We start from the raw sequence: 72,089 nt of genomic DNA, 5'->3' as shown, positions 1-72,089 counted from the left end.
GGGGATGAACAAGAATTTGTCTGTACATTTTCTGGATGTCTCCACAGAAAACGTATCGGTACTTCCTCCAATTGAGAAGCACAGAAGTCAAATCAGACTGCAATGTGGGTCCTACGTGGAGTACATCATTCAATGAGTAGCCAGACTTTGTCCTTCGAGAAGCGTTGAAAACAACTCGGACTTTCGTCGACTTGTGCTCAGGGCGTACAACGGCGTGATGGGGTAAATAAAAAGAGTTAAATTTACCCTCCATGGATATCTCACGAGAAGACGTTTCTTCCATGTGATTAAGAGTCAGATATTCGCCTAAAACAGCGTTGTATTGAGATTCTAATTCGGGTTCTTTCGAAAGATTTTGCTCCATACGATTATACTGAGCAAGAGCCAAGAATCTAGACGATCCTAAATACAAAGAGTATGAGAATTCGTCTTTGAACGGTAACCTCACCATATAACGACCGTCCGATATTCGAGTTGTAGTTTTCCTGTAGAATTCTTCACAGAACGCATCAGAATCTGAGACGAGAGGAGACGAGGGTATTTCTTCCTGTTCCCAAAACTTCCTGAGAAGATCGCTTATTGCGGGTTCTTCTGGTTTGAGAACGTTCACAGAGAAAGAGAATACAGTTTCAGCTCGCATTGGGCCACTGAGCACCCAACCGAATATAGTATTGTATGCTGAAGTGTCACCACAAATATTCTTCTTGATTCCTTCAATATTGATGAAACGTTCGGAATCATTGCCAAGAACTAAATCAATTTGGGCTGATTTATTAAAATGGGGATCCGCCAGATCGAGATCTTCTAAATCTGAAGGATGTGGTATTTTGAATGAGTAAGACGGTAAACGTCTGGTTAATTTTGGCAGCACAATTGCTGAAATAGTGAAACGTACATCGTGTTTTTCGGATACCACCACTAATTGACATTCTTTGTCAGAGATCTGAGTTTGTTCTCCAATACCGAAAATTTCGAATTGGGCTTTAGTAGTGGGAATTTGTAATAAATTCTGAATTCGTTTTGAGATAAATGTTCGTTGAGAACCCGGGTCTATTAGGGCTCTAACAGTGAATAATTCTCCCTGATGTTCAATTTGGACTAAAGCTGTCCTTAGAAGAATCATATCGTTGTTTGAGGCAAAATTTGCTTGAACACCGGAAGGACGATTTTGTCTTGATGTAGAAGGAATATCGTCTTGTGACTGATAATTTGGTTCTGCGTCACTTGACTTCGTCTCGGAAGTTTGTGGTTGAGAGACATTATTGTTGTTATCAGTGGTTTTCCTAAGATGGAGAAGACTGTGATGTGCTTTGTGACAAATAATGCATGTATTTTTGCTTTTACAACTTGCTTTTAGATGGTTTGAAGCCAAACAATTATTGCAAATTTTATTCTTGTAGACAAAGTCTATACGCTGTTGTGCTGTAAATTTGCGAAAATCTGGGCAAGTCCTAATTGAATGTTTGGAAACACAAACAGGACATGACGAATTTAGTTTCTCTTGGGAGTGATACGTTTGAATTTTGGCAGATGAGTTATTTGGTGACTGAGTCTTGGCAGAATTTTGAGACGGGATGTTATTCTGTTGTTTTGTAGACTTAATGCTGGTGAAGCGTTCTACAACCTCGAATCTGTTTATGAGGAACTCGTCAAGTTGGTTCCATGTCGGTAAATCTCGGTGGGATTTCAAAGATTGTTCCCAAAGAGAAAGAGTTTCCTCTGGTAATTTCGTCGATACCAGATATATCAAAATCGGATCCCAACTTTCGACGTCAACGTCAAGTGTCTTGAGAGTACACAGACAATCATTTACTGCCGATTGGATTCTCTGAATGGAATCACTATTCTCTACTGTTGCTGTAGGAATATTAAAAAGCATCTTCAGTTGATTGTCAACAAGCACACGCTTGTTTTCGTAGCGGGATTTCAGAGCACTCCATGCTATGTCGAAATTCTCGTCACATAAGGTGTACCTTTTGACGATTGCACCAGCGGCACCTCTGGTTTTATTCCGCAAATGGTAAAGTTTCTGAGCTTTCGTTAACTTGGGGTGGTTAACATAGACTGCCGTGAACATATCACGGAATGACGGCCATTCCTCGTAGCCTCCTTTGAAAATCTCAGTGTCACAAGGCGGTACCTTAATGCAGCTGTTTGAGACTTCCAGAGACGTGTTTTGAGGAATATATTGCTGTTGTGGTATATAACTGGGGATAAGACTGTGTCTCGTAGACTGTCTAGTATTCCCGCTAGCTATTCTGAGAATATCCAGAATTTGAGATCTGGCTGTGTAATACGCCTCAGAACTGGCGTTGAAATTTATCTTCGCATTTTCCCTGAAGTCCCTGGTGTTCGAAGACCTTGGAGACAGCATAACACCTTCATAAGTTGCCTGTAGCCTTTGCCAACGGCTCTCCAAGTCCTCTAGTTTCACCTCCAAAACCGAGTCGGTTTGGTCAGAAATGTCACTTTGTTCAAATTGTGTACAAAATGAGATCAAGTGATCACAATCGAACAAAAATTTATCGTTGTTGAGGGAAGTCTCCATAGATGCACCACCTGTAATTCCGGTGGAATTACTGTGGTCAGTAGACCCCGATGTCGGATTGGTATCCATACATCCAGTGTCCCCTGTGCCGGTCTTAGCACCTTTAGTCGTCAGACTCATCTCGAAAAAAGGGAAGAACAGAACTGTACGACAATGACAAATATGATATGGATGGAGTCAGCTAGAAGAAGAATCGATATCTCGTAGGTTCACCAAAAAAAGATCTTCGCGCGAATCTGTATGGCTTTTGAACCCCAAGCGTGATGTGATCCGTTGAATGAGAAACTGTTATTTTAATTGTAAGTGCAATCAAAATGTAGAGCGATCAGGAAATGTAAGCTGCAGAGCGGGAATGCAACGAATTGCCAAAAAAATACAACTTACAAATGCCAACAATCAATGTAAAAATAGTCTCACTCAAAGCAGAATGCAAAGTCGAAGAATGTGGGCCGATCGGGGTGATGCAATGGATTGCGAAAATTCTGTGAGGTACAGAATTACCAGGAGCAAATGGAAGAACAGATCCCTTCTTCTATGCAAAGGTTTGATCCTGAAAATTGTAAGTGACTAGCGGGAATGCAACGAATTGCCAAATATGTACCTTACAATTTCAAAACCACAAGAGTTGTCGAGATTTGAAAACGTTAGGCCTTCGTAGAATCTCTCCATCAAAAGTGGAAGAATCGAAATCCCAGTCACTGAGAATTCCTGAGATAAAAAATTCATAAAAGGCAGCCAAACCCTCCGCTGCAAGAACTCTCGTGGAAATCCAATAAAGGGCTATAAACTCCTATCGAGCAAGAATTCTTGGGAAAGGTACGATAAAAAGTAGTGAAATTCTGCTGGAGTAAGAATTATCGTAGTAAAATGCAGTGAAATAGCAGAATTTCGTTCGAGTAAGAATTTCTCTGAAAAAGTCCCAATAAACGACAAAAAAAAATTCTTATTGAGTACGAATTTTTGTAGAAATCCAGTCAAACGAAGAGAAATTTCCTCGAAAAATCATGTGACTTCCGATTGGGAATGAAGTTTCCAATAGAGCAAGAGATCGACGGGAAAAGAAATCGACGCGAATATCCAAATCGAATCGAAAAACGTCAAAGGGTCCCAAGTCGAAATATTCTTGTCTGCAGATAAATTAGAGATTCCCAAAAAAATGTATTTCCATTTGATAGCAAATTGTATCAAATGCGGACCAATGTTTTGTGTTAGTTCAGAAATGTGTGTTGTTAGTTTTAAAATGATGAAAATAAAGATGTGTTTTATGGTGTTTGTTATTTTATGAAGTTGTAATTTTCATTTATAATAGTTTTATTTTATTTATTTGTTTGATGATGGGAACAATTGTGCTTACGTTTCACAATTTTCCTTATAACGCTAAAATATTTAAATTTATTTTTCGTAGAATGGAATCGTTGTGTTGCTTCTTCACAATATTCCAACAGCTCGCTTTCGTTGAATAAATTTTGTTTATTGTCGTAGAACGGAAGAATTGTGTTTTAATTTCCACAATTTTCCAATAAAAAACGCTTTATATTAAAACATATTTCAATCTCTAATCATCAAAACACTTGTTTGTGAAAAGAGGGGTTCCGTTGGGCTCGTTGTAAAGATACACTGTTGACAATATGTTGGCTTTTTTTCCCTTAACTTTTATTTTTCTCAAATGAATTGTTTTGGTCTTAATATGTTGGCCTGGTGCTGTACCATATGATTTCTAAATTCTTTCTTCATGTAAATATATTTGACTATGAAAGGGCATTGACCTTATGCAGTTTGCTGTTTCTCTATTCGCAAATGATCACCGCTGTTGCCTACGACCGTCGCTGCTCATGCGAGTGGGGGAATGATATGCTGTTACGATGACTGCGTGTACAAATGGATGTATATACACACGTACCTATGTTGACGAATTTGCTTTGACTATTTTTTCCCTTTCGTTGGGCGACTCCTGCATATATACGTACATATGTTGATGAAGTAGGTTTGGATATTTTCGTTTTGTTAGGGACACCGGTACACTTGAAAAATAATACGAGACGAGTTTAATGATTATATTATCGAACACAAAATTTTTTATTTTACATTAAAATTTAATAAGAGCTGTTGGAGTTATTGAGAAACAATAGCTATTCTATAATTTCGGCGAAACTATGAAAATGTTAAGTCCGACAAAAAATCAATTTTAATTGATTAGGGATTTTATGCAAAAGTTGACAATTTTAATTGTTTTTTGTTAAGAGCGATGAAAATGTATTTTATGTTGACAAAGTCTAAATGTTCGGCATAAACTTTCACTGTTCGAGCATTATTCTCAAGAAAAGTTGTTGTAAAATTTTACTTTTTTTTTAAACTTTCCGGAAAAAATTATATTGAAATCAATAAAGCGATGCGAAAAGAAAGCCAGCACAATATTAAAAACAAACCAAATAATTTTGTATCAAGAGAAGGGTTTTCAATTCATTTGAGAAAATTATCAATGCTTTTCTTTCTTATTCATGGGCATATGATTTGCATATCATATCTAGGTGTGTTTTACTGTAGATGCAAACATCAATAGTTGATTCTCTATGTAGCCACAACGTTGTTATTTAAAATTTCGAACGATATAACGATTTATATATCTGATTCTAGCTCTTTGTCTGTTCAATTTCGATGTTTTCTTTTATTATTAACGATGAATAAATGTATGTGGTTTTGTATGTTTGTGATGGAGATGTTAAAACAAATCAATTTTAAACATAAAAATTTTCCAATATTATACGTTGTACTTTTTCTTTAAAAAAAAAATTACCAACAATTTTTTCCAGTGTACTGTGATCATACGTATGTTCATAGGCTGTATTTCCAGCCTCGCTTATTGCTATTGCCGTGTGTTCTTTGTCTCTGCCAGTGGATAAGGCTGCGAGCTTTGACTGAGTGTCGATGAGTATTTATGTATACACACACGCGTGTATAACCATATATGCTTCTACTTGTGTTTTGTTTTTTACTCCTTTGCGGTGTTGCTGTGGGTATTCTATTTCTTTGCTTGTTATTCCCCAACTCTGAGGAATAACAAGCTGCTACATACAGTCCACTCATCTACGACTTTCGCTTTACATCATATATTTGGAATCCCCCCCCCAAAGCTAATCATGACTTTATGTATGTACGTTCGTTTGTATATTCAAATAGGCATACATTGCTTTGGCCCTTTTTCATCACAATTGATGTTGGTTGGAATTGATTTTCTTTTTCTTATTAGGTGATCATGTACACTCGAAAAAAAATGCTTTTTGATACAATGCAATTTGATGGGTAGTTTAGTTAATTGAAAAATTTAAGCGATATGTTTATGGGAAATGATTTTATATTGTAGTGTATGTTGTTGTATTGATTTGTTTTAATATTTTAGTGGAAATATAATTTTATGGGAAAATAATGATAATGTTTGTGTGCAATATGATAAATGAGTAAAGTGCAATAAACTGAAAATGATTAAGGGGCAGTGCAATTTTAATGATGATAGTGCAATAATTCAGGAAAATTTTTGTAAATTACGATTTTAAATTAATTTATTTTATTTCAACAACTGATGACAAAAGGAAAATGTGGGATGATTTATGATGAGGATGAAATGAATATGATGAGATGAATTTGAGGAAAAATAATTTTTTCTTTTTTTTTTTTTTTTTTTTTAAATACCTTTTTGTTGTATTATATTAGCCTCCATGCACAACGAAAAAAAAATTTTATTTTCTCCTTTTTTTTTTTTTTTTTTTTTCGAATTTCTTTTTAAACAAAAACGGTTCTTTTTTTTTTTTTTTTTTTTTACATGGGCTTATCTTCTTCTATCTATTTGGATTACAGACTGGGTTTCTTCTTCTTTATCGCCTTTCCTGTACATAAGTGCACCTTATGTATTCGTATCTATGTATGTATATAAGACGATTCTTTCGGATTTTTGGACACGTGTTCGACCGTTATTTTCACCGTTTTTTTTTTCCGTTATAGCAAAAATTATGGATTTTTCAAACACCCTTTCAACTGAAAAAATTTTGCACTTTGCACTTTTTCTTGAATTTTCTTCAGATTTTTTTTTGTTGAGTGTATAATTTTATTGGCACACAAACGAACATTTGCAAACAAACGAATTTTGATTGGTTTTTGGCAGTTATTATGTAAATTTTTTGGTAATTAAAGTAATTATAGCAAACGCTTTGTTTTATTTAGGTTTCAAATTTGACCATTTTCAACTTTCAAACTAACGAAAATTAACAATTTTTAATGTCGAAACGACGAAAATAACAACTTTGCACTACAAACTGACCTCTTTTTTTTTTTTTTTTTTTTTTTTTTTTTGTTTTTTTTTTTTTTTTTTTTTTTTTGTTATCTTTTGGCCTTTTAACACTTTTTATCACAGAGAATTTTCGATTTTATGGAGTTTTGAAACTTTGAGCACTTTTTATAATAATTAGTTCGATTTGTCTGTTTTCTGTATGATTTTTTTTTTTGCGGTTGTTTGCAAATGTTTTTTTTCTTCAAGATAACAAAAAATGGTTTTGCACTTACCGGTGCTTCACACAACTAACATGGGAACTTTGGGATGTTGGTTTGGTTTTACCTTCTGTTGTGTGTGTGTGTTTTTCTTGCAGTTTCCAGTGAACGGCTGCGGAGGACCATGATTAGCTTTGGGGGGGGGATTCCAAATATATGATGTAAAGCGAAAGTCGTAGATGAGTGGACTGTATGTAGCAGCTTGTTATTCCTCAGAGTTGGGGAATAACAAGCAAAGAAATAGAATACCCACAGCAACACCGCAAAGGAGTAAAAAACAAAACACAAGTTTGGTTTCAGTAAAAACGTTATAATGTGTAAGTTTATTTAAATAGGGTTAGTGGGTTAGGTAGGTGTTACGCTAGGGAAAGAGATGAAAAGAGGAGTTAGAATGTACAAACTTTACCGATCGAACGCTGATGACCAAGTGTTTGATGGTAAGTTTCTAAATAGGGCATGTAGTCAGGAATGTTCTAATTCCATATCATTCCTTTAGTACAAACTGACATCCCTTTTAGCATTCTATTACAATCAGAGTTGGGAAGTACAATTTAACAATTTAATTCAATTATAATTCAATGGTACAATTAAATTCAAGTATTCAAAACAAAACAAAATATAAAATCAAATGTTAAGGACAGGATTGTCCAGTGTGCAAACAAAATTTCTCTTAAATTGCTTTACCCATTTCCGAGATCTGATGTTTTTGAAAATTATGGTAAAGTTAAAATTATAAAAGTTAAAAAATAATATTGCAAACAACCGCAACGAAATTCCTACATTTCATTTTTCATTATTCAAAGGACCGATAATCTATTATAACCACCCTGCCCTCTTTCTGTTCATGTTGGCTTCTCCAAATTAGTGCCATCTACTGGCTGTTGGCTCAACTACATCCAATGGAAAACAGCCGGTATATTTGTCCGATTGGAGGGTTTTTTTTTGGGGTGGAGTGACCCACGAAACACTTAGTACCACAATTGGATATCAGATTCGTTTTCTACTCTCAAATCCCTTTAATTTGATACCCATATTGTAGTGATTGGTCTATAAATCCCTTTGGCGGGTTTAGGGTTGGGCGGCCCTCCTAGGCACAACACCCCAGATTTTGATACCAAACTTTTGTTTTTAAGTTATTGTAAGTGTGCAAACAATATTTCTCTTAAATCGCTTACCCATTTCCGAGATCTGATGTTTTTGAAAATTACGGTAAGGGGGAGGGTGGGAAAGTTAAAAAAGAATATTGCAAACAACCGCAACGAAATTGCTATATTTTATTTTTCATTATTCGAAGGACCGATAATCTATTATAACTACCCTGCCCTCTTTCTGTTCATGTTGGCTTCTCTAAATTAGTGCCATCTACTGGCTGTTGACTCAACTACATCCAATGGAAAACAGCCGATAGATGGCGCTAATTTAAATGTTAGTGCTACTCGCTTGGCGTGGCTTAACGCCTATAACATTAATCCTCATGTGGCAGTTGTCTATAAATGACTATATGACTACCTATTAAGTTCTCATCATTTAGTCTTATTTGAAATTAAATCAAATTGATATATTGAACGATTTTCTGTGGCAAAGAACTAATTTGCCTTTCTATTCCTATTTGGTGCGTTCTTACAATTAAACCATGTACAATTTTTGAACAAAAAAGTGTTGCGTCGTTTGGTCTTGTCTTTGGATGACCTAAAACTGGTTGCAATCTTAACGTTAAGGTGTGCAACTCCTCCGATCACGCTGAACGTCATACTTTTGGGAGTGTGGCGGTCTACATTTATTTGTGTCCCCACACATTAATTAAATCACACAGTGTCCTGTTAGGTCATTATGATTGATCGATTGTTTTGGGGTTCGGTGGTCCGCTAGATATATGATCAGAATAAAGATATCAGCTTCGCAGTCCACAACCCTATACCTTTAATTTTAGCCCCATATTGTCATGATTGGTGTATACAGCGGTTTGGTGGAAGGCTTCTATATGAGGGTTATGCGCCACACCCCATCTGACACGATTAAAGGAGGTAGAGCACCACTTTTCTAATTAATTTGTTAACGAATTTTTTACACAAAATTCCTAGATATCCAGTTATTAATTGCTTCATCTTCCCTCGAATAGCTTTCATTTAAAATTATCCATTTGAAATTTTTGGCAATCCCCCATTCATCGCTAAGGTCAAGCATATAGAGAGACATCCAGAAAAACAACCTATCCCAACATACAAAGCTCACAAAATTTCAATATCAAATCAATTAGCGTCTAATTATTTTCTGTGGCATTTGTTGCCCTTTACGACATTTTGCAAATTTTAAATGGCACGTTAATCATATTAACACTTGCCGCCGCAGCAACAGCAGCACCGGCATTTACCATACACATGGGCCAGGCCCTAATAAAAGCCAAATAACCAAACATTGAAGATGTAAACACGATTACAAAATATTTACCCATCCAAAGCCAAGCCAAACACTACGCTGACCAAATAACCTTGGCCCATTTAAATGGGGCCAAACACCATGTGAGAGTAACGAGAGAGCAACGGTGGTAGCCAGGGGAGAGAGGGGTTATAGAGGTAGAAGCGCAAAGCTAGCACGCACGCACATATCCACCTGCCAACGAACTCGGTGCTAACTGAATACCAATCAACGCGATGAATTGCCGGTGATTTGATGTCAAAATGTTAATGACCAAAATCTGAAAGACCAAAAATGCGCACACACCAAATCAAATAACAGAGACACGACATTTGGTCTACGTGCGTGGAGCATTTAGAGTCCCACTCTTAATGTGTTTTTGGCCCATGATACCTTTGTAATAACGTTGATAATGATGAACGGGCAAAGTTGTTTTTTTTGTCGTAGTCAACAGTTAACATGCTCATACGAATGCAATTGGTAAATATTGAGCCAACATATACGAGCGACAGAGACAAAAGTCCACATCGAACAATGACTTTAAAGAAGAACAATTCATTGCAATAATGGGGTATTTCCCCTATGTCATCACACCGATCATAAGAGCTAATGACAACAGGTCTTAACAAAGACTTGGCAATGTATGGGTTATAAGACACTCTATCATTAGAAATAAAACCAATCGAAACTTGAGCAATATTTGGCCGGAAAAATATTATAAAGTAGATTAAAAAAGAAGGGACTTTACGACTGTGGGCAGCGAAATGATTTAAGAGTTAGGAGTAAAAGTGTCTCCCGCCTAGCTTTTAATATGCTATGGGCTCAAGATTCTCTGTAATGATAATCCAAAGCTTCTCCGTATCTATACAACTATCAGGCGTGAAGCTAAAAAGAGATAATGTGGCCTTAGGTTTGTGTCTTAAGTCTTTTGTTTTTAACAAACCTTAGTATTTGCCATTTATCAGGAAAAGAAATAAGAAAATAATAAAGTTTCAACAAAATTCTAACAATTTCAATAAAAATTAATCGGTTTACGAATGTTTCGTTAAAATTACATTTTAGATTAAATTAGAAATAAAATTTTCAAAAAAAAAATTCTTAGAAAGAGAATTTTGACAAAATTGTATCAGATTTTGACAAATTTTTAACAAAACCAATTTTTTTTTGGGATTTGGTACACCCGCTTGCTTTAGGAGGTCTCTTCAGATACTTAAATACATGGGGGTGTGAAAAAATCCTGTACTAGCGGTCGTGCATGTCGGATTGGCGCTGTGTATTTTCATCTCGCTATCTCGTCCCCAGGTCTAATATAAGTACTCAGACATTTTCTTTATATTTTCTCTCACTCTCATTTCCTTCTCGCATTTCTTTCTTCGCAAAGTAGGCCACTGTAGGGCAGACGTTAGCATGTCTGCCTATGAGGCTGAACGCCTGAGTTCGAATCCTGGTGAGAACATCAGAAACAATTTTCGGCGGTGATTATCCGAAAATCTGTCTCAGATGCTCATGTTGCAGAAAAGTAATTCAAGAACATCATGTACACAGCAGCCGCTCGCTTTATACCAGCCCCTGCAATACCCCTGCCGCGACACAATTTTTCAATGTAGGCAGCGGAATTGGCAAATAAAAGTGATGGGATTCGTTCCTCCGATCCTGGTGCTCAAGAATGTGGGAAAACATTCAATAAAATGGCCAATGCATATAAGCGGAAATTATGGTTAGAGCACTTGTGGTTATTACTTACTGTCTACTGTTAAGTCACCCTCGAACTCCTACAGAAGCGATGACAGAGCTTGATTTACTTTTGGCGACATAGCAGTAAATGAACCGCAGCGATAAGCCATGTTGTTCAACCATCAATTTAGTAATTATACAGGGTTAAATTTTAACAAAATTTTCTGTACAGATGAAATTGTGTAAAGAAAAATGTTGACGAAATTTGTTGGAGAAAAAAGATTAAAAAAATGTCTTTGGAAGTAACATTTTTAAAAGATTTTCAATAAAAAAAATTTTAGAAAAAATTGAAAAACTTGTCCGCAGAAAAAAAATTTTTAATTATTGGGTTGCCCAAAAAGTAATTGCGGATTTTTTAAAAGAAAGTAAATGCATTTTTAATAAAACTCAGAATGAACTTTAATCAAATATACTTTTTTTACACTTTTTTTCTAAAGGAAGCTAAAAGTAACAGCTGATAACTGATAGAAGAAATAATGCAATTACAGAGTCACAAGCTGTGAAAAATCCGCAATTACTTTTTGGGCAAACCAATATTATTTTTTTGTGTTTTAAATAAAATTTTCAAAAAGTTTTCTTTATAGAAGACTAGCTGCACCGGCTAGCCCGCTCCTCTGCGCCTTCTTTTACTTTATGTGGAATAAAATTATTCGTTGAATATTTTTTTTCGACAATTAAAGAGCTTTTAATGAAATACCATACCACGAAAATTAGGGTTTAGGGTCGTTTAGGTTTGAATATCATTCCTAAAAGACTTTATTTGAGCTCGATATTACAATGGGGATTTTAGGATTAGAAAGGCCCCAGGGTGGTTGCTGGAGTGTGGACTCCCGAAAGTGGGTACAAATTTCTTGCTCTACTCCCAAATCCCTTTCATTTGAGCCGCATATTGCCATGATCAGTAAATATTGGGTTGCCCAAAAAGTAATTGCGGATTTTTTAAAAGAAAGTAAATGCATTTTTAATAAAACTTAGAATGAACTTTAATCAAATATACTTTTTTTACACTTTTTTTCTTAAGCAAGCTAAAAGTAACAGCTGATAACTGACAGAAGAAAGAATGCAATTACAGAGTCACAAGCTGTGAAAAAATTTGTCAACGCCGACTATATGGAAAATCCGCAATTACTTTTTGGGCAAACATTGGTTCAGCCGAGTCCCATATAGTCATAATGGGTCTTACGCCCATTTTAGGCGTTTTGGGGGGTGGGGTGACCCCCTATACTTCGATCTGATTTTGTATGCCAGATTCAAACTCCACACCCGAATACCTTTCATTTGAGCCCAATATTGATATAAACATCTAATATGTCTGTTTGGGGAAGTTTTGGCGTTGGGCGGCCCGATGGGTAGTAAGATTCAAATTTTAATACCATGTTCATATTCTACTCTCCAATACCTTTCATTTGATACGAATATTGTCCCCATCAGTCCATTTTTGATTTTGGTTGGTGTTTTTGGCATATTTATAAGAATATTTTGTGAAAGGCTTGCTGTTAGAGAAATTTCCTTAAATTTTTAGAGAAAATCTTTCTGTTTTTAGGGAAAGTTTTTTTTTCATAATTAGTAAAGTTATTGTTGCTGAAATTTCTAGAACTTTGAAATAATCATGTTTATGTTAAAAAGTCCATTAAATACTCATTTTATGTAGCACTGTAATTTAGCCAACACACACAAACAGATTATAAAGCACCTAAAAATGCTTATCAAAAATGTTTACCAACTGTGGCAAATTACAAATTTTCCCAAATGACATTATCTTGATTTTACTGAAGGTAATGACTATGAAATTCATCTTTTAGTTTTTGGTTTACTTCATATCAGATAGTGATGTACACCCATTTGTTAGCAGGTTCCGCTTAAGATAATTTTTCATTAAAAAAGAAAATTTTTTACCTTGTCTTTTAGTTGCATACGTCTGACATATGTCACAATGGTATATATTTTTATCTGATGTTAAGCTGACTTTTGCCAAGTTAAACGACGACTTTGCAAGGTTGCACTTTGTAATATTTTCAAAAAAGTTGTAATCATCTTATAATTGCTAAATAATGAGACAAAAAAAAAACTGAAACAGATATAGGAAAAACAAAAAATAAAAGGAACGAACAAAATTTGCCTATGAACATTCCGTTAAGGAACAGGGGCAAAAATCTCCCATATCAATGAGTACTGACCGATTCAATTTTAAGCTCAATGATAAGGCACCTCCTTTTTATAGCCGAGTCTGAACGGCGTGCCACAGTGCAACACCTACCTCTTTGTGGAGAAGTATTTATATAGTTGCCACACAAAATGGTACAGTACCACACAAATGTCGCCAGCATTAAGAGAGGAAATCACAGCTGATAAGTTTTTCTAATGTTTTCGACAGGATTCGAACCCAATGGTACAGTACCACACAAATGTCGCCAGCATTAAGAGAGGAAATCACAGCTGATAAGTTTTTCTGTTTTTCTCGACAGGATTCGAACCCAGGCTTTCAACGTCATAGGCAGACATGCTTTCATTATACCCATCACCATAGGATGGGGTTATACTAACCTAGTCATTCTGTTTGTAACACCTCGAAATATAGATCTAGGACCCCCTATAGTATATTTATTCTTGATCGTCTCGGCATTCCAAGTCGATCTAGCAATGTCCGTCCGTCCGTGTGTCAAAATCACGATAGAGGTCGAACGCGTAAAGCTAGCCGCTTGAAATTTTGCATAGATACTTAGTATCGATGTAGGTCTTTGAGGATTGCAAATGGGCCATATCGGTTCAGATTTGGATATAGCTCCCATATAAACCGATCTCCCGATTTGACTTCTTGAGCGCCAGGAAGTCGCAATTTTTGGCTGATTTGGCTGAAATTTTGCACATAGTGTTCTGTTATGACTTCCAACAACTGTGCCATGTACGGTCCAAATCGGTCTATAACCTGATATAGCTCCCATATAAAGCGATTTCCCGATTTGACTTCTTGAGCTCCTGGAAGCCGCAATTTTCAACCGATTTGGCTGAAATTTTGCATGTGGTGTTGTGTTACGACTTCCAACAAGCATGGTCCAAATCGGTCAAGAACCTGGTATAGCTCCCATATAAACCGATCTCCCGATTTAACTTCTTGAGCCCCTGGAAGCCGCAATTTTCATCCGATTTGGCTGAAATTTTGCACATAGTATTCTGATATGACTTTTAACAACTGTGCCAAGCACGGTCCAAATCGGTCTATAACCAGATATAGCTCCCATATAAACCGATCTCCCGATTTGACTTCTTGAAACCCTGGAAGCCGCAATTTTGGTCCGATTTAGCTGAAATTTTGCACATAGTGTTTTGTTATGACTTTTAACAACTGTGCCAAGTACGGAACAAATGGGTAAAGAACCTAATATCGCTCCCATATAAACCGATCTCCCGATTTGACTTCTTGAGACCCTGGAAGCCGCAATTTTGATCCGATTAGGCTGAAATTTTGCACATAGTGTTCTATTATGACTTCTAACAACTGTGCCAAGTACGGTTCAAATCGGTCTATAACCTGGTATAGCTCCCATATAAACCGATCTCCCAATTTGACTTCTTGAGCCGCTGGAAGCAGCAATATTTGTCCGATTTGGCTGAAATTTTGCATGTGGTGTTGTGTTACGACTTCCAGCAAACGTGCTAAGTTCGGATTAAATCGGTCAAGAACCTGGTATAGCTCCCATATAAACCGATCTCACGATTTGACTTCTTGAGACCCTGGAAGACGCAATTTTTGTCCGATTTAGCTGAAATTTTGCATATAGTGTTCTGATATGACTTCTAACAACTATGCCAAGCACGGTCCAAATCGGTCAAGAACCTGATATAGCTCCCATATAAACCGATCTCCCAATTTGACTTCTTGAGCCCCTGGAAGCCGAAATTTTATTCCGATTTGGCTGAAATTTCGCATGTGGTGTTGTGTTATGACTTTTAACAACTATGCCAAGCACGGTCCAAATCGGTCAAGAACCTGATATAGCTGCCATAGCGATCATCCTTAACAGATGCTAACAGAAGATTTTTTCATTTATTTAATAAATAAAAAATATTTTTTTTTTACTTTTACGCTTTTCTTTTTACGCTTTTCACATAATTAATTTATTAAATAAATGAAAAAATCTTCTCATTAACAAATAATTCATAAATATGCTATACATTCATTAATACATAAATTATTAAAAATAAAAACAACCATCATCATAGCATGACCACAAAAACACCGGCAAACAAGTTTCCGCAAAAAAAAAAATATACTTAAATAAGCTCATTTGCTTAATAAACACAAAGCACCCACTAATAAAACAGTTCGAAGCAGCTTTACAACTCCTTTACTCCATAATCCTAACTTTTCTTTCTATACAATTGCAAAAAATCCAGCTTTTTTTCATGTTTGCTAAAATGAAACGCCCCATATTTTTTTTATTCGCATAGCTACACAAATTTGCCTACTCATTCAATTTGACATTTTGGTTGTTGCAAAAAAAATTAAATTCATGTTGGTCTTGTTAAAGTTTTGCCTCTTTTTTTTCTTCTTTTCTACATTAGTAAGGAGTTTCTTTTCAAAGAAAAAACTAAACAAATAAAATGAAGACATTTTTTATGATTTTATAATTGTAATTTCTTTTGAATGTGCCTGCGAATTAAGGCTTAACACAATTTAGATGTCTGGAACTAATGTGATTATATAAATATCGTTGCCATGCTCAATCACCCAACGTTTTTGGGGAGTTAATGAAAAATACTCAACAATATCCGGCTTTTGATTGCCACCAAGAGTAGTGGTTCATTGGAGTTGGAATTGCAAATCACCATCATAGATTTCAAAAACAATTTCTTTAAGCCTCAAGAGATTACAAAGTTTTTTTGCATGACCCATAACATATATAAAGTCATGGAATGTTCAGTGGTAAATTTACTGTAGACAGTTCCCTAATGATTTGTGTTAGTATTAATGAAAGAGAAACATATGGTAAATAAAGGAAATGTGGCTGAAAATGAACAAGATGGTTGAAATGCCAACAATGGCCACAATTTGAAGATGCACTCGTAGGCGCAAGGTCATGGAGAGCGGAAAAATGCACTCTGGCTATTCCAAATTCAGTTAAAAAATGCGGTAAAATGTTATGTCTCGGAAATCGTTATTTCTATAGAAAAATTTGCAAAAACTGCCAAAAATTAATTTCTATAGAAAATTTTGTCAAAATTTTATTTTTATAGAAAATTTTGTCAAAATTTTATTTCTTTAGAAAATTTTGTCAAAATTTTATTTCTATAGAAAATTTTGTCAAAATTTTATTTCTTGTAATTTTGTTGTATTGTATCGGCTATAGGTCCATTAAAACACAAATATTTAAGGTTTTTTTCTTTTATTTTTCTCCAATATTTCGGTAGACTCCGTCTACCATTTTCAAGGCTAGTTGTATTTAAATAAAAAAACAGAAAAACACAAATTTTAGTAAAAACGAATCACACAATAAAAACAGAAAAACAATAATTTTTAAGAAACTTTAATTCCTATTACATTTAATGAGTTGTTACACGAACTATTGTCTGTTGGCAACTAAATGTTCTCTTCTGCTGTGCTTGTTGACTGTGTGGCGGTATACCTTCGCGCAGCTTTCTATATCTTTCTTGAAATTCATTCTCTCGTCAGGCGGTAAGTCGATGATATGCAACATCTCGAGAGTGAATCTTCGTCTGTAATTGTTCTCTTGAGCTAAGATGTCCACATCGTTGAGGTTTGGCTTATGACCAGTCAATGCACAGTGGGCTGCTAGTGCAGTTTTCTGCTCGATTGGTCTATTATTGGCTTTTTGGTCAGATTTATGTGCAGATAACCTAGTTTTCAATTTCGTCATGGTAGTGCCAATATATATATATATTCTTAGAGCCAACGACTTCCCTAATTGGACAATTAATTCACTATTAGGCAAGGCCAAGGAACGTCTTGGAAAAATCATAGACGGAGAGCAGCCTACAAAAGGAAAAATTTATAAATCGCTAACATACATACAAGGATTCTCCGAAAGATTTGGCAAATCAAATCTATACGACAAGGACAAATACCATCTCGCATTAAAAACAGGCAAGACTGTGAATGAATTATTCAGCAAGACAAAATGTAAAATTAAAAATGAGGAGAAATCAAACGTGGTATATAAAATTAGATGTAACGGCGACAAGTCCAATATATGCCCGATGGCATATATTGGCACTACCATGACGAAATTGAAAACTAGGTTATCTGCACATAAATCTGACCAAAAAGCCAATAATAGACCAATCGAGCAGAAAACTGCACTAGCAGCCCACTGTGCATTGACTGGTCATAAGCCAAACCTCAACGATGTGGACATCTTAGCTCAAGAGAACAATTACAGACGAAGATTCACTCTCGAGATGTTGCATATCATCGACTTACCGCCTGACGAGAGAATGAATTTCAAGAAAGATATAGAAAGCTGCGCGAAGGTATACCGCCACACAGTCAACAAGCACAGCAGAAGAGAACATTTAGTTGCCAACAGACAATAGTTCGTGTAACAACTCATTAAATGTAATAGGAATTAAAGTTTCTTAAAAATTATTGTTTTTCTGTTTTTATTGTGTGATTCGTTTTTACTAAAATTTGTGTTTTTCTGTTTTTTTTATTTAAATACAACTAGCCTTGAAAATGGTAGACGGAGTCTACCGAAATATTGGAGAAAAATAAAAGAAAAAAACCTTAAATATTTGTGTTTTAATGGACCTATAGCCGATACAATACAACAAAATTACAAGAATTTTAAACCAGGTCAACAATACCCTAACAGAGTATACATCAACGGGAGGCACGCCGTAATATAAAAACAAATAAGATGACAATATACAAAAACATCAAACAAAAGTACAATGAGCACACATACAGAACGGCCCAGCAATATTCGAAACACCAAAAACAAATAGCCAAGCTCAAAACATCTGTAACATTTTTAATAAAATGTAAGAGAACAGGCATCATACCAAACTTCATAATCAATGCAACCAAACACACTAGCAACATCTTCCAAACACACAAAACCAAGAAAATCCCGCCAAATATTGAGAAAACATTACACAGGTACATTCACAACTTTCACACGAAAGTATTAAAACTTCTAATACAATACAAACACAAGCAAATCCACTCTTTTAAAGAGAAAGTAGAGAATACAAAGACTAAGCTAGGAGAACTACTGACTCAAGATGATTTCCTACAATACCTCGACAGTGAGCTTACTCTCTACAAGGGCAATGTTAGCAAGAGCAAGACAACACACATAAAGAAACTACAGGCACTCACACAACGACAAGACAAGGCCCTCAACATTAGACGCAACGACGTGTGGTTTGTGAATAAAACAGAGCGAGAGATACCAACGAACGTACAATGGATTCTCTCTTTAGGTCCGAAACACGCTCTCCCACACACCAACAAGAACTTTCCACTCTTGCAAGTCATTGCAGAGGGAGAGGAGTGTGTACAAACTATAGAGAATAGAGAGGAACAGGAGATGGGAAGAACCAAGCTTACAACATTGATAGACGATCACTTACGAAAGTCAAAGATGAGCATGAGAGACAAATATGTGGTGGACACAGTGTCTCAAACAAGAAAATATTTAAAGGAGAATGAGGATTTATTAATTTTAACGGCAGACAAGGGAGGAAAGACAGTGGCTTTGTACAAGGATGACTACGAGCAAAAAATGAAGGCAATAATACACGATATGTGTATGTATAGGCGCTTAAAGATTGACCCAACATCTAGGCTACAGACAAGGAACAACAAATTGGTGGATAAACTTCACAACTTGAATCTTATCAGCATCCAGGAGAAGAATAAATTGACCAGCAAGACCGCATTGGCCCCTCGAATATATGGACTCCCAAAGATCCATAAAGAAGGTACACCGTTGAGACCAATATGTTCATCAATAAACGCGCCGTCCTATCATCTATGTAGGTACATAGTGAATATTTTGAAAAATATCACCAAGGATTCCAAATATAATGTGAAAGACGCAGTGGACTTTAAAGCTAAGATAAAGAACATGACCATAGAAAATGACGAAGTTTTAGTATCTTTTGACGTGGTGTCCTTGTTCCCAAGTATTCCAATAAATTTAGCACTCCAGACAATTGAGAATAAATGGGACGAGATTGAAAAATATACCAATATTCCAAGGGAAATTTTCAAGGAAATTCTAACATTCTGCATTAAGGACAGCAGATATTTTAAATACGATGACAAGTTGTATGAACAGCTTAGAGGAATGCCAATGGGGTCACCCGCTTCACCCATTATTGCTGACATCGTAATGGAGGAACTTCTCAATAACACATTTGACAAAATAAGAAAACCTAAGATATTGACAAAATATGTAGACGACATTTTCGCGATTTTGAAGAAATCAGACGTGGCAGAGACGCTGAAGACTCTGAACTCCTTCAACAACTACATCCAATTTACGAAGGAAGAAGAATATGATGGCAAACTACCTTATTTGGACTCGGTAGTTTATAGACATGGCAACCAGCTAAAAATAGATTGGTATCAAAAATCGACGGCTTCCGGAAGATTAATCAATTTTTACTCTAAACACCACAAGAGAGTAATAACAAACACAGCAACGAATTTTATAAGAAGAGTATTTAGCATTAGTGATCCAGACTTTCATCCTGACAATGAGAGGAAAATAAAGGCAATTCTTAGAGCCAACGACTTCCCTAATTGGACAATTAATTCACTATTAGGCAAGGCCAAGGAACGTCTTGGAAAAATCATAGACGGAGAGCAGCCTACAAAAGGAAAAATTTATAAATCGCTAACATACATACAAGGATTCTCCGAAAGATTTGGCAAATCAAATCTATACGACAAGGACAAATACCATCTCGCATTAAAAACAGGCAAGACTGTGAATGAATTATTCAGCAAGACAAAATGTAAAATTAAAAATGAGGAGAAATCAAACGTGGTATATAAAATTAGATGTAACGGCGACAAGTCCAATATATGCCCGATGGCATATATTGGCACTACCATGACGAAATTGAAAACTAGGTTATCTGCACATAAATCTGACCAAAAAGCCAATAATAGACCAATCGAGCAGAAAACTGCACTAGCAGCCCACTGTGCATTGACTGGTCATAAGCCAAACCTCAACGATGTGGACATCTTAGCTCAAGAGAACAATTACAGACGAAGATTCACTCTCGAGATGTTGCATATCATCGACTTACCGCCTGACGAGAGAATGAATTTCAAGAAAGATATAGAAAGCTGCGCGAAGGTATACCGCCACACAGTCAACAAGCACAGCAGAAGAGAACATTTAGTTGCCAACAGACAATAGTTCGTGTAACAACTCATTAAATGTAATAGGAATTAAAGTTTCTTAAAAATTATTGTTTTTCTGTTTTTATTGTGTGATTCGTTTTTACTAAAATTTGTGTTTTTCTGTTTTTTTATTTAAATACAACTAGCCTTGAAAATGGTAGACGGAGTCTACCGAAATATTGGAGAAAAATAAAAGAAAAAAACCTTAAATATTTGTGTTTTAATGGACCTATAGCCGATACAATACAACAAAATTACAAGAATTTTAAACCAGGTCAACAATACCCTAACAGAGTATACATCAACGGGAGGCACGCCGTAATATAAAAACAAATAAGATGACAATATACAAAAACATCAAACAAAAGTACAATGAGCACACATACAGAACGGCCCAGCAATATTCGAAACACCAAAAACAAATAGCCAAGCTCAAAACATCTGTAACATTTTTAATAAAATGTAAGAGAACAGGCATCATACCAAACTTCATAATCAATGCAACCAAACACACTAGCAACATCTTCCAAACACACAAAACCAAGAAAATCCCGCCAAATATTGAGAAAACATTACACAGGTACATTCACAACTTTCACACGAAAGTATTAAAACTTCTAATACAATACAAACACAAGCAAATCCACTCTTTTAAAGAGAAAGTAGAGAATACAAAGACTAAGCTAGGAGAACTACTGACTCAAGATGATTTCCTACAATACCTCGACAGTGAGCTTACTCTCTACAAGGGCAATGTTAGCAAGAGCAAGACAACACACATAAAGAAACTACAGGCACTCACACAACGACAAGACAAGGCCCTCAACATTAGACGCAACGACGTGTGGTTTGTGAATAAAACAGAGCGAGAGATACCAACGAACGTACAATGGATTCTCTCTTTAGGTCCGAAACACGCTCTCCCACACACCAACAAGAACTTTCCACTCTTGCAAGTCATTGCAGAGGGAGAGGAGTGTGTACAAACTATAGAGAATAGAGAGGAACAGGAGATGGGAAGAACCAAGCTTACAACATTGATAGACGATCACTTACGAAAGTCAAAGATGAGCATGAGAGACAAATATGTGGTGGACACAGTGTCTCAAACAAGAAAATATTTAAAGGAGAATGAGGATTTATTAATTTTAACGGCAGACAAGGGAGGAAAGACAGTGGCTTTGTACAAGGATGACTACGAGCAAAAAATGAAGGCAATAATACACGATATGTGTATGTATAGGCGCTTAAAGATTGACCCAACATCTAGGCTACAGACAAGGAACAACAAATTGGTGGATAAACTTCACAACTTGAATCTTATCAGCATCCAGGAGAAGAATAAATTGACCAGCAAGACCGCATTGGCCCCTCGAATATATGGACTCCCAAAGATCCATAAAGAAGGTACACCGTTGAGACCAATATGTTCATCAATAAACGCGCCGTCCTATCATCTATGTAGGTACATAGTGAATATTTTGAAAAATATCACCAAGGATTCCAAATATAATGTGAAAGACGCAGTGGACTTTAAAGCTAAGATAAAGAACATGACCATAGAAAATGACGAAGTTTTAGTATCTTTTGACGTGGTGTCCTTGTTCCCAAGTATTCCAATAAATTTAGCACTCCAGACAATTGAGAATAAATGGGACGAGATTGAAAAATATACCAATATTCCAAGGGAAATTTTCAAGGAAATTCTAACATTCTGCATTAAGGACAGCAGATATTTTAAATACGATGACAAGTTGTATGAACAGCTTAGAGGAATGCCAATGGGGTCACCCGCTTCACCCATTATTGCTGACATCGTAATGGAGGAACTTCTCAATAACACATTTGACAAAATAAGAAAACCTAAGATATTGACAAAATATGTAGACGACATTTTCGCGATTTTGAAGAAATCAGACGTGGCAGAGACGCTGAAGACTCTGAACTCCTTCAACAACTACATCCAATTTACGAAGGAAGAAGAATATGATGGCAAACTACCTTATTTGGACTCGGTAGTTTATAGACATGGCAACCAGCTAAAAATAGATTGGTATCAAAAATCGACGGCTTCCGGAAGATTAATCAATTTTTACTCTAAACACCACAAGAGAGTAATAACAAACACAGCAACGAATTTTATAAGAAGAGTATTTAGCATTAGTGATCCAGACTTTCATCCTGACAATGAGAGGAAAATAAAGGCAATTCTTAGAGCCAACGACTTCCCTAATTGGACAATTAATTCACTATTAGGCAAGGCCAAGGAACGTCTTGGAAAAATCATAGACGGAGAGCAGCCTACAAAAGGAAAAATTTATAAATCGCTAACATACATACAAGGATTCTCCGAAAGATTTGGCAAATCAAATCTATACGACAAGGACAAATACCATCTCGCATTAAAAACAGGCAAGACTGTGAATGAATTATTCAGCAAGACAAAATGTAAAATTAAAAATGAGGAGAAATCAAACGTGGTATATAAAATTAGATGTAACGGCGACAAGTCCAATATATGCCCGATGGCATATATTGGCACTACCATGACGAAATTGAAAACTAGGTTATCTGCACATAAATCTGACCAAAAAGCCAATAATAGACCAATCGAGCAGAAAACTGCACTAGCAGCCCACTGTGCATTGACTGGTCATAAGCCAAACCTCAACGATGTGGACATCTTAGCTCAAGAGAACAATTACAGACGAAGATTCACTCTCGAGATGTTGCATATCATCGACTTACCGCCTGACGAGAGAATGAATTTCAAGAAAGATATAGAAAGCTGCGCGAAGGTATACCGCCACACAGTCAACAAGCACAGCAGAAGAGAACATTTAGTTGCCAACAGACAATAGTTCGTGTAACAACTCATTAAATGTAATAGGAATTAAAGTTTCTTAAAAATTATTGTTTTTCTGTTTTTATTGTGTGATTCGTTTTTACTAAAATTTGTGTTTTTCTGTTTTTTTATTTAAATACAACTAGCCTTGAAAATGGTAGACGGAGTCTACCGAAATATTGGAGAAAAATAAAAGAAAAAAACCTTAAATATTTGTGTTTTAATGGACCTATAGCCGATACAATACAACAAAATTACAAGAATTTTAAACCAGGTCAACAATACCCTAACAGAAAATTTTATTTCTATAGAAAATTTTGTCAAAATTTTATTTCTATAGAAAATTTTGTCAAAATTTTATTTCTATAGAAAATTTTCTCAAAATTTTATTTCTTTGGAAAATTTTGTCAAAATTTTATTTCTTTAGAAAATTTTGTCAAAATTTTATTTCTTTAGAAAATTTTGTCAAAATTTTATTTCTTTAGAAAATTTTGTCAAAATTTTATTTCTTTAGAAAATTTTGTCAAAATTTTATTTTTATAGAAAATTTTGTCAAAATTTTATTTCTATAGAAAATTTTGTCAAAATATTATTTCTGAAGAAAATTTTCTCAAAATTTTATTTCTATAGAAAATTTTCTCAAAATTTTATTTCTATAGAAAATTTTTTCAAAATTTTATTTCTATAGAAAATTTTCTCAAAATTTTATTTCTATAGAAAATTTTCTCAAAATTTTATTTCTATAGAATATTTTCTCAAAATTTTATTTCTATAGGAAATTTTGTCAAAATTTTATTTCTATAGAAAATTTTCTCAAAATTTTATTTTTATAGAAAATTTTGTCAAAATTTTATTTTTATAGAAAATTTTGTCAAAATTTTATTTCTATAGAAAATTTAGTCAAAATTTTATTTCTATAGAAAATTTTGTCAAAATTTTATTTCTATAGAAAATTTTTGGCAAAATTTTACTTCTATAGAAAATTTTTAACAAAATTTTATTTCTATAGAAAATTTTGTCAAAATTTTATTTCTATAGAAAATTTTGTCAAAATTTTATTTCTATAGAAAATTTTGTCAAAATTTTATTTCTATAGAAAATTTTGTCAAAATTTTATTTCTATAGAAAATTTTGCCAAAATTTTATTTCTATAGAAAATTTTGTCAAAATTTTATTTCTGTAGAAAACTATCATATCCGGGCCCGCTCCGCTGCGCCTTCTTTAACTCTCTAACATTTTGTTAGGGCGGGGACACTTCGCCCTAAATGTGGATATCGAGCCGCCTATGACGCTGAACGTGCCATGTTAGACATGGTCATGTCAAAAATTCTCCCCATAGAGGTGTCACACTGCCGCACGCCGTTAGGACTCGCCTTAAAAGAGGAGGTTCTTTATCATTGAGCTTAAACTTGTGGTGGGCGTTTTGGGACAATCACTCCGCTACTTTGCCCTAGGTTAAGTTGGGTAAGAATGGCAGCCTATTACCAAACAGACTCACTTAGACAAATTTAGTCCATTGTGATACCAAATAGCGACAGACCAAGCACTGGTGGAAATCGAACCCACGACCCCGCTACCCAGCACGCTACCAACTCAGCTACCGGAGCGACTTTACTTTGCCCTAAAAGACATGAACCTCCAAAATGTCTGTTTGGGGGGAGTCTTTGGGTTAGGGCGGGCGACCCGCTGGTTACATAGACTCAAATTTAGTACCACATTCGTATTCTACTCTTCAATACCTTTCATTTGATACCCATATTGTCCTTATCGGTCTACTTTTGATTTTGGTTGGTGTTTTTGGGGTAACGGGGGAGGGTCCGCGCGCCTTCGCATATCAACAAATTGTGAAGCTTATTTCTCCTTCCTGACCATTTTCGCAATCTACTCCCAAATGCCTTTCATTCCAGTCCCATATTGTCATTATCGTCCAATAAACCTATTTTAGGGGGTTTTGGGGTTGGGGCCCCCATTTACTTGAATCCAATTATTAAAATGAAATTCGTGCTTTTCTCCTGAATGCCTTTTATTTGAGTCCTACATTGTCCTGATCGATGAAGAACGCCCATCCCCACGCAAGTACCGATGTACCTGCGCCGGAGCTAAGGGATTCCCCTTTGGAACCATCCTGTTCCGTCAACAAATCTCAGAAGACATACCAGAGGTACGTTAGCAAGTTCACCCAGATCGCAGAAGAAACGTCCTCCCCAGAAAGGAGAGCCTACGTCCCTGCAAACTCGGACATGAGTACAGCAAGTGCTCGATAGTCTCCTCCTCATCCTCATCAAGGCGACTCCTGCAAGAAGTTATTGTGCGGTATACCCATGCGCGCCACCATGCTGCCTAGGGAACAGTGCCGGATTATGACCCCTGTTAAGGTACTCATCGAACACCTATAACTCCCTTGACCTCCTCCGGTCGATGACAGGCCAGAGCTCCTTTGCAGTCCGGCAACCATCCACCGAGTCCCATCTCGCCATCGACGCCACCCTAGCTTTCCCCTCTACTGTGTTCAGTTACTAGACAAATGGCATGTAAGCAAGACCGGTTGCTGGTCCGCCCGGCGCAGACGTACCCCTCCAGGCGCACTCGTTCGCCCTTTCATTTCCCAAAATTCCCTCTTGTCTAGGAACCCATTTCAGCGTCACACTGTGGATCCGGAGCCTATCCAGGAACTCCAAACAATTCGCCAAGCATTACGATCTCACCATCCTCGACTCCAAGGCTTTGAGGGCCGCCATACTGTCCACAAAAATTTTGGGTTTTGAGGGCGGTAAATCCCTTACCAGAATTTCTCTAGCGGCTACTGCAATGGCACAGACCTCTGCCTGAAAGACCGCATACTCGTCCGGCAGTCTCAGAGACATACCGATATTGAGTGCGTCAGAGTAGACCCCCAAACCAGGCTTTGAGCGCCGCCATACTGTCCACAAAAATTCTGGGTTTTGAGGGCGGTAAATCCCATACTAAAATTTCTCTTACGGCTTCTGTAATGACACAGACCTCTGCCTGAATGACAATACATTCCTCCGGGAGGTTTTGAGACATACCGATATTGAGTGCGTCAGAGTAGACCCCCAAACCAGTCCTTGACTCCATCTAGGAGCCATCGGTGTAGATCGAGGTTTCATTCTTCTCAAGTACAGCATTCGCTCTCCATTCATCCCTTCAAGGAAAACGAATGCTTTCAACCCAGTCAGCACTGGTGCCAGGTAGTCGAAGAACCTCCTTAGTCAACCCTTCGCATCCACAACACCCAGAACCGAACTGTGGCCGCAACCGTCCCCCTTCAGCATGCCAAGCTTCCTCAGCCTAAGCACGACCCTGGCGCCGCAGTTCTGAATATAAGCCTCAATGGGCTGCCTATCCAGCATCGCTTCAAGGCCTGGCTGCGATGCGGGTCTCAATGCCCCTGTGACCCCCACGCAGGCCAGACTCTGGACCTCCTCGAACTACCTCGTACGTGTCTTCTTCTCCACGGCCTTTATCCATACCAATGCTCCATCAGAACTGGCCTCACGATGACCGCATACAACGAATAAATCATTTTGGGGAAATCCCCCACTTCCTATCGAACATCCTCCCACAGAAGTAAAAAACACAGAGTGCCTTACGACTTCTTTCCTCGGTATTCCTCTTCCATGTTCCCTTTCTTTCAGACAACTGCCACTGCCTTTCTATATATGTTGTATAAAGTAAATCAAAATAAGCTGCCTAAAGACAAACCAGCTAAAATAATTATCCGCAAGCAGCAACTGGTTTGCACGTTTACAGCGACCTTGTCTTGTAAATTAAACAACAATCCCAAAATTCAAGTGCTGGTTTTATTGGTATTTTTGGATCTTTATGGATTTTTTTAGTTCAAGGCCATTGCAAGAGCATGTAATTCCATTACAGGAAAGTAAGGTAAAGAAACTGGACACGAATTAAAAAGTAACAACAATACAAGAAATTGAAGTTCAAAATTCAGGGAAATTTAAAGGTTAACTAAAAAATTAACACTCCTTTTTGAAAAATGTTTATGCTTATCCTATTCCGATTAGATATCTAAATATCCCATTCCGATTAGATGCCCTATGTTGTATATCAAACTCAATACAATGCGGAAAATTTATAAAAATTTCGTACGTTTAGGTACTAAAAAGTACCAAAAAGTACGAAATGGTACATATTTGCCCAACGCAAGCGGAAAGGGTTATAATTATGTTCTTGAGCTCAAATGAAAGAGCGCCACGAAAAAATAAGGTTTGATAAAAAAATTTGGAAAATCCTACCGGAAGTGGTAGAGATAGTACGTTTAGCCCCGAAATCGGTACTATTTGGTACTTTCTTTGTAAATTGAACTAGAGCTCTGAATTTTGGAAACTTATGTGCACTATGGCAACCTTAATTGGGAGACTATAAATTTTTTTGAAATTTGTACATTATGGTACTAAAATAGTACCAAAAAAGTGAGAAATGGGTAAACTTTGAATAGGGCAAACTTTGTATGGATACAGGTAGAATTTTGAAATTTGACTTAAAGACATCTGGTGTAAAGGATGAGAGTGAAAAGAAAACTAGCACTGGTAACGGGAGAAAACGTACGTTTGGTACCGCAATTGGTACCATTTTGTTCTTTCTTTACAGATGGAGCTAGGGACCTGAAATTTAACACAACGCAGGTACAACTAGGAAATATATGATGGGTGACTAAATGATCTAATCAAAATTCGTACATTTTGGTACTATTTGGTACTTTCTTCACAGATGGAGCTATAAGTCTGAAATTTGGCAGTACATTTTGGTACTATTTAGTTTAGTTGCGTTTAGTACCGCAATTGGTACCATTTTGTACTTTCTTTTCAGATGGAGCTAAAGGTCTGAAATTTGACATGCAAGTACAACTAGGAAATATATGATGAGTGACTAAATGATCTATTCAAAATTCGTACATTTTGGTACTAATTGGTACTTTCTAATTAGTACAGATGGAGCTAGAAGTCTGAAATTTGGCAGTACATTTTGGTACTATTTGGTACTTTCTTTACAGATGGAGCGAGACGTCTGAAATTTGGCATGCAGGTATAACTAGGAAAAATATAATGGGAGACTATGAGCTTTTTACAATTCGTACATTTTGGTACCAAAATTGAAACCATTTGGTACTTTCTTCATAGATGGAGCTAGAGGTCTGAAATATGCCATGTAGGTAATGCTTAGAAATATATTATCGGCGACTAAATGATTTTTTTACAATTTAAACATTTTGGTTTCAAAATTGGTACTATTTGGTACTATCGGTTCGAATGGAGTTTAAGGTCTAAAATTTGGCATGTAGGTACAACTAAGAAACATATGATGGGTGACTAAATGTTCTACTAAAAATTCGTACATTTCGGTACCATTTGGTATTTTGTTCAGACGGAGCTAGAGGTCTTTGTTCAGACGGAGCTAGAGGTCTGAAATTTGGCACATAGGTACAACAAGGAAATATATGATGGCTGACTAAATGACCTATTCAAAATTCAAACATTTTGGTACCAAAATTGGTACCATTTGGTACTTTCTTCATGGATGGAGCTGGGGGTCTGAAATTTGGCATGTTGGTACAACTCAGATATATATAATGGTGACTAATTGTTCTATTAAAAATTTGGACATTTTGGTACCATTTGGTACTTTCTGTACAGATGGAGCTAGAGGTCTGAAATTTGGCATGTAGGTATAAAAAGGAAATATATAAAGGGTGACTAAATGATTCGTTCAAAATTAGTAAATTTTGGTACCAGATGGAGCCAAATAGTACGAAATAGCTTATCTTCGCCTACAATGAACGGTGGCTGATAAAATTAAGCAATTTGACAAACAGTTTCCAGTATTGATAAAAATTTGTCATGTGGAACAAAACGTACTAATTGTTGTGTAATTGGTACCTTGAAAGAATATATCGTATGTTTAGGTACTCAAACGAACAAAATGATACTTTCTTAACGGAGTGTACAAAAGCAAAATTGGTATAGAAGTACACCTTGACTATAAATATTGGGTGACCAGAAGATTATTCAAAATCGTAGATATAGGTACTAAAACGTACAAAATGGTACAATCTTCACGAATTGAGCTAAAGCACTCAAGATTTGTTAGTTCGTGAATGTTGGTACTAAAACATACAACATGGTACTTTTTTGCGGAGTGATCTTAAGCTTTTAAAAACTGAAATACATCTACACCTTGACTATAAATATTGGGAGACCAAAAGATTTTTTATAGCACATTTAGGTACTAAAACATACAAAATGGTACTTTCTTTACGAGTTGATTGGTACTATTTGATACTTTCTTCACGGAACGGGACACATTTCTGAAATTTTACACGCAATTATTACAAAACTTCATAATCTTTTAAATGAGGTGACAGGTTTTGGAAGTCCTAAAATAAAAAGGGAGTATCAAAAACGGGGCAGCGAAGCGGATAACCGGGATGCTTGCATATATATAAATACAAATTGCTTCTTACCATTTACCAATAGTTAAAGTGTAAACGACATACCTGAAAAATAAAAAAAAAGTTATTTAAGTAAAACTAGTTCTTAAGCAAAACAATATGAAATTAAATTTCAAAATTTGTTTCCATTTTTCTATTTATTTTATTTTTCTTTTAATAATTTTTTTTGTATAACTTTTTTATAATTTTTTTTATTATTTGATGTTATTTTGTTTTGGTCTATTTCATTTTATTTTATTTTATTTTATTTTATTTTATTTTATTTTATTTTATTTTATTTTATTTTATTTTATTTTATTTTATTTTATTTCATTTTATTTCATTTTATTTTATTTTATTTTATTTTATTTTATTTTATTTTATTTTATTTTATTTTATTTTATTTTATTTTATTTTATTTTATTTTATTTTATTTTATTTTATTTTATTTTATTTTATTTTATTTTATTTTATTTTATTTTATTTTATTTTATTTTATTTTATTTTATTTTATTTTATTTTATTTTATTTTATTTTATTTTATTTTATTTTATTTTATTTTATTTTATTTTATTTTATTTTCTTTTATTTTATTTTATTTTATTTTATTTTATTTTATTTTATTTTACGTTATTTTATTTTATTTTTTTTATTTTATTTTTTTCATTATGTTTTACTTCTTTTATTGAAATATTTTTGAATTTAATGTTAAAGCTGTAAGCAACATGAGACACGTGATTAAAATGTGCATAAAATTAACATCTTGTTTGGGCAGGTTAGTATGACCCTGCAGCAAATAGAACACATGGATCTAAATCTCGGCGGGAACATCACAACAATAAACAACCAAACAATTCCATGGTAGCCGGTTGTACGTACCGGATTGACCCGATGAAATCCTTCACTGACAATCGCTGCCGCCTCAGTGTACTGCTACAACAACAACTATAAAATATGACTATTTATTTTTCATTTGATAAACAAAAGACTTAAGACACATACATATACGGGTGCACAATATGGCTAACTTCTCGGTGCATAGTTAAGCATAGCTTTTTGACAAGTAAAACTTTTTGAATTGCTTAAGAGATCAAAAAGCAACTAGAAACTAAAACCATTTTCAATGGTGAGTAACTTTGGGTACTTCAGGCAAGTAAAGCATTTCAGCGATACGATGCGAGGCTTGGTTTTGCGAAATGCCATTTATTATCGGATATAAAATAAAAGCACCTTATTATTGAGTTGTCCAGCACTTGCAAATGCAAATTTCAAATTTACCCATGAACATTCCATTAGGGAACTAGGGCAAACTTCTCACAAATCAGTGAGTGCTGTCCGATTCAATTTTAAGCTCAATGATAAGGGACCTCCTTTTTATAGCCGAACTCTGAACGGCATGCCGCAGAGCGGCATCTCCATGTGGAGAAGTTTTTACATGACAAAGTACCTCACAAATGTCGCCAGCATTAGGAGGGGATAACCACCGCTGAAAAATTTTCCGATGTTTCTGCCAGGATTCGAACCTAGGCGTTTAGCGTCATAGGCTGACATGCTAACCTCAGGTTTTTCATTATCAGCAAGAACATGCAATGCTTGCAGGAGATATCTATGTCTTTATAAAGCTTATTTTAAAGAAAAACAAAAGACCTAAGACACATACACTGCATTGACCTTCATTTCAAAACTAAAATTAGATAAAATTGAAATTTTGACAAAATTAAATGAAATGCAAAAATAAAAACACCCAACCTATAAAGACAGACTTGCAAATTGTATGAACACCAACACGTAACTCCGCAACAACTTGTTGAAATATTTCACATCTAAAATAGGTGGTTGGTTAACCACATACAAAATGGTTGGATTTTGTTAAAAGAAAAAACTTAAAAAATAAACAAAATGAATGGAATTTTGCAAAACGCAGACAAAAGTGTAAAAAACAAATTAAATAAAAATAAAAAAAAATCAAACAAAAAAATCAAACAAAACCTAAAAACAAAACAAAAAAACTTAATAAAAAAATAAAAGTAAATATAAAATTAAATATTTACATGAAATGACATCAAAATGTTCCAAACGTTGTTTTTCTCCCAATAAAGCCCAATCAAACTTCACCAAAACAAAAATTCACACCATAAATCTTTCCCAGATACCTAAATGTAAACATGACAAATTTTCTTTCACACTTCAACTCTCTATCTCTCTGGAACCCCTGAATTTTATGTTGTCTAAGAAAAAGCGCCAAAAAATCCAAACAAACAAAGCTCTCACATAAAATATCAACACCAGTGTCACATCCATAAGATACGAGTATAAATAAAAGTGGCGGCCATAAAATATACAAAAAAAAAAATGTACAATTCACCAAACAAAAAAAAAAAAAAAACAAAAAACTATGCAACTTGTTGGAGTTCGTTTCGAACTAATGTGTGCGTTCAGCCACAGGTTGTCTGCACGTTTGTCGGCCAAAGATGCTTTGGCCTAAAACAGTTTTAAACGGCATGGCTTAGAGAGAACACGCGTGTTACCTCTGCAGTTAGAAAAATAGATCATTTGATCGATGATCAAAAAAATTAAAAATAAGAAAAGTTTTGATGAAGTGAGATAAAAAAATATAAGAAAAAAAAACAAAAAATTCATGTTTTGATTAACAAAAGAACCAATATAGTGAAAAAATATACTCCAAATATTTAAATTTAAACAACATCGGGAAAATTATAAATTATGATATATTTTTTAATGAAAAAAAAAAAAATTAAATAAATAAATAATGAAAATATAAATGAGAGGCGTCATTAAGACGAATATCAATTATTGATTATGGGATCACTGAGAGCACTTATTTACACTTAAAAATTTAACTTTGTAACAAAAATTTAGAAAAAAATAAAACAAAAAATATTTAAAAATAATGATAGAAATATTAAAAAAAATACAACGAATGGTCCCAAGCTGTGCAATTTCTTATACGAAATCACAAAATGAAAACCTCAAATTTAAAACTCATTAAGACAAATATCAATGATTGCAAATTATTATGTGAATACAGGATCACTGAGAGCACTATTTTGCATTGAATTTTTATTTATTTATTTACAAAGTAAAAAAAAATTTTTTTGAACAATTTACAAAATTACAAAGCATTGTTTGGAAAAAAAAAACATTTTGGGAAATTGAATTTATATGCTAAAAAAAAAAAATAAAAAATAAAAAAAAAATTTTAAATAAGTAAAAACGTGTTAAGTTTATCCCCAACACCAAGGATATAAAGATAGTCCTATTTTATTATAACTCCCCTACTATATCCATAGTTATATCTAAACAGGGGCTGGTCTCGAACATATTTTATTCAGGCCCCGAGAACTCATATGCAAGTAAAAGTTTCAGCGAAATCAGGCAAGAAATTTGCTTTTCATGAGATTAAGACCCTTAATAAGAAGATCGGTCTATATGACAGCTATATCTGTATAATCTGATCTGATTCATATTCGGGAGGGGATGACGGGAGGTTAAAACAAACAAACAAACAATATTTAAAATTTCAACGAAATCGGGTAATAAATAAAGCTTTTATGACCTTCAGACCCTTTATCAGTAGATCGGTCTATATGGCAGGTATATCTAAACATAGTCCGATATGAACCATATTTAGGCCGAATGTCGGGAGGCCTAAAACAATTCACGGTTTCAATTTCAACAACATCGGACAATAAATGCAGTTTTTATGGGCCTTTTACCCTTTATCTGGAGATCGGTCTATATGGCAGCTATATCTAAATAAAGTCCGATCTGAACCATATTTGGGTCGGATGTCGGGATGCTAAAAACAACTCACTGTTTTAAATTTCAGCAAAATCGGGTAATAAATAAAGCCTTTATGGGCTTCAGGCCCTTTATCGGCAGATCGGTCTATATGGCAGCTATATCTAAATATAGTCTGATCTGATCCATATTTGGGTCGGATGTCGGGAGGCCTAAAACAACTCAATGTATCAAATTTCACCGAAATCGGGTAATAAATAAAGATTTTATGGGCTTCAGACCCCATATCGGCAGATCGGTCTATATAACAGCTATATCTAAATATAGTCCGATCTGAACCATATTTGGGTCGGATATAGGGAGACCTACAGCTACTCACTGTTTTAAATTTCAACAAAATTGGGTAATAAATGAAGCTTTTATGGGCTTCAGACCTTTAACCGGCAGATCGGTCTATATGGCAGCTATATCTAAATATAGTCCGATTTGAACCATATTTGGGTCAGATGTCGGGAGGCATAAATCAACTCACTGTTTCAAATTTCAGCGAAATCGGGTAATAAATAAAGCTTTTATGGGGCTTAGACCCTTAACTGGCAGATCGGTCTATATGGCAGCTATATTTAAATATAGTCCGATCTAAACCATATTTGGGTCGGATGTCAAGAGGCCAAAAACTGCTTCAAATTTCAGCGAAATCGGATAAAAAATAAAGATTTTATGGGCTTCAGACCCTTTATCGGGAGATCGGTCTATATGGCAGCTATATCTAAATAAAGTCCGATCTAAACCATATTTGGGTCGGATGTCGGGATGCTAAAAACAACTCACTGTTTTAAATTTCAACGAAATCGGGTAATAAATAAAGCTTTTATGGGGTTTAGACCCTTAACCGGCAGATCGGTCTATATGGCAGCTATATCTAAATTTTGGGTCCTATGTAGATAGACATAAAAGTACTCACTGTTTCAAATTTCATCGAAATCGGGAAATAAATAAAGCTTTTATGGGCTTCATACCCTTAACCGGCAGATCGGTCTATATGGCAGCTATATCTAAATATAGTCCGATTTGAACCATATTTGGGTCAGATGTCGGGAGGCCTAAACCAACTCACTGTTTTAAATTTCAGCGAAATAAGGTAATAAATAAAGCTTTTATGGGCCTTTGACCCTTAACCGACAGATCGGTCTATATGGCAGCTATATCTAAATATAGTCCGATTTGAACCATATTTGGGTCAGATGTCGGGAGGCCTAAACCAACTCACTGTTTTAAATTTCAGCGAAATAAGGTAATAATTAAAGCATTTATGGGCCTTAGACCCTTAACCGACAGATCGGTCTATATGGCAGCTATCTATCCGCTTGCCTTTCCTGAAATCTTTCTGTCCGCCTATCCGTACGTCTCTCCGTATGCTGTCCGTCTTTCTCTCTGTCAGTCTTTCTGTCTGTCCTTACGACTATCATTCTACATGTCTATCCTTAAGTCTGTCTGTCTGTCGTCCCGTCTGTCTGTCGTTCCCTCTGTCTGTCGTCCGTTATCTGTCTGTCGAGATTAATTTATATACAAAGTACAGACAACAATTTTAATTCATGTGTCTGTCTATTCGTCTGCCTGTCCGAAAGTCTTTCTGTTCGCCTATCTGTCAGTCTTTGTGCCAGTCTTTCTACTTGCTTGACCGTCTCTCTATCCTACTGTCTTTCGGTATGTCTATCCTTCCGTCTGTCTGTGTGTCCGACTGTTCTTCTGCATGTCTGTCTGTCTGTCGAGGTGAAGTTGTATACAAAGTACAGACAACAATTTTCATCCATCTGTCTGTCTGTTTCTACGTCTGCCAGCCTGGAAGTTTTTCTGTCCGCCTATCTCTCCGCATTCTGTCCGTCTTTGTGTCTGGCTTTCTGCCTGCTTGATCGTCTTTCTGTCCTGCTGTCTTTCTGCATGTCTGTCCTTCCGTCTATCTGTAAGTTCGTCTGTCTGTGTGTCCGACTGTCTATCTGCATGCCTGTCTGTCTGTCCATCCGTAGTCTGTCTGTCGAGGTTAATTTGTATATAAATAAACATGCGTTTGTCTGCCTGTCTATGTCTGCCTGTCCGGAAGTATTTCTGTCCTTCTATCCCTATGTCTTTTTTTAGTCTGTCCCTCTTTCTATCATTCCATCAGATATCTGTCTGTCGATGTTAATTTGTGTACTTAGTAGAGACAAACCTTTTCATCCGTATGCCCGTCTATTCGTCTGCCTGTCGGGAAGTCTTTCTGTTCGCCTATCTCTCCTTATTCTGTCCGACTATGTGTTTGTATTTTTGCCTGCTTGATCGTCTTTCTGTCCCACTGTCTTTCTGCATGTCTGTCCTTCCGTCTATCTGTCTGTCCGTCCGTCTGTCCGTCCGTCTGTCCGTCCGTCTGACTGTCTTTCTGCATGTATGTCTGTCTGTCCATCCTTCGACTGTCTGTCGAGATTAATTTGTATATAAAGCACAGACTACAATTTTCATCCGTTTGTCTGTCTATCTATCTGTCTGCCTGTCCGAAAGTCTTTCTGTCCTCCTATCCCTATGTCTCTCCGTACTCTGTCCGTTTTTCTGTCTCTCCATCCGTTGTCTGTCTGTCGATGTTAATTTGTGTACTAAGTACGGACAACAATTTTCATACTTCTGCTGTCGGTCCGTCTTTCTATCCGCCTATACTTCCTTCTGTCTGTCGATGTTAATTTGTGCAGAAAGTACAGATCGAAATTTTCATCCGTTGATCTGTCCATTTGCTTGATCGGATGTCTTTCTGTCCGCCTATCTCTGTGTCTCGCCTTTGTCTGTCCGGCTCTCTATCGATGTTAATTTGTGTATAATGTACAAACCGCAATTTTCATCCAATCATCTTCAACTTGACACAGACATGTTTTCGCCTAGAGGCGAAGCCTATTGAAACTGGAGATTTCGGTTCAGATTTGAATAGAGCTCCCATATATATATTCCTCCGATTTAAAATATCAAGGCAATAGGGTGGTGATTTGTCAACAGATCTTCACAAACTGACTCTTTAAATTACCAAAGAATTTCAGAGAAAACGGTTCAAATTTAGAAACGTAGCCTTTGCAATTGCAAGCATTTATCAACAGATCTCTAAAATTTGGAAAATGTGTATGACGTCCACTATGTGTATGGTACTTGGTCGAAATCGGTTCAGATTTAGGTATAGCACCCATATACAGCTATGTTCTTCCGATTTTGAGTAATATTGAAATAAAGTGGTATTTTTTTAACCAATCCTTGGCACTTTTAGGACATAGCATGTTCTGATGACATTTCTAGAGAATTTAATCGAAATCGGTTCAGATTTTGATATAGCTCCCACATATATCTTCCATCCGATATGGAGGTTTTAGGCTGTAGCAGCCAAAAGTTTGGTCCGATCTTTGCAAAACTTGGCATGAGGTGTTTTATTTGATGTCCTCAAATGTATGCAAAGTTTCGTCAAAATCGGTTCAGATTTAGATATAGCTCCCATATATATCTTCCATCCGATATGGAGTTTTTAAGCTGTAGCAGCCTCAATTTTGGTCCGATCTTTACAAAATTTTGCAGGAGGTGTTTTATTTGGTGTCATAAAATGTATGTGAAGTTTCGTCAAAATCGGTTCAGATTTAGATATAGCTCCCATATATATCTTTCATCCGATATGGAGTTTTTAAGCTGTAGCAGCCACAATTTTGGTCCGGTCTTTGCAAAATTTGGCATGAGGTGTTTTATTTGATGTCCTCAAATGTATGCGAAGTTTCGTCGAAATCGGTTCATATTTAGATATAGCTTCCATATATATCTTACATCCGATATGGAGTTTTTAAGCTATAGCAGCCATAATTTTGGTCCAATCTTTACAAGATTTTGCATGAGGTGTTTTATTTGATGGCCTCAAATGTATGCGAAGTTTCGTCAAAATCGGTTCAGATTTAGATATAGCTCCCATATATATCTTTCATCCGATATGAAGTTTTTAAGCTGTAGCAGCCTCAATTTTGGTTCGATCTTTACAAAATTTAGCATGAGGTGTTTTATTTGACGCCTTAATATGTTGGCTGAATTTCGTCAAAATCGGTTCATATTTAGATATAGCTCCCATATATATCTTATATCCAATATGGAGTTTTTAAGCTGTAGCAGCCATAATTTTGGTCCGATCTTTACAAGATTTGGCATGAGGTGTTTTATTTGATGTCCTCAAATGTATGCGAAGTTTCGTCAAAATCGGTTCAGATTTAGATATAGCTCCCATATATATCTTTCATCCGATATGAAGTTTTTAAGCTGTAGCAGCCATAATTTTGGTCCAATCTTTACAAGATTTTGCATGAGGTGTTTTATTTGAATTTCTATAAAAATAAAATTTCTATGCTTAACATAAACCTTCAAAATATTTGATTTTATAACCATGGCCACTTGTGTAACAAACAAAAATCGATTTTGCCAATACCACAGCCATTACGAAGTGCATCAAAATATATGCAAAAAATCAATAAAATCTTAAACACACATTAACTACAATCGCTGAACAACTCAAAATCCCAAAATAAATGTCTCAAAAACAAAAAACAACAACTCTCAACTACTGACCCAATTCCTTTAAGAAAATAAAAGACACACATAACAAAAGAAGAAAAAAAATACAGAGAAAACAAAACAAATTGCAAGCTAAGCATGCTGGATATCAACTAAAACCACAAAACGCCTTCAATCATACCTCAGAAACAACAACCGAGAGAGCGGAAAACGTGTTGCAACATCATTTTCAATAAAAAAAAAAAACAAATCCCGCCAATATCTTTTGCAGCCTTATGGAATTGCCTGTAAAAGTTTAAAGTCCACTTTAGTGACACACTCTCATCGCAGGCAGCTTAAAAAAACCGGGTGCTTTAGCAAACATTTACCAAGAGAGTGAGCGTGTGCGTGTGTGTTTGTGTTTTCCATCATCAACAAACAAAAATCCCCATAAGCCGGTAAATGCCAAAGGAAAATTTTTAAGGCGACTACAACTTATTTTTCTTCTTTTTCTAAGCGAAAAGGAATTGTAAAAAGCTAATCAAACCACATCCAAAAAAGTCTACATCATCTTCTTTGAGTGGAATTTGTGTGTGTTTTTTTTCTAAACAAAGACCAAAACAAACAACAACTTTGGCATTCCTGTTTACGTTTAGTTTTTTTGTTTGCAAGTTTCAAGTATTGGTTACTACTTCGGGAGATTTTTCCAATCATCGATAAGCAGGTTTTCTTGCAGAAAATGTGTCAACTTTAACGGCTGCATTGAGTACAAGAGCAAATGTTTTATGGCAAAATGTAAGTAAGACTCAAGTCATGAGAAAAGTATTTTAAAAAAAATTTTAACAAATATGGTAGCTAATTAAAAATAAAAGCAAAAAACAAGAAAAAAAATAAATAAATATTTCCGCAGGGAACTCCTTGCAAAAACTAAAGACTTAAGACACAAACGTGAATTTTTAAAACAAAAAGTTTGTGAAAAAAACAACAAAAGTAGTGAACACTGCCCTTGGCATAAACAAAAAACTTAAGACACAAGCGCGATTTTCTATATCAAAAAATAATTTTTCTCACCTTATACCGAGAGATGAAACAAAGAAAATTTGTAGTTGCTGGTAATTTAAGGAAAATGTAAATTTGTAAAAGGAAGCATTTAAGGCACCTTAAAACAAAAAAGTGCTCTATATATTGGGTTGCCCAAAAAGTAATTGGGCATTTTTCATATAGTCGGCGTTGACAATTTTTTCACAGCTTGTAACTCTGTAATTGCATTCTTTCTTCTGTCAGTTATCAGCTGGTACTTTTAGCTTGCTTTAGAAAAAAATTGTAAAAAAGTATATTTGATTAAAGTTCATTCTAAGTTTTATTAAAAATGCATTTACTTTCTTTTAAAAAATCCGCAATTACTTTTTGGGCAACCCAATACAAAGAACAGCAATCTTCTGAATTGAGTTGAAGGCATGTTACATGGCGCCCCATCTAGCCTTTATATTCAGAGAGTGCTTAGAACTCGCATACAACCCAACAGCTTGGCTGAAGACAAGGGCAGGGCATAGAGAATACCATGGTAAATAGTAGGATATTCGGAGAAAAGCTAAGAAATCAGTAGCATACCTATGGCAAGGAGGCTACTGTAGGTAGGCAGAGGTTGGCATGTTCGTCTATGACGCGGAACGCCAGGGTTGGAATGCTGGCAAGAACATCAAAATAAATTTTCAGGGGTGGTTATCCCCTGCTAATGTTGGCGCCATTTGAACCACTTGGTATGGCAGCTATGTAAAAACTTCTCCAAAAAGAGGCGTCGCACTGCGGCACGCCATTCGGACTCGGCTATTAAAAGAAGGCCCCTTATCAATGAGCTTAAACTTGAATCGGACAGCACTCATTGATATATGAGAGGTTTGTCGCTGTTCTTTAATGGAATATTCATGGGCAAATTTGCATTTTTAGCTATGGCAATGGACAATCAGAGGAAACCCACTGTATTTGGTTACGCAAAGTATAGGAAAGTCCTTCAACACCACTAGGATCGACACACTGATCCAATTCTTAGATTGGAACAGGTGGTGCGAAATTTTAAAGGCTGAATAAACCACATGCAACAGTTGGATAGAGTGGGCACACTATAGATGGATATTTTATATCCAGCTGAAGTGTAGGCCTCACCATAGGATAGCCATCTTGAATAGTCTTCTGAACATGCTACTGTCTACTGTAAGGACAATGCTAAAATTCTTCTTTAACTTAGGAACCCAAATCAAATTTTCGGAAAGAGAAGACTAAAACTCCCCTTTTAATGAGAAAAATACAAAGAAGAAAAAATACAAATTGGGGGTAATAATTGCACCCTCTAGAGGTTCAAAGATTGGCCAAATTTCAAGCGTTTAAAATTCTGCCAAAGCAAATAATAATTTCCCCCTCTGCAGGCTCACTTCAAATCAAATTAAATCGGGAGATGGATCTGTATGGGAACTATTGGGTTGCCCAAAAAGTAATTTCGCATTTTTTGAAAAGAAAGTAAATGCATTTTTAATAAAATTTAGAATGAACTTTAATCAAAAAAAAAATTTTTACACTTTTTTTTCTAAAGCAAGCTAAAAGTAATAGCTGATAACTGACAGAAGAAAGAATGCAATTACAGAGTCACAAGCTGTAAAAAATTTGTCAACGCCGACTATATGAAAAATCCGCAATTACTTTTTGGGCAACCCAATATTTTCCTAAAACGTTTTTATTCCTAAAAATTATATTTTTCCTCAAAATAATAATTCCTTCAAGAGTTTTTAAATTGTAATAGAATTATCTGTTTCTCAAAGCAAAAAATATATTTTTTTTCTCTAAAAAAAGGTATTTTTTGTTAAAAAGTTATTTTTTTTTCAGTAAAATTTTGTTTTTTGAAAAAAAAAAATATTTTTTCCCAAAAAAATGAAATTTTTTCCTAAAAAATTAGTTTTTTTAGTAAATTTTCTTAGTTTCTAAAACATTTTTTTTTTCCTAAAAAAAAGTAGTTTTTTCAAAAATTTTTAGCTATCAATAAAATTATTTTTTCCTCAGAAGAAGTATATTTTCCTCCAAAAAAGTATTTTTTTCCTCCAAAAAAGTATTTTTTTTCCCTACAAAAAAGTATTTTTTTCCATTTTTTTTCTAAAATTAGTAGTTTCTTTAATAGATTTTAAATTTAAATGGATTTTTTTTTCCCAAAACAGAAATGTTTTTCTAAAAATGAGTATTTTTTCTAAAAAAATTAAATTTTTTCCTAAAAAAATTTGTTTTTCTAGTAAATTTTCTTAGTTTCTAAAATATTTTGTTTCTTTTTCTTAAAAAAAGGAGTTTTTCAAAAATTTTTAGCTATCAATAAAATTATTTTTTCCCCAGAAGAAATATGATTTCCTCCAAAAAAGTATTTTTTCCTCCAAAAAAGTATTTTTTTTTCTACAAAAAAGTATTTTTTTTTCTCCAAAAATTTATTTTTTTCCTCCAAAAAAATATTTTTTTCCAATTTTTTCAAAATCTAGTAGTTTCTTCAATAGTTTTTAAATTTAAGTGGAATTTTTTTTTTCTCAAAACAGAAATGTTTTTCTAAAAATGAGTATTTTTTTCTAAAAATATTAAATTTTTCCTAAAAAAATTAATTTTTTTAGTAAATTTTCTTAGTTTCTAAAACAATTTGTTTTTTCCTTTAAAAAAGTAGTTTTTCAAAAATTTTTAGCTATCAATAAAATTATTTTTTCCTCAGAAGAAGTATGTTTTCCTCCAAAAAAGTATTTTTTTCATCCAAAAAAGTATTTTTTTTTCATCCAAAAAAGTATTTTTTTCTTCCAAAAAAGTATTTTTTTCCTCCAAAAAAGTATTTTTCCTACAAAAAAGTATTTTTTTCCTCCAAAAAAGTATTTTTTTCCTCCAAAAAAGAATTTTTTTTTCAATTTTTTCAAAAATTAGTAGTTTCTTCAAAAGATTTTAAATTTAAGTGGATTTTTTTCTCAAAACAAATGTTTTTCCATAAAATTTAGTTTTTCCTAAAAACAAAAAATAGTTTTTCCTGAAAAAAATGTCTTTCCATGAAAAAGCTTTTTTTTTGTACCTTCTACTTTTTTCGCTCATAATGACTTTTCTAAAGCTGTGTGTCAAAAAACTTTTTGTCCCTCATTGTAGTTGAATGAACTTACCACGCAAAAGTCAAAACAAATATTTACCCTTGCAATTGTTTTCCGCAATTTAAGTTAAACGTTTTACAGTGGATTGTTAAAACCAACATCATTTTCAAATGTAATTGTCTATGAAATTACATGAAAACATGTAAATAATATACAAATCAAATTGCATTCGCATTCCATAAAATGGTGGGGGATATTATGTCTTATGAGTACTAAAATATGATAAATGATAACTTATATGGTGTTTTTATAAAGTCAAAAAAAAAAAAAAATCATTAAAAATCATCAATCAAAGCATATAAAGATATTATAGTTTTTTAGAATATACAGATGAAAGACGTAAAACTGAAGGATAGTTCGAAGTAAACTTCGTATGATAAAGTGATTTTAGATTTTTTCAGAAGCAATTTTCATAATTTAAAATTTTTGCAAATTTTTTAGCTTTATTCAAACATAGTTTTTAAAACTATGTTGCCCAAAAAGTAATTGCGGATTTTTCATATAGTCGGCGTTGACAAATTTTTTCACAGCTTGTGACTCTGTAATTGCATTCTTTCTTCTGTCAGTTATCAGCTGTTACTTTTAGTTTGCTTTAGAAAAAAAGTGTAAAAAAAAGTATATTTGATTAAAGTTCATTCTAAGTTTTATTAAAAGTGCATTTACTTTCTTTTAAAAAATCCGCAATTACTTCTTGGGCAACCCAATAAATTTTGCCAAAATTTAATTTTTTACTTTTCTTCCAAAACAAGCAAACGATTTTTTAATTAGCATACCCCCCACCATTAGATGAGGGCATTCTAACTTCGTCATTGATTTAAGAAGTAGTCGAATTGACGATGATCAAAGTTCTTCTGAAGAAGTCACTCTAATCTTCTGTGTTTTTGTATGTCTGTCCGTCTATCTTTCTGTCAATGTAACTATCTGTCCATCAGTCACTCTTTCCATCAGTCTGTGTCTTTCAATCCATCTGTCTGTCATTCTTCGGTCTGTCCGTTCGTCTGTCTGCCCGCATATTCTTCTGTCTGTCTGTCTGTCCGTCCCAATATCTATACAACTTATCGCGGATATTTGAACCAAATTTCCTTAAATATTTTTTCCTAAATATGTCCAAGGAAATCACAAATAAATTTTGATTTATTTTGATGTAATTCGTCATGATACACAGATATCACAACAGTTTTCAAAAGAAAAAAAAAAAAAAAACAAAATCACCCCTGGACTTGTTATTTTTTATGTTCATACCCATAAATTTCTATTCACAATAGCCATTACCAATCACCATTGCAACCACTGCATGCCACTTACATGCCATTTATTTTCAAATCACAATAATTTCAAAATACAAAACGTGCAATGATCATGTATTCATAACATACCGAAAAACTCATTAAAAAAAAATTTCCGGTCAATATGATGAATTTTTTCACAATTTAAAGCAATGGGTTCATAAAATAATCATAAACATCAATGTTGGACATTTGATATGAATATGAGCTACAATTGCCATACATTTGTATCGGTTATTGGCGAAAAAGTTTGAAATATTTCCTATTATTACAAATTTTCAAAGAAGTTATGGATTTTTTTTTATTATCCAATTGTATATGAGATAAACAAAAGAAAATTATATATGTATGGGAGAGCTACCCCTAATAAACGATTTTTTTGATATTCAAAATGCTTGGGGCTATGGGCCAAAATCAAAAAATAAACGCGAATAATGATTGCCATGTTATGGGTAGTAGAGTGTAATTACGTATACGTTAAACAAGCATTATCAACATTTAAAATCACACATAAGAGCGTAAACAAAATGCTCAAGAAAATAAATTTGTTAAAATATTGAGCAATGAAGGTAATAAAAAAATTTAATTTCTTTAGAAAATTTTATCAAAATTTTATTTCTTAGGAGGGTGTTTTCGGGGGTTAGTTGGTCCCCCAGACACTTAGCCCTAAAAATAAATCAGCATCGTGCTCTACTCTCAAATATCATTCATTTGAACCCCATATTCCCATTGGCCCCATAGACACTTTTTCCAGAAAATGGATATCAGGTTCGTGCTTTACTCCCAAAGACTTTTCTTTCGATCCCCATACAGCTATGGTCGCATATTTGTCCTCTTTGGGGGTGTTTTTGGGGAGGGGCGGCCCTCATACACTTGGTGCCACATTTGGATATTAGGTTCCCAGATTGCAATGATCGCACATTTGTCCTCTTTGGGTGTATTTTTGGGGACGGGGGCGGCCCCCTAGGTACCCCATCCAAAAATTAGATACCAAATTTTTGTTTTTATTTTTCGCTTAAATCGCACAACCCATCTCTGAGATCTGATGTATCTAAAAATTAGGGTAAGGGAGAGGGTCCGCCCCACTTCCGTTTATCAAAAAATGTAGCACCCTATTTTTACTACGGGATCATTGTGCACCCTCCTAGGCACCACACCCCTGATTTTGCTACCAAATGTTTTTAAGTGTACAAACAAAATTTCGATTAAATCGCACCACCCATCACCGAGATCCGGCGTTTCTGAAAATTAGAATAAGGAGGAGGGTCCGCCCCCCCCCCCCCTTCAGATATCAAAAGATCGGCAGGCCCTCCTGTATCTATCCCAATTCGAGAGTAAAAAAGTGTGCTCTTCTTCCAAAAAACCTTTTCTTGCTGTTCTTTTCTTCCATTGGGAGGAGAGGGCCGAACCCACTGACGCTAAGACCCTAAAAACAAATTATTTAAGTCCTTTATTGTCGCGATTTACATGCCCTGGTGAACGGCAGGACGACATGACGTGACCGAGATAATTGAATCCGTATATCAATATTAAATTCTAACTCTACTGACATAGACCTTTCATGATGGTCTAATATGCCCACTTGGGACGGTTTTGGTTTTGGGGCGGCCCCATTGTAATTTACCCCAATTTTTAATATTCGATAATCATATTGGTACTCTACTCTCGAATACCTTTCATTAGTGGACAAAATTGAAGTTTTGTCCTTAACTATTTACATGAATTTGAACTATTTAAATGAAATTGAATTTCCTAACGTCTGTTATTGTGAATTATCTAAGAGATGTATTTAAATTTCCCTACCACATATGCTAAGTGGTAATAGAATAGGCACTTAGTTTGTAAGTACTAAAATATCTCCCTTTCGTATGTGAAGTTACACTTGCTTCACTTCTGGCACAACCACGAAAAGGTGAGCATCTCTTCTCTTCTCTACTTTTTTATTACTTTAAATAAAATTTATAACGTTGAAAGTTGAACTCATACGGCTATTGTTTTTTTTTGTTTTATCATTTGGGCAACTGCTACAACGACGTTATTATTTCTCTCTATTGAGAAATAATAACTTCCAACAACAACAAACCCTACAGTCCACTCTTCTCCACTAGGAATCTTCAGAGTTATATTTGGTGGTTCCCATCTCTGCACACTGAAAGATCCCCCCACGTTTCTTCATGGTCCTTCGAGCCGTCCATTGGAAACAGGCACAAGTTATTCATTTTGCATTGCCCTTAATGGTAATTAGTCGTATAACAACTGCGGTAAGTGCGCATTCACTCCCTTTTGTGTTATCTGCTGACCGTCGCGAAACAGTCAGACACACCCACGTTGATCGTCGTAAAATAGAACCAAAAAAAATCGGTAAAAATTACTAAAAAAACCAAAAAAAAGAAAAAAATTATTAATAAAATGCTCAGAAGATTTTTAAAATATTTGTTGTCAAGTTAAACATCAAAAAATATAATTAAGAAAAGAATCCACAAAAAATCGAAAAAAAAAAAGAAAATTATATATGTCTCCATTGGATATCTTTTACAAAGGTGTATTTTTTTTTTTTTTCGTTAGAAAACCAGAAATTTTAAAAATCACGAAATTCACAAAAAATACCCTTTAAAAAGAAGGAATCCAACAAAAAGAAACCCCAAGTGCAATATGATATCGAAATTTGTGATGTCCGTCCGACAGTCGTGTTAAAATTTACCCAATGTCTGAAAACGGGAAAATCCATATATTTTTTGTTGTTTTGCAAAAAATTTCATATTCTTCGCCAAAAGCCTAAAATTTTTTTTGTCTCAGTGATTTACTGCTCCTAACGGTTTTTTCTTTACACTTTAAAGAAAACAGATAAAAAGAAGTAATTTAATCCGGTCTTATGTATAACAGTTTTCCTATTGGTTGGTTTTTTCGAGTTTAAGCTCTCCTCTTTTAGTTGATTTGTAACTCGTTCGTCGTTTATTTTTCTCTCATTGGAAGCCAGTTAATAGGACAAGAAAAAAAGAAAAAACCGCCCACGACATGGGAATAGAGAAAAGTACGACAATGCAAATTAAAGGAACGAGAATATTAAAATAGGAATAACGAGTAGTAACAAGACAAGGAAGACAAAAAGAAGTAAGAAAAAAGTGAACAGCAAAACAAAATAAAATAAAAAGAAAGAGATTAAAACTTTCTTTTCAATATTTAAACCCATTTGAAGATTTGAAGATACTTGGAAAAATTTTCTAAATATTTATTTTAGAAATTTGCCTAAATAAAATTTTGAAAAAAAAAAAAAAAAAAAAAAATTAAAAGCAATTACTTAATGAAAATTCGTGAATAGTGTGAAAATCTATTTTGAACAGAAAACAGTTTAGGCTGAATGCAACAAAATCAAAAATATGACATTTCCAACAACCAGGTAAATTGTTTACATTTATCGCCTTATTCCTTATTATTCATCTCATTTTATCGCCTTATTATGGCCTCTTTGCTAACAAATGTAGTTTATATAACATTAAAAATTTCACATTGAGACATCACATCATTAACGACATCACACATTTCCTCCCTTATTGCACTTCCCTCATATTTATCATATTGCACTGCCTTCATACATAATCAGTTCATGTAGTACTGCCATCATATTGGAATATTCCAAGAAATCATATTACAGAAAGTTATGATCAAAACAAATCATGGAGAAAGAATAAATGTAAACAAAATCGAACAATTTGAACATCGCTTAGATACATTTACTGTTGTTATATGATCAGCTGAGATGAAACTCTACCATACACTCGAACGAAAATCTCAGTTCGATTGAACATATGCAAGGCCGAATAAACAAATTCGAAGTGAAGTTTGCACAGATAGTAATAAAATATAATTTACAACGCACCTACGAATAAATATAGAAATGTACATGCTTTAATTAGACGTCTTTGATTTATAGACCTTGAATGCTTTAAAGTGGCAGATTTTTGCCTGAATAACGTATACATCGTTAAGTACACTATCCTTATTGGATTTTTGAGTAGACTGAATGCAAATATTTATCACATTTAATTTATTCGGATTCACTTCCGCTAATTTGTAAAATTTTACTATTGAATCTGGATAATCTCATTTGTCCACGGTCCGGTCCGGCAGTCTTTACTTATATGAATTGAAATTCATTACTCAAACGTAACTTGGCCTCGAGTTTTTTGCTCTGCATCTCTACTCCGCCTTAAGTAATCATTTCCGACACATATCGTTCGGATTTGTAGTGGACTTCGTCGTTCTGAAATCTACGCACTTACGGCATAAGTTATTGGATATAGCTTCTTTATACTCATTGTGTTAAAAGAAAGTGCCCTGCTCTTTCTGCCAAGTTTATGTTTAGTTTTTTTTTATCTTTCTTGATAAGAAGATTTTATACCTACATATAGATCGATCAGATTGTCGGAACTTGCGTTCTATTTTTCTTTACGTTTGGGACACTTCAAACTTGTACGCTTCGCCAATCTTCTGCTGGCAATTTTTTTTTTTTTTGTTGAAGAACGGGATTGTTGTGGTTCCTAGGCGTTTTATGTCTGTTGGAGACTGTGAGATTGTCTCGAATCATCGGTTTCTGTCTTTTCAATAGAGGCGGTTTTCATCACTATTCCTTAGGTACGCAAGATTTTCCGGACACCAAAAGATCTATTCGATTCTTCTTTTATTTTCCGTTGACGTTGCTTCGTATAGTCTTATAACGGAAATGAGCACAACAGAGGCGAGTTCCGACACTATGTCGAACGCAAACGCGTCTACAGATGCATCGGGATCGAAAGGAGCATTTAACAGAATTCAGGCTTCGCCCGATCAAGAGAAGTTTTTATTCAATTGTGACCATCTGGTCGCGTTTTGCACACAGTTCGAGCAAAGCGATATTGCGGATCAGACTGATTCGGTTTTAGAGGTGAAGCTGGAGGACTTGGAGAATCGTTGGAGACGATTGCAGGAGACCTATGAGGGTCTAATGTTGTCACCACGGGCCTCTAATACGAAGGATTTCCGGGAAAATGCAAAAATTAATTTTCATGCCAGTTCTGAGGCATATTATACCGCCAGGTCCCAGATTCTGGATATACTCAGAATATCCGGTGGGTATTCTCGTCAAAACACACGGCACAGTCTCGTTCCGGAATATATACCCCAAAACCAAAATGTGTCCCACAACTCGTCTCAAGATATTTCGAATATCTGCATTAAAGTGCCACCCTGTGACACAGAGGTGTTTAAGGGCGGATATGAGCAATGGCCCTCGTTTCGTGACATGTTCACGGCCGTATATGTGAACCATCCGAAATTGACCCCAGCTCAGAAACTTTATCATTTGAGGAACAAGACTCAAGGGGGGGCAGGCGCAATAGTTAAGAGATTCCCTCTCTGCGACGAAAATTTCAGTCTAGCGTGGAGCGCATTAAAATCCCGGTACGAGAACAAGCGTGTGCTGGTAGATAATCAGTTGAAAGTGCTGTTCAATATTCCTGTCGCAATGGTAGAGAACAGTGAATCTATCCAAAAGATTCAATCCACAACCAACGATTGCTTGTGTACCTTGAAGACACTCGGCGTGAATATTGAGAGTTGGGATCCATTGCTAATTTACCTAGTGTCTACCAAGTTGCCTGACGAGACTCTGGCACTTTGGGAACAATCCCTTAAATCCCACCGCGAGTTGCCAACTTGGAGCCAACTCGATGAGTTTTTGGTTAACCGATTTGAAGTGGTCGAAAGAATTCATAGTATAAAATCCACTAAACAAGGAAATACACCTCCTACCAAAAGTCCTGAGAAAATTCAGACATATCATTCACAGGATAAACTCGACCAGTCTCCGTGCCCCCTATGTGATTCGAAACACAGCATAAGATCCTGTCAGAAATTCCGGGAATTCACTGCTCAACAACGAGTTGATTTTGTTTATGCAAACAAAATATGTGGCAACTGCCTATCCTCAGCTCATCTCAAATCAAACTGTAGGAGTAAGAACAAGTGCATTATATGCCACAAGACTCACCATACCCTTCTTCACCTTAAAGGTAAACCACATAAAGATAGTGGCACGATAACTGAGAAATCAGAAACCGCCAGTGAAACTCGTCCTGCATCTAACGAGGTAAGGACAAATATCTCGTCTCAAGCTGAGGCTCCCGCTAGTTCACAACGCTCCTGCTCTGTCCAGGCTAATTTGGCTTCAAACAATGACATGATTCTTCTAAGGACTGCATTGATCCAGATTGCGCATCAAGGAGAGCATTTCACCATAAGGGCTTTGATCGATCCAGGTTCTCAACGAACGTTCGTTTCTGAAAAAATGCTAAACCGTTTACAAATTCCAACTTCAAAAGCCCATTTTCTGATAACGGGTATTGGCAATCAAGAGCAATCGTCCGAGAAAGAATGTCAACTGACCATTGTGTCAGAAAAGCATGGTATAGAGTTTGAAGTTTCTGCCATTGTCTTACCTAAAGTCACAAAGCGATTTCCTTCAGTTTCCTTTGAGATCTCTAATCCATCTGAGCTTGATGGGCTGGATTTAGCAGACCCTTACTTTAACAGATCATCTCAAATAGATCTCATTCTTGGAAACGACTCTGAACGTTTCATAAATCTAGAAGGTATTAAAAAGAACATTTGTGGCGAGACATCAGCCTACAATACCATATTCGGCTGGGTACTTAGTGGTCCAATGCGGACTGAAACGTATCACTCATTCTCTACCAACGTAATAGAATCGGAGGAGGTTGCGATCAGTCAACTCCTGAGAAGATTCTGGGAACAAGAACAAGTTCCAACCTCTCATCTCGGCTCTGAATCGGATTCATATTGTGAGGAACTATTCGAAAGAACTACCACAAGGTCCACGGACGGACGCTATATTGTTCGGCTTCCATTCAAAAAGGAATTTCCTGGGTCCATTCATCTTGGTTCGTCCCGATTTCTAGCTCTGGCTCAATTTAACCGTATGGGGAGAAATCTCTCTAAGGAACCCGATGTAGGATCTCAATACTGCTCTGTTTTGAATGAGTACATTTCCCTCGACCACGCGGAGGAAACTTCGTCACAGGAAATTTCCGAGAGTGGAAAGTTCTTTTCATTCTACTTACCCCACCACGCGGTAATTCGTCCCGAACATAGAACCACAAAATTAAGGGTGGTTTTTAATGCCTCTCGCAAGTCCAAGTCAGGCTATTCGCTCAATGATGTGCTACACACTGGACCGGCTCTTCAATCTGACTTGATCTCCGTTATTCTTAACTGGCGCAAATATCAGTATGTGTTTTGTGGAGACATACAGAAGATGTATCGTCAAGTCCTTATACATCCGCAAGACCGGCCTTATCAGCGAATACTCATCCGCCCGGGCATCAATGACCCCGTAAGAGATTTTCAATTGAAAACGGTGACATTCGGGATAAATTGTGCACCATTCCTGGCCATTCGCACTCTGCTCCAATTAGCCTCCGATACTGAAGACCAGTTTCCCAAAGTTGCGGATATTCTTAGAGGCGAGACATATGTGGATGATATACTATCCGGAGGATTTTCAATTGATGAGGCTATTGATGCTCAGAATGATCTGAAGACAGTTCTATCCAGTGCCGGTTTTCCTTTAAAGAAAATTGCCGCAAACGATTCCAGATTGCTTTCTCAGGTGGCAAAGGAGGATTTGCTTGATTCTGAATTTCTTCAGTTTGACGAGTCCAGTTCTACTAAGACTCTTGGCGTTAAGTGGAACGCAATGAGCGATAAATTTTCTTATTCCCTTGGATCGATCTCTCCAGACCGGACCACTACAAAAAGGAAGGTACTTTCAGCTGTTGCACAATTATTTGATCCCGCGGGATGGGTAGCCCCAATTGTCATTAGGTCTAAAGTGTTGATGCAACAGCTTTGGCTGGAGGGGGTTAATTGGGATGAAACTCTCAGCACCGAATCTCAGAATAAATGGGATGCTCTTGTCTCTGATCTGAGCCACATCGACTCCATTTCAATCCCAAGATGGCTACAATATAACCCTACTGACATGGTGGAAATCCACGGATTTTGTGATGCTTCACAATCTGCTTTCTGTGCTTGTGTGTACGTGCGGTGCACAGCTTCAAATTCTGTGGTTTGTACGAATCTATTGCTTGCAAAGAGCAGAGTTGCCCCCCTCAAGACTGTAAGTTTACCACGCTTAGAGTTAAATGGAGCGTATCTTTTGGCAGAACTTGTTAATTACGTCGTATCGACTTTTGACTTTCGAATAGGTGGTATTACCTTATGGACGGATTCCACTATAGTGCTAGGCTGGCTAATGAAACCACCATGGACATGGGAGACCTATATAGCGAATCGGACGTCCAAGATACACGATCTTATACCTGGTGGAACTTGGCGACATGTTCCTACCCATGATAATCCTGCAGACCTGGGAACTAGGGGATGCAGGCCCCGCGATCTGACTGATAATACGTTATGGTTCAATGGACCCACTTGGTTAAAGGAGGCACCGTCAGAATGGCCAAACAGGAGCCCATTGATCATCCCTGAGATAGGAAAACGTCCTAATGTTCGGGTCATGCATGAGGTCGTTGAGGACTCGGATATTTTGATTCAATTTTCTTCTTATTCTCGGGCATTGAGAGTTATTTCCCACATGTTTCGTTTTTACAATAACTGCCTAAGTAGATTCAGGGGTAAACCCAGGAACACATCTCCAGTCCTCATCCATTCCGAAGCTTTATTTACGAAAAATCGATTGATAATGTTGGCTCAGCTCAGGTGGTATGCCGAGGAATATAGACAGGTCAGTAAGTCTGAGGAGTTGTCTAAGAAAAGCTCCTTGAAATGCTTGAACCCTTTCATGGATCAGAACAATGTGTTACGTGTGAACGGTCGACTCGCCTCTTGTTCCCTGCCGTACAATGAAAAATTCCCTATCATTCTTCCTGGGAAATCACGTTTTTGTCAATTATATCTACTCTATTTGCACTCTATTCTTGTCCACGGCGAATGTATATTGATGTGTCGAATGGTGCAAACAGAATTCTACATCTCACGTCTCAAACCTAGGGTTAAAAGTATAATTCGCAAATGCAAGACGTGCATTATTTTCAGGAAAAAACCCTGTGTTCAAATTATGGCTCCACTGCCTCCGGAGAGATGCGCATTAACTCCTCCCTTTCATGTCACTGGCATAGATTTTGCCGGGCCTTTTGAGCTTAAAAGTTCAACTCTACGGCGGTCTCCTCTCTTAAAGGGCTATGTCAGCATATTTGTATGTTTCGCCACAAAGGCCATACATTTAGAACCTTGCTCAGAGCTTTCCTCGCTGGCCTTTGAGGCGGCCTTTTTCAGATTTTTGGGGAGGCGAGGACTACCTCGCAAGGTAGTATCTGACAATGGAAGGAACTTCATTGGTGCAAGTCGGAGGATGCTCAGGGAATTCAGGAGCTTTATTCAAGTCACAGCTGTAGATATCTCGGAGAAATATTCGACACAGGGGTTTGAATGGCAATTTATACCCCCCCATGCTCCACATATGGGGGGACTCTGGGAATCGGCAGTTAAGAGCTTCAAACACCATTTTAGGAGGATAGCAGGGGCCCACTTGTTCACATTCGAACAATTTGCTACAGTTCTGGCTCGTATTGAGGGAGTTTTGAATTCACGCCCTATCTCCGCTGTGTCAGAAGATCCGAATGATCTCACAGCCTTGACTCCAGGCCATTTTTTGAAGGGGTCTCCCATAATGTCGTTTCCGGAACCGATTGCACAAGACATCTCTGTAATAAATAGGTGGCTTAAGCTAAAAGCTATTCATCACCAATTCTCTATACGTTGGAAGGAAGATTATCTAAAAGCGCTGCAGAAACGATATAAGTGGAGAACCAAGTCTCCGAATATAAAGATCGACGAGCTTGTAGTCGTGATGGACGACTTGTTGCCCCCAAGTGACTGGCGCTTGGGACGTATTGTGAAGACATATTCTGGGTCTGATGACAATATCCGCATCGCGGATATTCGGGTATCTTCTGGGACGATAACCCGCCCCATCGTGAAGCTATGTCACTTGCCAATTTTAGATTAGCCTTTGACCGTTTTTTTTTTTTTTTTGCAATATTCTATCGCTTCATCCGATTCATTTAACATATCCAATAACATGTCATTTCAGACTCCCCACTCTAATAAAATTAGGCATTAACCTACTTTCTTATTTCAGATCATCAAAAGAAAGTTCAAAATGCGCGTACGTGATATATACACCTGCATGTTGTGCAAGATGCGTCACTCCTTACGGTACTGCCCTAAATTTGTAATGATGAGTGTGTCAGACAGAAGGATCGTTATCCGCAAATTTAAATACTGCATCAATTGTCTTGCGAGGAGCCACACGATAGAAAAATGCCATTCCGAGGAAACGTGCCGCAAGTGCAGGTATCAACATCATACTATGCTGCATCCGAAGCCTACTCGAGAGCCTAAATCCGAGAGGAGCACAGAAGTCAGCATAAATCTCCGTTCTAGACTGGGTCAGCAGTCACAAAAAGTCAATAAAACGTCGCCTCAAGGTCAACAACGATCTACAACCTTAAGAAAGACCAAACAACAACACAGCAAGGTACAAAAGACGGCCAAACGATACCCCAAGACAAGAAAAAATAATTTACCCAATATTATGCAACCAGATCCGATGCTTCTTTCTGAGGCCATAAAGTCTTTGGCGTCCGTGCTTTGTGCATCTTCTGTTGCACAAGTGCAAGGCCGGCGCCATGGACAAAATTGAAGTTTTGTCCTTAACTATTTACATGAATTTGAACTATTTAAATGAAATTGAATTTCCTAACGTCTGTTATTGTGAATTATCTAAGAGATGTATTTAAATTTCCCTACCACATATGCTAAGTGGTAATAGAATAGGCACTTAGTTTGTAAGTACTAAAATATCTCCCTTTCGTATGTGAAGTTACACTTGCTTCACTTCTGGCACAACCACGAAAAGGTGAGCATCTCTTCTCTTCTCTACTTTTTTATTACTTTAAATAAAATTTATAACGTTGAAAGTTGAACTCATACGGCTATTGTTTTTTTTTGTTTTATCATTTGGGCAACTGCTACAACGACGTTATTATTTCTCTCTATTGAGAAATAATAACTTCCAACAACAACAAACCCTACAGTCCACTCTTCTCCACTAGGAATCTTCAGAGTTATATTTGGTGGTTCCCATCTCTGCACACTGAAAGATCCCCCCACGTTTCTTCAATTAGATTCCCATGCGATCCCGATCTTCTGATTTTGGGCGGTACTTTTGATGCGGTCTTGGGCTTGGGGTGGAGCCTTGGTACTTGCATTTTTGACATCATATTCGAATACCTTTCATTAGAGTCCCATATTGTCCCAATCGGTCCACTTTGATTATGGGAGGTTTTGGGCTTGGGACGGCTCCCTTAGATACTTGGATCCAATTTTAAATATCATTTTCATACTCTACTCTCGAAGACCTTTCATTGAAGTTCTATATTACCCCGATTGGTCTTTTTTAATTTTGGGCGGTACTCTTGGGGGACGCCCTAGTCATATGGATCCGATTTTGGGCACCTTATTCGTATTCTACTCCCGAAAGCCTTTCATTTGAGTCCCATATTTTCCCGATCGGTTCACTTTTGATTTTGGGCGCTACTTATGGGGTGGTTTTTGGCCTGGGGCACAATTTTTAATACCATATTTCTATTTTACTCCCAAATACCTTTCATATGAGTCCCATATAGTCCCGATCGGTAAAGGTCCTTCTGGGGGGTTTTGGGGGGTGGGAAGACTCCACGGACACCAAGGAATATCTTTTTATGTCATATTTGTACTCTACTTTTAAATACCTTTCATTTGATACCCATATTGCCCCAATCGGTAAACATATCTGTTCGGGTGGGTTTTGGGATGGGGCGTCCCCCCACCATAAAATTTTGTCAAATTTTTATTTTTATATAAAATTTTGTCAAACTGTATTTCCGTAGAAAATTTAGTAAAAATGTTTGTTTTTCAAAGAAAATCAGAAATACATTTTTGAAGAAAAAATTGTCCGAATTTTGTTTGTATAGAAAATTTTATCAAGATTTTATTTCTATTAAAAATGTTCGTCAAAATTTTAATATTATAGAAATTTTTGTATTTTTTTTTTCTATAGAAAATTTTGTAAAAATTTTTTGTTAATAGGATTTTTTCAAAATTTTACTTCTATAAAAATTTTGGTAAAAATTTAATCAACATTTTTTTCTATAGAAAAATTTTTCAAAACTTTGTTCTTCAAAAAATTTTTCCAAAATTTTATTTCAATAGAAAATTGTGTCAAAATTTTATTTTTATAGAAAATTTTCTCAAAATTAGATTTATATAGTAAATTTTAATTTTGTTGAAAATTTTGTCAAAATTTAATTTCTGTTGAAAATTTTACGAAAATTTTATTTCTGTAGAAAATTTTATCAAAATTTTATTTTTATAGAAAATTTTATCAAAGTCTTGTTTTTACAGAAAATGTTGTCAAAAAAAATTTTTTATAGAACATTTTGTCAAAAAATTTGTTTTAAAGAAAATTTAGATCAAATTTTATTTTATTAAAAAAATATTTATTTTCTGAAAAAATTTTGGTTTGAGAAAAATGTCTAAATCATCATTTTGTTTTATCTTAATCATTAAAAATTTTTTCTTCTAAAGCTGACCTCATCAAAGATTTCTTTTAACCCCTATTTTTTTTTTCAAACTTATAAAACCGATTTCCTTCACCCTGAACAATCGCTAAGCCATTGTTAAAAAACACACATCGATGATGACCCAATGACGACCATTTAGCAAAGACCTTGAAAATGTATTTCATGCCAAAACGTTACTAAACTTCAAGCCGTAATGAAAACAAACAACAAAAGAGGAACTGTTAAAAACTGTAAAGCCAATGTGTTAAAAGCAAAAGAAAGTAAAAGGCAAGACAAGTTGACAAAGACAATAGCCTGAAAACTAAAACTGTAAACTGTAGAGTCCAACAGAAATACGCCCGCAGCTTTTAAATGGCATAACAGGCAGAAGATTCATTTTTGCACAAGAAATCGCAAAAACACCAAAAATAGAAACCGGTTAACCCAAATATATGGGGGATTTTGGTTAGCTAAAAACTGTACAAAAAAAAGGTTAAGACATTATGTAACTTAAGTTTTTTTGTTGTTGCGAGGAGCAAGATGAAGATGGCACCAGGGGGAATAAATCTTTTAAATTTATGAGGTGTAAATAAAACCATTGTTTTAATTGCCAAGAGGAAGTGTAAAAATGTTATTAGCAGATGAGCAGATAGTTAATTTAAGATAATCACATGCAAAACACAATTTACATACTTTGCAGTTAAAGGTTACATGAAAAAATTGTTTTTTTTAACAAAAAAATTTTATTTCTGTGCAAAATCTAAAAAAATTGATTGAAAAATATTGACAAAAAAATTTAAAAAATTTGCTAAAAAAAAACAAACTTTTTTAATAAAATATTCGAAATAAAATTTTGACAATATTTTCTATAGAAATAAAATGTTGACATTTTCTATAGAAATAAAATTTTGACAAAACCTTTTTATATACAATATAAATAAAATATATACAAAAATCAATTTGTGTTTGTTTGTCAGTTTATTCCGTATGGACTCAAAAACGGCTGAACCGATAACCTTAAAATTTTTCGTTGGTCTGGAAGTAAACATAGGTTATATAATTTTTTGATATTGGAAGGGGGGCAAATTGGTCTAGAAGTAAACATAGGCTATATAATTTTTTGATATCGAAAGGGGGGCGGACCCTCCCCTTTACACCAAAAAGTACAACCCAAAAATGAAAGTGGACCAATCGGGACAATATGGGACTCCAATGAAAGGTATTCAGGAGAAGAGTATATAATTTCATATTAAAAATTGGGTTTAAGTAACTGGGAGGCCGCCCAAACCGCCCAAAATAGGTTTATTGGATGATCATGATAATATGGGACTCAAATGAAAGGCATTCAGGAGTAGATTACGAATATGGTCAGGAAGCAGGAATAGATTTTATAATTTTTTAATATCGGAAAGGGGCGGGACCTCCCCCGTTACCTCAAAAACACCACCCAAAATCAAAGGTGAACCGATAAGGACAATATGAGTATCAAATGAAGGGTATTGAAGAATAGACTACGAATGTGGTAATCAAAATTTGGTCCAAGTACCCAGGAAGTCGCCCTTACCCCAAAACTTCTCCAAGCAGATAAATTGAACGTTCCTATCAATATGGGCTCAAATGAAAAGTATGCGGGAGTAGCTAACGAATCTGGCATACAAAATCAGGTCGAAGTATAGGGTATCACCCCACCCCGCCAAAACGCCCAAATAGGCGTATTAGCCAATCACGACTATTTGGGACTCGGTTTGTTTGTTTATTCCGTATAGACTCAAAAACAGCAAAACCGATTTTCTCGAAATTTTCGCAGATTGTGTAATTTGGTCTAGAAGGAAATATAGGCTATATAATTTTTCAACATCGGAGGGGGAGAGGACTCTCCCCCTAACCCGAAAAATACTACCCAAAAATAAAAGTGGACCGACAATATGGGTATCAAACGAAAGGTATAAGAGAGTAAAATACGAATATGGTATTAGCATTTGAATTTGAATGAAGTACGTATCGGGCCGCCCCAACACCAAAACTCCTCCTTGTAGACAAATTAAAAGTTCTTATCAATATGGGGTTCAAATGAAAGCTATTTGGAAGCATATTACGAATCTGGCATACAAAATCTGGTTGAAGCATAGGGGGTCACGCCACCCCGACCACTCGATATCGATGGTGGGCGTACGTACCCTCCCACTTACCCCATAAACACCACCGAAAATTAAAGTAGACCGATTGGAACAATACGGACATCATATGAAAGGTATGGGAGACTAGAATACGAATATGGTATTAAAATTTGAGTCTAAGTACCCAACGGGCCGCCCAATCCCAAAACTCTCCCAAACAGATTATTGGACGTTCATGTCAATATGGGACTCAAATGAAAGGTATTTGGGTACTCCCAATTTACGATGTTTGCCAAAAAATTAAGTCCATATAATGGGAGGTGTACTTACTGCAATATAGGAGTCCAAAGAAAGGTATAAGGGAGTAGAGCAAAAATTTGTGCATAAAAGTTTCATTAAAGAACAGAGGCCAACTTCTCACAGATCAATGAGTCCTGTCCGATTCAAGTTTAAGCTTAATGATAAAGAATCGCTTTTTTTATAGCCGAGTCACAAGGGCATCCCGGATGGCGACACCTATAGAGGGAGAAGTTTTTATAAAATGTCTATGCATGACATACTTACTCACAGATGTCACCAACATTTGGAGGGGATAACCAGCATTTAAAATTTTCTAATGTTTTCGTCCAGGCCACCGTAGCGCAGAGGTTAACATGTCCGCCTATGACGCTGAACGCCTGGGTTCGATTCCTGGCGAGACCATCAGAAAAATTTTTCAGCGGTGGTTTTCCCCTCCTAATGCTGGCAACATTTGTGAGGTACTATGCCATGTAAAACTTCTCTCCAAAGAGGTGTCGGCACGCCCTTCGGACTCGGCTATAAAAAGGAGGTCCCTTATCATCGAGCTTAAAACTTAAATCGGACTGCGTTCATTGATATGTGAGAAGTTTGCCCCTGTTCCTTAGTGGAATGTTCATGGGCAAAGTTGGCATTTGCAATGTTTTCGTCTGGATTTGAACCAACGCCTACTTGCTTACTTCTGCGTTTCAATGACACGAATTCGATATTCACACTCAGGACGGAATGTCCCTTAAAACACAACTAAAACAAGGCTTATATATAGGGCTCAAATAAAAGGTATAAGAGCGTAAAAGCTGCGGAGCGAGAACGGTTCGACTGGTTTGCCATAAAAAAAAATTTTAGGAACATTTTTTATAAAAAAAAATTTTTAGGAAAATTTTTTATAAAAAAAATTTTAAGAAAATTTTTTATAAAAAAAAAATGTAAGAAAACTTTTTATAAAAAAAATTAAGAAAATTTTTTATAAAAAAAATTTAAAGAAAATTTTTTATAAAAAAAATTTTAATTGTAGCGGTTTTTGTTGACCTTAAAACGGAAAACAAAACAAAAATTTTACAAAAAAATCCTATAAAAATAAAATGTTGACAAAATTTTCTATTAAAATAAAATTTTGAAATTTTTTTTTTCATTTTTGTTTAAAAACATAACTTTTTTTTCTTTAATTTAATGAATAGTTATTTAAAGTATTAAATTTAATTAAAATTTTATTTTCTTGTTATAACTTAGTTTATGACATTTCATATTTTTATTTTTAGTTGCAATTGCATACCCAAGTCGCGAAACTCCCACAATTGTTTGCAATGGGCACTTTTTCACAAATAAGACACGCATTACATTGTTTTTTTTTTTTTATTTTTTATTGTTGTTAATTATCTATGCTGATTACTGCAACATCTTAACGCTTGCAATGCAATGCAGTAAATGGCACAATTTCGCATGCTGGTGTAAATGATACACCAAACTTTGAAAAGATTGCAGTAAGCAGCTCATAGCGCCTGTAGTCTTAGACAAGAAGAAAGAAAACAACCCATCGACAATATTTCAAAACATTTTGTGGGAAATACTACAGCCCATGAAGTGTTGGAAAAGTGTAATGCAATAGTAATGACTATTGCAGTGAATTTTTGTGAATATGAAAATGTGTGAAAACCAACACAGTGGGTTGAGATTAAAATTCAGAAAAAAATAAAAAATCAAAAATACAAAACCAAACAGAATTTTTAAAGAATAATAAACTAATTAACAAATTTTATATAAAAAAAATGTTTAAAAATTTTTGTACAGACAAAAAAAAAACTTTATTTTTTCAAAATTTTCTTAGGCCATTACCACCCACAGTGCCTTACTATCATAGTGATTACAAAAAATTACCAACAATTGTATATGCTGCCCATTCGCATACAAGACATTTGAGTCTTATGGCCCAGCAGCTCTTACACCCAGCCTCAAGCATGGAGTCAACAAACAAAAAAATTGCAAATAAAAAACGCACACCAAATAAAAATAAAAAAAGAAGCCGATTGAATTCAACAGCGTCTGGCTATTGACTGTCTGAGAGCGAGTGTGTTAAAGTTGGCCGGGTGGCTTGGATGGCTGTGTTGGTGTCTGTCTGGCCAGGCCAGCTGATCCATCATAGCAAAGTTGAATAAACTTGTTTATGGCATTTTAGGTGGGCTTATTGTTTTTTTTTTCTTTTTCATACTGTCATCTGCAAACTCTTGTTTGCGGTCTAGCTGTATGTCTTTCGGTCTTTCTGCGTCTAGTTTTTTTATTTATTTTTATTTCTATTATTTTATTTGTTTTTATTTCTTATTCTCTGCCTCTGTGGAATTTTTAACATATTTTTCATGGTGTACAACTCCATGGCTTCCATGGTGCATGGTGCTGACCCAATTTCATTGTTTCATACTTCGCATAGTGTGCATTTGTTAGCAATCGCAACAGAGAAAAATTATGGCCGCAAGCTAAATGTTTGTTAAATAATTTAATGTTTGCCATAGGTGTAGCAAAAAAAAAATCGATAGTCCAATACACATATGTCGGCGAGTGTGTTGGACCTTTAACATTGTTGCCAAGGGGACACAGCAATTAATTGCAAAATTTTATTTCTAAAGCGAAGAGTAAATTTACAAACAAAGATAGGGAAGAGATACCCACCATCATAAATGCGCCTCTTATGGGCCCAAAACCTTAAATCGATAGATCGGTCTATATGGCAGCTATAATCAAATCTGGACAGATCCGGTTCAAATTGAAGAAGGATGTCGAAGGCTCAAACACAACTCACTGTCCCAAAATTTGGCGAAATCGGACAATAAAAGCGCTTTTTATGGGTCCAAAACCTTAAATCGAGAGATGGGTCTATAGGGCAGCTATAACCAAATCTGGACCGATCTGGACAAAATTCAAAAAAGATGTCAAAGGGCCTAACACAACTCACTCTCCCAAATTTCGGCGACATCGTACAATAAATGCGCCTTTTATGGGTACAAAACCTTAAATCGAGAGATCGGTCTATATGGCAGCTATATACAAATCTAAACTGATCTGGACAGAATTCAAAAAAGATGTCAAAGGGCCTAACACAACTCTTTGTCCCAAATTTCGGCGAAATCGGACAATAAATGCGGGCCCAAAACCTTAAATCGAGAGATCGGTCTCTATGGCAGCTATATCCAAATCTGGACCGATCTGGACCAAATTCAAAAAAGATGCCAAAGGGCCTAACACAACTCACTGTCCCAAATTTCGGCGACATCGGACAATAAATGTGCCTTTTATGGAGCCAAGACTTTAAATCGAGAGATCGGTCTATAGGGCAGCTATATCCAAATCTGGGCCGATCTCGACCATATTCAAAAAAGATGTCGAAGGGCCTTACAAAAGTCTTTGTCCCAAATTTCGGCGAAATCGGACAATAAATTTCCCTTTTATGGAGCCAAAAATTTAAATGGAGAGATAGGCCTATATGGCAGCTATATCCAAATCTGGACCGATCTGGACTAAATTCAAAAATTATGTCGAAGATCCTAGCACAACTCACTGTCCCAAATTTCGGCGAAATCGGACAATAAATGCACCTTTTATGGGCAAAAAACCTTAAATCGAGAGATCGGTCTATATGGCAGCTATATTCAAATCTGGACCGATCTGGAACAAATTCAAAAAAGATGTCGAAGGGCCTAACACAACTCACTGTCCCAAATTTCGCCGAAATCGGTCATTAAATACGCCTTTTATGGGCCCAAAACCTTAAATCGAGAGATCGGTCTATATGGCAGCTATATTCAAATCTGGGCCGATCTCGAAAAAATTCAAAAAAGATGTCGAAGGGCCTTACACAACTCACTGTCCCAAATTTCGGCGAAATCGGACAATAAATACGCCTTTTATGGAGCCAAGACTTTAAATCGGAAGATCGGTCTATAAGGCTAAACCGATTTTTTGAAATTTTCACAGATTGTGGAAAATGGTCCGGAAGGAGCAATAGGCTATATAGTTTTTTGATATCGCAAGGGGGCGGACCCTCCCCCTTACCCCAAAAGTACCACCCAAAAATAAAAGTGGACCGATCGGGAGAATATCGGACTCAAATTAAAGGTATTCAAGAGTAGGATAAAAATTTCATATCAACAATTGGGTCCATATAACTGGGGGGCCGCCCCGACCCCAAAACCCCTTCAAATAGGCATATTGGATGATAATGATAATATGGGGCTCGAATGAAAGGTATTCGGGAGTAGATAACGAATATAGTCAGGAAGGAGAAATAGGCTATATAATTTGTTGATATTGGAAGGAGTCGAACCCTCCCCCGTTACCCCAAAAACACCACCCAAAATCAAAAGTGGACCGATAAGGACAATATGGATATCAAATGAAAGGTATTGAAGAGTAGTATACGAATATGGTATTAAAAATTGGGTCCAAGTACCTAGGAAGTCGCCCTAACCCTAAAACTTCTAAAAACAGACAAATTTAACGTTCATATCAATATGGGGCTCAAATGGAAGATATTCGGAAGTAGATTACGAATCTGGCATACAAAATCAGATCTAAGTATAAGGGGTCACCCAACCCCCCAAAAACGTCCCAAATGGGCATACGAACCATCATGAATATGACACTCGTTTGGTTTGTTTGTTCCGTAGAATCAAAAACGGCTGAACCGAGAAAGGAAACATTATTTATATAGTTTTTAGATATCGGATAGTGGCGGGCCTCCCCCTTTCCACAAAAACGCCACCCAAAACCAAAAGTGGACTGATAGATATAGATATAGTTTTTAGATATCGGATAGTGGCGGACATCCCCCTTACCACAAAAACGCCACCCAAAACCAAAAGTGGACTGATAGGCACAATATGGCTATCAAATGAAAGGTATTGGAGACTAGAAAACGAATATCGTATTAAATTTAGGGTCCAAGTACCCAGAGGGGCCGCCCCAACCCCAAAACTCCTCTAAAGAGATATATTCGACGTTCCTATCAATATGGGACTCAAATGAAAAGGGTCCGACAGCGGGTTACAAATATAGCACAAAACATTAGGTCCAAGTAATGGGAGGTCTCCCAACCCCCATATACCCTCAAATGGGCATATCAGCCGACCATGGCTTTATGGGATTCAAATGAAAGATATTTGGGAGTAGATGACGAATATGACATTAAAATTTGCATTAAAGTCTATGTGGCGTTTTTCCTCCTAAACATACATCGTTTAGGTTAATGGACCCATTATGGCAATATGGGGCTTAAATGAAAGGCATTTGGGAGTAGAAAACTAATCTGATATCCAATTTTAGAGCCAAGTGTTTGAGGGTACGCCCTAAATCACCCCCTAAACTGAACTTCATTTCCGACTATAGCAAAATGGAGGTCAAGTCAATGGTATTTGGGAGTAAAGAACGAATTTGATTTTTTTAGGGCAAATTGCAAGTTGGCGCCCGAGGCCCAAAGCATCCTCCAAACGGTTCATATTTATCGCCCATGGCAATATGTTGCTCAAATTAAAGGAATTTGGGAGTGGAGCACGAATTTGATATCCATATTTGAGTCGAAATGTCTCCATTGAAAAGCTCTTCTTATTACTCTAATTTCCCAAAATACCAGATCTCAGAGATTGGTAATGTGATTCGAACGAATTTTTTTGCACTCTCACATTCACCAAAATCAAAACATGATTTCTATTGTTGGGGTCGGGTGTTGCAGGAAGCCGCCCAAAATTCACTAAATTGATATATAGACCAATCACGACAATATAGAGCCATGTGGTTGGCTCTATTGATATTAATTTTCGGGACAAAGACCCTGGGGTCAACCCCATCCTCAAACACAACTTATTTACCGATTATGCATTGTATTTACTTAAATGGCCAAGTAATCACCACCCAAAGTACCCCCTGAACCGGAAATATTTACCAATACGATGATATAGGACTCACAAAAAGCCGTTTGGGAGTAGAGTAAAAATTTGCCCATGAGCCAAGCAGGGACAAACTTCTCACACATCAATGACTGCTTTCCGATTTAAGTTTAAACTCAAAGATAAGCGACCTTTTTCTATAGCTAAGTCTAAATGGCGTGCCGCAGTGCGACACATCTTTGGGGAGAATTTATACGTGACCATTCATAGCATGGTTCCTCACAAATGTCGCCAACATTAAGAGATGATAACCACCGCTTTAAATGTTATCCGCTGCTCTCAAATTCGAGGTCCGCGTTCAGGGCGAAGTGTCCCTACCCTTAAAAGATATTAGAGAGTTAAGGAAGGCGCAGCGAAGCGTCCGTAAAATTTAAATTTATTCAGCATCTAAATGAATTAGTGTCATTCCATAAATGCAGCACTCAGTGGTTAAGAACATGAGGGTTAAATTTTCGCGCAAAAAGGTATGCTACGAATTATTAACTAACTTGATAAACTTTTATTTACTCGAAGCTCAATTAATATAGACCACACATAAAATTCATAGCATAGCTTTAGGAGCATTATTAGTAATGCCAGATCTAAAATTTTTTGTGATGTGAAACAAAAACAAAAGACTTAAGAAACAAACATGATTATTGATGTTATATATATACAGTGAGTGGAGCAGTCACAACAACACAAATTCTGGCTATACATTTAAATGTTTTTACACGGCTATATCGCCTCAAAAATATATAGAAGCCTTAAAAAAACAAGAAGAAACGAGTTCAGCTGGCAGAGACGAATTTTATATACCCTTCAACATAATTAATTTCAATGCGAATGTACATTAAATCAGATTATAAACCGATTTTGACCATATAAAGCATGGGTATAGGAAGTACTTAAAGAGCAAAACTTGCGGTAACCGGTTGAGTTGTTCTTATCAAAAATTTCAAGAAGTCAATTTGGAAAATCTGTTTAAATGGGAGCTATGTCAGCTCATTAACGCCGAATGGGTAGAAAAATACCCAAGAAAAGAGCTATCTTAGAAAAATTCTAGCTCGAGATAGGAAAAAGGTATCCTAAGTAAATCTTGATTGGCATGATGTGGACGAAAGAAACTTATTAAAAAAATGTTAACTTTATATAAGGAAGGTGATGTTTTGCGGGAAAATTGACTTCTCGAAAGTCGTCCATTTTTTAAAACTCAAAAAATCAAACAAAAATTTTTTTCAAAAAGCTTAGGAGTGAGATTTCTGGAAACAGTTTAAGTATATTTTTACATTTGCATAAAAAAAATAAATTTATAGCAATAATACTACTACTTTTGACAGAGGTTCAATTTTATGTCAAAGTCATTAAAATTCACTTTTCTTTGATATACGGTCATTAAATATGGTCTGAATCAGTACATAACCTGATGTAGCTCCCATATAAACCGATCTCCCGATTTGCTTCGTGAGCCCTAGAGGGCGCAGTTCTTAATCGATTTGGCTCAAATTTCGCACAACGATTTCTTATCCAATTTGGCTGAAATTTTGCACAACGACTTCTCCCATGACCTCTAACATACGTGACAAATATGGTCTGTATCGGTCCATAACCCGATACAGCTCCCATACAAACCGATCTCACGATTTAACTTCTTGAGCCCCTAGAGGGCGTACTTCTTATCCGATTTGGCGGTACATTAACTTTTTTTATGATATGGTTCTGATATAGCTTCCCTATAAACTAATCTCCTGATTATACTTCTTGAGCCTCTAGAGGGCGCAGTTCTTATCGGATTTGGCTGAAATTTCGCACAACGACTTCTTGTATGACCTCTTCATACGTTTCAAACATGGTCTAAATCAGTCCACAACCCGATATAGCTCCCGTATAAACCGATCTCCCGATTATACCTTATGAGCCTCTATAGGGCGTACTTCTTATCCATTTTTATTTTAATATACGTGCCACATATATGGTCCGAATCGGACTATAACCCGATATAGCTCCCGTATAAACCGATCTACCAATTGTACTTCTTGAGCCCCTAGAGGCACCAGTTCTTATCCGATTTGGCTCAAATTTCGCACAACGACTTCTAATATGACCTCTAACATATATGACAAATATGGTCTGAATCGCTCTATAATCTGATATAGCTCCCATATAAATCGATCTGCCGATTAAACTTCTTGAGCCCCTAGAGGACGCAGTTTTACACAGCTTCTATGCAGCGCATAGTAGCTCATAAATGCTGCCAGCATTAGGAGTTGTTAATGTTCACCAGGCCTTCAGCGTCATAAGCGGAAATGCTAACCTCTGCGCTATGGTGGTATCTAAGCAAAATTTGGAACATTGGCTTTGCTTGTATGGCTGATAGTCTGCTTTAGATATACCGACGGATGAAGGGGCATAGCTAGAGAGACTTGGAATTTCCCTTTTACTCACATATATTTAATATGGTCTTAAAGGGCTTAGGAATAAAACAAAAGACTTGAGACACAAACCCGCTAAAAAAATTAAAACTAAATATTTTTTTAATTAAAACAAAAATATTCGCAATTAAAAAGACTTAAAACAAAAGACTTAAGACACACCCCCGTCAAAAAAAATTAAAACAAAATATTTTTTTTAATTAAAACAAAAATATTCGCAATTAAAAGATTTAAAACAAAAGACTTAAGACACGAACCCGGTACAAAAAAAAATTAAAAAAAAATATTTTTTTAATTAAAACAAAAATATTCGCAATTAAAAGATTTAAAACAAAAGACTTAAGACACGAACCCGGTACAAAAAAAATTCAAAAAAAAATATTTTTTTAATTAAAACAAAATTATTCGCAATTAAAAGATTTAAAACAAAAGACTTAAGACACGAACCCGGTACAAAAAAAATTAAAAAAAAATATTTTTTTAATTAAAACAAAATTATTCGCAATTCAAAGACTTAAAACAAAAGACTTAAGACACAAACCCCGTACAAAAAAATTAAAACCAAATATTTTTTTAATTAAAACAAAAATATGTGCAATTATCACACTAAAGGGCATAACAGATTGAAAGGGCATACGAATTAAACGACTTAAAGAAAAAACTTAAGACACATATTCGTTGCCAAAAATACAAAAAAATAATATCTTAAAATTTTTAAAATTAAAAAATTTTGCGACAAATTTTGCAATGCCCACAAAATTCACATTGCATACAAATTCTATTGCCATTCAATTTCTGCAAAGAAACTACTTCAAAGCCATATATACAGTAGACGAAAAATAAACTTCAAACCAAAAAAAAATATATTGGAAAAAATTCTAATCTAATTTAAAGCCTAAAGCAAAAATTCATTTCAAAAAAAAAATATATATATAGGAAAATTTGTTTGGGCAACAACAACTTCAACTTTCAACAACTCAAAAATACATACATAACAATGATGGCAATAAAAAATGACTTAGCTGCCACCAAACTTCACGAAACTGCCACCAAATAAAATGTCTCAGCTGCAGAGCAGCTTCAGTGTTACCAAAAACTGCAGCTGAGCTGCTTAAGCTTCTGTCACAGAGCAGTTGCAGCCTCCTAAAAATCTCTTAGCAACTTCCATTTTGCCTTTTTTTTTTGTTCTAAACCATTTTAAATCACAGTAAGCAATAAACTCAATATAATGCCAAAAATTCTAAACTCATCAATCATGGCTGGAGTTATGGAACATAATACACAGAGAATATAAAATCACAAAAAAATTACTATTTTATAATTTATTTGATTTGCTTGGTTGAGGTGATGAACTCAACTATGCTCGTACATATACCATACACACACACACACACACACACACACCATCCATGCATGCGTTAATTAATAACGTATGGCATAGATAACCTTCTTTGGCATATGTTTTTTGAAGCTATTGGCCACAATTTTCTTATAATACCGGAAGAATTCTAATATTTGTGATTTTTCACCTTGTATTATTTCTAGAGAAACTTGGAATAGACAAAAAAAAAAGGAAGGGGACAACAAAATATGAAACTCTACATGGAAATCTAAATTTAGTACTTTGCTATATCAGCTAGTTTTGCATTCAAATTTTCTGCTGTGCTCTGGGTGCTCTTGGTGTTTGTTAATTTCATATTTTTATGTCAGTAATTTGGCATTTATATATTTGATATTTTCCTTATATTTAATTTGCAACAAAGTGACTACCGGTGTCTGATGGTCGTTATCGGTGATTTTCTTTTGGACATTTTGTGTATGCGATTTTAGAAAAAAGGTCAAAAGAGCCCAAACGGATATTTTGTTTTTTAAATATTTTGAAATTTAAAAAAAAAAATTATAATAAAAATTTTTATGAAAAATCGTAAAACAAAATTATTGAAACAAATTAAATATTGGGTTACCCAAAAAGTAATTGCGGATTTTTTAAAAGAAAGTAAATGCTTTTTTAATAAAACTTAGAATGAACTTTAATCAAATATACTTTTTTTACACTTTTTTTCTAAAGCAAGCTAAAAGTAACAGCTGATAACTGACAGAAGAAAGAATGCAATAACAGAGTCACAAGCTGTGAAAAAATTTGTCAACGCCGACTATATGAAAAATCCGCAATTACTTTTTGGGCAACCCAATATTTAAAAAAAGCGTGATAAGTTCGGCCGGGCCGAATCTTATATACCCTCCACCATGGATCGCATTTGTCGAGTTCTCGACATCCGACATCTCTTCTTAGGCAAAAAAAAAGGATAGAAGAAAAGATTTGCTCTGTTATTAGAGCGATATCAAGATATGGTCCGGTTTGGACCACAATTAAATTATATGTTGGAGACCTGTGTAAAATGTCAGCCAATTCGAATAAGAAATGCGCCCTTTGTGGGCTCAAGAAGTAAAATAGAGAGATCGATTTATATGGGAGCTGCATTAGGTTATAGACCGATTCAGACCATAATAAAGACCTATGTTGACGGTCATGAGAGGATCCGTCGCACAAAAATTCAAGCAAATCGGATAATAATTGTGACCTCTAGAGGCTCAAGAAGTCAAAATCCCAGATCGGTTTATATGACAGCTATATCAGGTTATGAACCGATTTGAACCTTATTTGACACAGTAGTTGAAAGTAAGAATAAAATACGTCATGCAAAATTTCAGCCAAATCGGATAAGAATTGCGCCCTCTAGAGGCTCAAGAAGTCAAGACCCAAGATCGGTTTATATGGCAGTTATATCAGGTAATGAACCGATTTGAACCATACTTGGCACAGTTGTTGGATATCATAACAAAATACGTCATGCAAAATTTCATTCCAATCGGATAAGAATTGCGCCCTCTAGAGGCTCAAGAAGTCAAGACCCAAGATCGGTTTATATGGCAGTTATATCAGGTAATGAACCGATTTAAACCATACTTGGCACAGTTGTTGGATATCATAACAAAACACGTAGTGCAAAATTTCATTCCAATCGGATAAGAATTGCGCACTCTAGAGGCTCAGGAAGTCAAGTCCCCAGATCGGTTTATATGACAGCTATGTCAAAACATGGACCGATTTGGCCCATTTACAATCCCAACCGACCTACACTAATAAGAAGTATTTGTGCAAAATTTCAAGCGGCTAGCTTTTCTCCTTCGAAAGTTAGCGTGCTTTTGACAAACAGACGGACGGACGGACATGGCTAGATCGACTTGAAATGACATGACTATCAAGAATATGTATACTTTATGGGATCTCAGACGCTTTTTTCGAGGTGTTACAAACAGAATGACGAAATAAGTATACCCCCGTCCTTTGGTGGAGGGTATAAAAAAAATTTAAATAAAAAAATTTTAAATCAAAAAAAATTATTTATAAATACTAAAAAAAATTTTAATTTTTTTATATATTTTGAAATTAAAATTTAAATTTAAAAAAAAAATATTTAAGAAAATTACAATAAAAAATCAAGTTAAAAAAAATTACCCCAAAAATTAAAAAAAAAAAAAAATTAAAAAAAATAAATTAAAAAAAAAAATAAAAAAAAATATTTAAAAAAAAATTAAAAAAAATATTAAAAAAAAAAATAAAAAAAAATAAAAAAAAATATTAAAAAAAGTAAATAAAAAAATTAAGGTTAAATAAAATTATAATAAAAAAATTTAAAATTAAGAAAAAAATAAAAAAAAATAATCAAAGAATTTGGAATGCTCCTATGTTGGGAGGCGTAAAACTATTCTATGTTTCAAATTTCAGCGAAATCGGGTAAAAAATAAAGCTTTTAGGGTCTTCAGACCCTCTCTCGGCAGATCGGTCTATATGGTCCGATCAGAACCACATTTGGGTCATATGTCGGGAGGCCTAAAACTACTCAAAGTTTTACCTTTCATCGAAATCGTTTAAAAAATAAAACTTTTATGGGCTTTAGACCCTTTATCAGGAGAATGGTCTATATGACAGCTATATCTAAATATAGGCCGATCTGAACCACATTTGGGTCCAATTTTAAAAGGCATAAAACTACTCAAAGTTTTAACTTTCAGCGAAATCAGTTAAAAAATAAAGCGTTTTATGGGCTTTAGACCCTTTATTAGGAGATCGGTCTATATGGCAGCTATACCTAAATATAGTCGGATCTGAACCACATTTGGGTCAAATGTTAGGAGGCGTAAAACTACTCAAAGTTTTAACTTTCAGCGAAATCAGTTAAAAAATAAAGCGTTTTATGGGCTTTAGACCCTTTATTAGGAGATCGATCTTTATGACAGCTATATATAAATATAGTCCTATATGGATTATATTTGGGTCAGATGTCACTTTTTCAAATTTCAACGAAATCAGTTAAAAAATAAAGTTTTTATGGACTTTAGACCCTTTATCTGGAGATCGGTCTATATGGCTGATATATATTTAGGTCATATATCAGAAATCGGGTAATAAATAAAGCTTTTATGGGCTTCAGACCCTTTATCGGCAGATAGGTATATATGACACCCATATATAAATATAGTCCGATATGGATCATATTTGGGTCACCCACTGTTTCAAATTTCATGCGAAATCGGATGAAAAATAAAGCATTTATGGGCATTAGACCCATTATCGTGAGATCGGTCTATATAGCAGCTATATCCAAATATGGTCCGATTAGGCGCTTTCAATAACTTAACCAGAATGCAGTAAAAAGACGTATCTGTGACAAATTTTAGCTCAATATTTAAATTTTTGAAGGCTGTAGAGTGATTAAAACAGACGGACGGACAGACACACGGTCATCGTTAACTCGTCTTAGAATTTTACGACGATCCGAACTATATATATTAGGTTGCCCAAAAAGTAATTGCGGATTTTTCATATAGTCGGCGTTGACAAATTTTTTCACATCTTGTGACTCTGTAATAGCATTCTTTCTTCTGTCAGTTATCAGCTGTTACTTTTAGCTTGCTTTAGAAAAAAGGTGTA

General features: G+C 35.5%; 4 protein-coding genes across 4 annotated transcripts in view; 3 read left to right on the top strand and 1 right to left on the bottom strand.

The window, feature by feature from the left end:
• LOC131996731 (uncharacterized) overlaps positions 1-2,668 on the bottom strand; it is a 5,186-nt gene extending 2,518 nt beyond the window's left edge. Inside the window, exon 1 of the mRNA XM_059366560.1 lies at positions 1-2,668. This exon is cut by the window's left edge and continues 516 nt beyond it. Coding sequence (XP_059222543.1) covers positions 1-2,668 — 2,668 coding nt within the window.
• A 14,812-nt stretch (positions 2,669-17,480) lies between these two features.
• Positions 17,481-20,940, top strand: LOC131996729 (uncharacterized). Its single transcript, XM_059366559.1, has 3 exons — positions 17,481-17,810; positions 17,920-19,353; positions 20,893-20,940. Exons 2-3 carry the CDS (start codon positions 18,112-18,114, stop codon positions 20,938-20,940), a joined length of 1,290 nt encoding a protein of 429 aa, XP_059222542.1. The 5' UTR covers positions 17,481-17,810; positions 17,920-18,111.
• On the top strand, positions 20,627-26,776 carry LOC131996728 (uncharacterized). The gene is made up of 3 exons (XM_059366556.1): positions 20,627-20,656; positions 20,765-22,198; positions 26,657-26,776. Exons 2-3 carry the CDS (start codon positions 20,957-20,959, stop codon positions 26,774-26,776), a joined length of 1,362 nt encoding a protein of 453 aa, XP_059222539.1. The 5' UTR covers positions 20,627-20,656; positions 20,765-20,956.
• A 20,193-nt stretch (positions 26,777-46,969) lies between these two features.
• On the top strand, positions 46,970-54,721 carry LOC131997336 (uncharacterized). The gene is made up of 2 exons (XM_059368184.1): positions 46,970-47,055; positions 53,875-54,721. The coding sequence occupies exons 1-2, from the start codon at positions 47,017-47,019 to the stop codon at positions 54,436-54,438; spliced, it is 603 nt and encodes a 200-aa protein (XP_059224167.1). The 5' UTR covers positions 46,970-47,016; the 3' UTR covers positions 54,439-54,721.
• The last annotated feature ends 17,368 nt before the right edge of the window (positions 54,722-72,089 follow it).

This window comes from Stomoxys calcitrans, chromosome 4 (genome assembly GCF_963082655.1).
Source record: "Stomoxys calcitrans chromosome 4, idStoCalc2.1, whole genome shotgun sequence".
In the NCBI taxonomy this organism is placed as follows: Eukaryota; Metazoa; Arthropoda; class Insecta; order Diptera; family Muscidae; genus Stomoxys; species Stomoxys calcitrans.
This window is presented reverse-complemented; position numbering and strand designations above follow the sequence as displayed.

What these genes read in the sequence shown, in the direction of transcription:
- LOC131997336 (XM_059368184.1), top strand. Translation starts at nt 47,017, where the DNA reads ATGCAACAAAATCAAAAATATGACATTTCCAACAACCAG. An exon ending in ATGACATTTCCAACAACCAG is followed by an intron (nt 47,056 to 53,874) that starts GTAAATTGTTTA and finishes TTCTTATTTCAG; the next exon opens with ATCATCAAAAGAAAGTTCAA.
- LOC131996729 (XM_059366559.1), top strand. Translation starts at nt 18,112, where the DNA reads ATGACAATATACAAAAACATCAAACAAAAGTACAATGAGCACACATAC. An exon ending in TAGAAAATGACGAAGTTTTA is followed by an intron (nt 19,354 to 20,892) that starts GTATCTTTTGAC and finishes ATTTTAAACCAG; the next exon opens with GTCAACAATACCCTAACAGA.
- LOC131996728 (XM_059366556.1), top strand. Translation starts at nt 20,957, where the DNA reads ATGACAATATACAAAAACATCAAACAAAAGTACAATGAGCACACATAC. An exon ending in TAGAAAATGACGAAGTTTTA is followed by an intron (nt 22,199 to 26,656) that starts GTATCTTTTGAC and finishes CTTTCAACCCAG; the next exon opens with TCAGCACTGGTGCCAGGTAG.